At 32.5% G+C, this 72,089-nt stretch overlaps 4 protein-coding genes across 24 annotated transcripts; 3 read left to right on the top strand and 1 right to left on the bottom strand.

Moving 5' to 3' along the window:
- The first annotated feature begins 16,210 nt into the window (after positions 1-16,210).
- Positions 16,211-18,225, top strand: LOC108322478 (WRKY transcription factor 72A-like). Its single transcript, XM_052870050.1, has 3 exons — positions 16,211-16,633; positions 16,924-17,037; positions 17,377-18,225. The coding sequence occupies exons 1-3, from the start codon at positions 16,211-16,213 to the stop codon at positions 18,223-18,225; spliced, it is 1,386 nt and encodes a 461-aa protein (XP_052726010.1).
- Positions 18,226-23,902: 5,677 nt separating this feature from the next.
- Positions 23,903-32,780, top strand: LOC108322479 (ubiquitin-conjugating enzyme E2 2). Of its 8 annotated transcripts, XM_052869168.1 has the most exons (11): positions 23,903-23,996; positions 24,707-24,883; positions 24,962-25,404; positions 25,773-26,039; positions 26,115-26,284; positions 30,812-30,952; positions 31,038-31,063; positions 31,268-31,357; positions 31,525-31,576; positions 31,651-31,739; positions 32,498-32,635. In XM_052869168.1, the coding sequence occupies exons 1-10, from the start codon at positions 23,903-23,905 to the stop codon at positions 31,709-31,711; spliced, it is 1,521 nt and encodes a 506-aa protein (XP_052725128.1). In that variant the 3' UTR covers positions 31,712-31,739; positions 32,498-32,635. The 8 variants fall into 8 exon arrangements, with proteins under 8 accessions (XP_052725128.1, XP_052725127.1, XP_052725129.1 ...); XM_052869167.1 differs by lacking the exon at positions 31,525-31,576 and having other exon boundaries at positions 32,498-32,780; XM_052869169.1 differs by lacking the exon at positions 31,525-31,576 and having other exon boundaries at positions 31,268-31,361.
- On the bottom strand, positions 26,797-28,933 carry LOC108322490 (pentatricopeptide repeat-containing protein At2g02750). Its single transcript, XM_017554611.2, has one exon. The coding sequence runs from the start codon at positions 28,822-28,824 to the stop codon at positions 26,935-26,937; it is 1,890 nt and encodes a 629-aa protein (XP_017410100.1). The 5' UTR covers positions 28,825-28,933; the 3' UTR covers positions 26,797-26,934.
- A 6,800-nt stretch (positions 32,781-39,580) lies between the features above and the next one.
- On the top strand, positions 39,581-44,822 carry LOC108322486 (protein IQ-DOMAIN 29). Of its 14 annotated transcripts, none has more exons than XM_017554604.2 (7): positions 39,581-39,844; positions 40,341-40,467; positions 40,630-40,920; positions 41,264-41,452; positions 41,645-41,725; positions 42,499-43,501; positions 44,556-44,822. In XM_017554604.2, exons 2-7 carry the CDS (start codon positions 40,369-40,371, stop codon positions 44,585-44,587), a joined length of 1,695 nt encoding a protein of 564 aa, XP_017410093.1. In that variant the 5' UTR covers positions 39,581-39,844; positions 40,341-40,368; the 3' UTR covers positions 44,588-44,822. The 14 variants fall into 14 exon arrangements, with proteins under 14 accessions (XP_017410093.1, XP_017410094.1, XP_052725132.1 ...); XM_017554605.2 differs by having other exon boundaries at positions 39,602-39,756; XM_052869177.1 differs by having other exon boundaries at positions 39,603-39,875; positions 40,669-40,920.
- Positions 44,823-72,089: the final 27,267 nt, after the last annotated feature.

Below are 72,089 nucleotides of genomic sequence, written 5' to 3' on the forward strand. Positions count from 1 at the left end.
ATTTTTTTTTATTGAAATCAAATTAATTAAATTAATTATTCAAAATGCACAACCTTTACTTTGTAGTAGAGCTGCGTTGTGTTGTTGTCTATCCAAAAGTTCCCCCTGTAACACCCCAAAAAAAATTTGCCCTTTTTAAAATTCAAGACTTGAAATATTACAATAATACAATTACGGTAACACCCCGAACCTCAAGCTCAAATCTATACAAAAGTTTACAGCTCAGACAGAACAGTAAAGAAAACATTAAAACCTTCTAATACACTCTTCCATCTCTTCCTGCACTTGCGCCAGACCACGCGACATCTCTTCATCTGCTCCCGTATAACAAAACGTTATACGATCATCGCAAAAACATGATTTTCCAGTACATGCACAAAATAAGTAAGGGTGAGCTAACATGCAATATATCATTTATAAAAATATGCATAATTGTTTTGATAAAATCATCATGTAATATTTAGGTTAGACATTCCCATACACCAACATACCAAAATCCTACTAGACACTCATACGGATGATACAATGATTAGCTACTGGACAAAGCTATTCCCCAAACCTTCTAACCGAATATTATTTGGACGGACGCTATCTGCCGAACCCTATCTAATGAATACTATTAGGCTGAAACCCATTTAAACGAACGCTAGGTGATCATGCACAATTGAGTCGAACGCTAAACTCAGAAAAAACCATAATGACCGAACACACTCACAATGAACACTGAGATCAAACACTAGGCCGAACGCTAGAAACTGAACGCCAGATCGAATACTGATTTCACGAACGTTAAGATTGATCACTTAAGCTCGACACTAGACATCAAACGTTATTGGACTGGATACCATTAGGTCGCACACCAAGAGACCGAATGCTAAGTAAGATCAAACACATAGACTTCACACTTAGACAGCGCACTCTACTAGAACAATTACCATTATTTCGAACACTAATCAAACGATCGCTCAAAGATCAAACCTAGCGCACCACAGATTAAGTACCATTCGGACGAACACTTAATTGATCACTTTACTGGATTTAACACTATTTGAGGGTAACCTCATCGAGATCGGATGTTCCCTACGTACGACCACTAACCGTTAACAATCCTTATCTGAGACAAGTGTCATCCAAACCGAGCACTACTTATGAATGATCACTGCCTGAATCATGCATCACCACGACTAATCACTATTTATTAATCGACTACTACCTCAACGAATATCAAGGCCGGTCACTTCCCATAAATGATTTCAACCTTAGAGTAACATCACCAAAAAAGATCATTCTCTAAGAACCATCGCTACAAGACAGAACACTAGAATAAAGAACGCCTGAGCCAGGGTTAAACGCCTAGAGTACTCTACTGAACACCTCAGTACAGACTGAACGTAATCAAACTAAACCACAGGGTACCAAAATACGATCGGACACTAACTACCTGAGAACAATTAACATCAAGATCAACCGTTACCTAATAACGCCTACTACCCGAAAGTAAATAATACCAAGACCGGACGTCACTAAATAATAACGCACGCTACTACCTATAGACCCAACAAGTTTTACTTCCCGTCTCTCTCGAAGAATTATTCCAAATCCAGTTTTATCTGCACTACCATCTCTCCCGTACCAATACGATCATCACGGTTGGAAACCACAGCCACAACATGCAAGATGAATAACCAGAAGTATCACATCGTAGATCCATTATATACAAACTATAACAATTCCCATGGTAAATCGACCCACATGACGATGCAGACTAGTCTTTCATAAACTGATGTCGTTTACTTGTAATTCGTCGTCATAACCTGCTCTCAATAACAGGCGACCCGAGCCGTCTTCCATCGCGACTTCAGACCTATCTCTCCGACTCCTCAAGGACTAACGAGTAAAAACATCGATACTACGCGTAACGATGCACTATACTCAACACAAGCCGAAGTCATTGGGCGAGACATTCACCTCCTCGCGCAGAAGAAGGTGACACTCGAATCTCAGTCTCACGCATGAGACTAGCAAAAATGCTCAAAAGACAGACGAAGTTACAAGTAAATAACACAGGATATGTACCACCTCCAACAGAATAAACGTGCTCAATCACGAATTCATACATATTCTCAATAATATGTATAAATAAACCAATATTGGATCAAGGAAATAACCAACAATTCTCAATAATTGTTTCAAAATACTCCCACGGATACATGCATTATTGCCAAACGTTATTTCCAACTCTGATGCTGTTTGAACGAACGTTCTGGGATCCATCATCATCAACGACCGAACGCTGCCTATGACACCAAATATTATAAAACCGAGCCCCAAAGGACGAACGCTCGAGATCAAGTCTAGTCGTACGTTACCTCTGACGAGTACTTCCCGTGGATTAACGAATGCCCACATTCACAATTAAACCAAGGTCGAATGTCCAAGATTCAAACCGAACGCTTAAAACCAAACGCCCAAGAATCTCAAATTAAGAACGAACGTTCTGATATTTAGTCGAACCACTAAGTCACTTTGTCGAACGTCAATAAAAGAGGCTTGATCGAACGACATAAATCAACAGCTAACCGAACGTTGCTAAAATCAAAACTTAACCGAACGCTCGCTTATACTAAAACCGAACGCTCACTTATACCCCTTAACCGAACGCTCACTTATACAAAAACCGAACGCTCACTTATTCCGAAAAGCCGAACGCTCACTTATGTTAGCAAATTGATGAAGATGAAGTTTTGATGATGTCCAATTCAAAGTCAAGAACAAACAAGACTCATGAAGAATGATCTTTGAAGACTTGTAATCTTTTGTAATAATTGTATGAACATAGGAAAATTAGTAGTTTTATGTATGCATTCAAAAGTGATGTAAAAATAAGCCATAAGCAAAATTTTGTGCAGTGCTAATCGATTAACAAGAGGTGCTAATCGATTAGCGTTAATCGATTAACAAGGGCTGTTAATCGATTGTTCCAGTGCGCCATGAAGAAGCCAAGCAGTGCAGTGCTAATCGATTAACAGAGGGTGTTAATCGATTAGCGTTAATCGATTAACAAGGGCTGTTAATCGATTAACAAAGGTGAACGTTTGAAAAACTAGCCGTTTTTAGAGACGTTGAAGTATCCGTTGGGTTGTTAATCGATTAACCACTGTAGCTAATCGATTAACACTGTCAGAAAGTCTAAAAGCGAAAATGGAGGAGCCTTTGGATGAGTCTCTAAATAGACTCTCATTTTCTCTCAACTACAACTCTTTCCTTGTGTTCAAATACTCTGAAACTCTTGAGAATTGTGTACTCTTGCTCAGCTAAGGAAACTCTGTCTGTAGAGTTGGTGAAATACTGCTACGGTGATAGAGGAATAGCTGGTTTATCCTTGGTGCATCTAAGGAAGTGTTTGGAAGAGGAATTCATCCTTCGTGAAGTATTCGGAGGAAGTGTTTCATCCTTTGTGAAGATTCAAAGGAGGTGTTGTTTCATCTCTTGTGGCTTCAAGAGAGGTGTTTTCTAAACTTTTACAAATTGTATCTGTGTGATTGTAGTTTGTAATAGTTTTGTGATTAGTGAAGTGTTTATCTTGTTTTTGAGATAAGCGACTGGACGTAGGATTGGTAAGATCCGAACCAGGATAAAATCAACTGTGCAAATTTCTCTCAACCTTACTCTATTTTATTGTCTTTATTATTTGCTAAGTAAGTTTAATTGAGTAGAAATTTTTAAGGCACACGATTTTAGTAAGAACCAATTCACCCCCCCTCTTGGTTTGTTATTCTACGCTAACCATTCCGCTGCAGCCGCTCTGACAATTGGTATCAGAGCTTGCTTTGATAGTCATTCAAATGGCGGGATCACATCAAACCTTTGCAGAGGGTGCTTCTATCAATAGACCACCACTATTCACAGGTGAAAATTACGCATTCTGGAAGGTAAGAATGCAAATTTTTATGGAATCTATTGATATAGATATTTGGGATGCTGTTGTATCTGGTCCTTTTGTTCCAATTAACAATATGCAGGAACCAAAGCCCCGTGACCAATGGACTGCTGAAGATAAGAGAAAATTTGGTAATGATGTAAAAGCTCGTAATATTATTTCATCTGCTTTAACTGTTGATGAGTTTTACAGGATTTCTATTTGTAAAACTGCACAAGAAATGTGGGAAGTACTTAGAGTAACCCATGAAGGTACAGATGATGTTAAGAGAGCAAGAAAGAATACATTAATCCAGGAATACGAAATGTTCAGGATGAAGCAAGGGGAAACAATAGTAGATGTTCAGAAACGCTTCACCAACATCGTAAATCATCTTATTGGATTAGGTAAGTCTTTCGATACTGATGAGCTTAACATTAAAATTTTGAAATCTTTAGACAGGTCTTGGCAACCAAAAGTGACTGCAATTTCTGAGTCACAAAATCTCAACACGATGACAATGGCTGCATTATTTGGAAAGTTGAGAGAGCATGAACTTGATCTTGGAAGACTTGATGAAGAAGAAGCAAAAGCCAAAAACAACAAGAAGAGTTTGGCATTAAAGTCGGAGGTTGAAAGAAACAAAGGTAAATCAAAAGATGAAGACTCAGACGAAGAAGAAAATTTAAGTCTCATGATCAAAAGGTTAAACAGGTTCATGAAGTCTAAAGGTAAAGGAAGATTTAGATACGAAAAGAAAGATAATCAAGCATCTTCCTCAAATTACCGATGTTACGGCTGTGGAGAAAAGGGGCATCTAAAAGCAGACTGCCCAAATCAAAAGAAGGGTGAAGAAAAGAAGGAGAAAAGATTCTTCAAGAAAAAGAAGGCCTACATTGCCTGGGAAGACGACAATGAGACCATTTCAGATTCAAGCGACTCAGATGAAGAAGCAAACATCTGTTTGATGGCAGATGATGATAACGTCAGCCAAGTAAGTAGTTCACACTATTCTGATAATGATAGTCATATGGATGAAGATGAACTGCATGATACTTATGCTGCTTTATTAGTAGAATCTGAAAAATTAGATATAGCTCATAAGAAATTGAAAAAGGACTTCAAAAAGTTAAAATTGAATTTTGAAAATATTCTTGAAGAAAATGAAAATTTGAAAATTACTTCTGAAAACTTCTCTAAAACAAATGATAATTTGAAAACTGAATTTACAAATTTATCTGAAGAAAACAGAAGTTTGAAAAATAAATTTTTATATCAAGCACAAGAAATTAGAAATTTAAAAAATAAGGTTTTATATTATGAAAAAGAAAAATATGTTGCTAAAAATGAATGTGAATCTTGCATAAAATTCAAATATTTTTCTGAAAATACAACCACTGGAGAATGTAGTAAAACTAATGAAAATAAGGTTGTTAAAAATAAGTATGTTCCTAAAATTAAACATAATCATAGAACCCGTAGAACTTGGGTACAAAAAGGAACTACTTATAGGAACACAAATGTTGCATCATGCTTTTATTGTATGAAAAAGGGTCATACATCTAATAAATGTAAAATTAAGCATTATGGTGTTCCAAGTGGTAGATATGCTTGGGTTGCAAAATGATTTTAATCTTTTTAAATCTAACCCAAAGGACCCATACAAAGTAGTTGGGTACCTAAATAGCTTGTTCTTTTTATGTTGTAGGAATTATCAAAACCAAGGAAGTATATGTGGTGTCTTGACAGTGGATGTTCAAAACACATGACCGGAGATAAAAAGAAATTTACAAGCTTCCGGAAAAAGGAACGAGGCTTTGTCACCTATGGTGATAACAACAAAGGAAAAATCCTTGGAATTGGAGATATTGGAAGTGAAGATACCTTGATGATCAAAGACGTGCTATATGTGGAAGGATTAAAGCATAACTTAATTAGCATTAGTCAATTATGCGATAAAGGATTCAAGGTAACCTTCGAACAAAATTCTTGCACTATTTATAAAAATGATTCTTCTGAAATTGCTTTGAAAGGAATTAGGCATAACAATATTTATTTGATTGATTTAGAAAATGCATCAAATAGGAATATTTCATGTTTAGTAGTAAAAGAAGAAAATCCATGGTTGTGGCATAAAAGAGCTGCACATATTCATATGCAACAATTGAATAAACTCATTTCTAAAGACTTAGTAATTGGTCTACCAAAACTAAAATATGTGAAAAATAAATTGTGTGATGCATGTCAAAAGGGAAAACAAGTGAAATCATCTTTCCATTCGAAAAATGTTGTTTCTAGTTTAAAACCCTTAGAACTTTTGCACATGGATTTATTTGGTCCCTCTAGGATAAAAAGTTTTGGAGGAAATTATTATGCTTTAGTTATTGTGGATGATTATTCAAGATATACTTGGACTTTCTTTCTTACTCTTAAAAGTGAAGCTTTCAAAGAATTTAAAAAGTTTGCAAATTTAGTTCAAAATGAAAAGGACTTGAAAATAAAGGCTATTAGAAGTGACCATGGAGGTGAATTTCAAAATGAATCTTTTGAAATTTTTTGTGAAGAATATGGCATTTCTCATAATTTTTCTGCACCTAGAACTCCTCAACAAAATGGAGTTGTAGAAAGAAAGAATAGATCCTTAGAGGAACTTACTAGAACTATGTTAAATGAATATAGTGTTCCTAAACAATTTTGGGCTGATGCTGTGAGTACTGCATGTTATGTATTAAATAGAATGCTTATTAGGCCTATTTTGAAATGTACTCCTTATGAACTTTTTAAAGGTAGAAAACCAAATGTTTCACATTTAAGAATTTTTGGATGTAAATGTTTTGTCTTAAATAATGGAAAACAAAATTTAGGAAAATTTGATTCCAAATCCGATGAAGCTATTTTTCTAGGATATTCTCTAACTAGCAAAGCTTATAGAGTTTTTAATCGGAAAACACTTGAAATAGAAGAATCTGTGCATGTTGTCTTTGATGAAATTGTGGACCTTGAGGTAAAACCTCTTGAGTCAGATGAATCAGATGCAGGTGAAAATGAAGACTTGCAAAAGACAACCAATGAAGAGAAAATGAATAATCCTCAAGATGATGAAGATCTAAACAAAATATGGCAACAACCTAGAGGATTATCATTGGACAACATCATTGGCGACATATCAAAAGGGGTAAACACTAGAAGAAATTTAGTTAATTTTTGTATGAATGTAGCTTTTATGTCGCAGATTGAACCTAAGAACATTAAGGAAGCTCTTCAAGATGAACAATGGTGTATAGCAATGCAAGAAGAACTCAACCAGTTTGAAAGAAATCAAGTTTGGGAATTGATTCCTAGAGAAGATACTCATCAAGTAATTGGAACAAAATGGGTATTTAGAAACAAACTGGATGAAGATGGAAACATCACCAAGAATAAAGCTAGGCTTGTGGCTCAAGGATATAGTCAAGAAGAAGGTATAGATTATGATGAGACATATGCTCCAGTTGCCAGGTTAGAGGCAATACGCCTACTTCTTGCTTATGCATCTATAATGAAATTTAAATTATTTCAAATGGATGTTAAAAGTGCATTTCTAAATGGTTTTATAAAAGAAGATGTGTATGTTGAACAACCACCCGGTTTTGAAGATTTTAAATTTCCAAATCACATCTATAAATTAAAGAAAGCACTTTATGGTTTAAAACAAGCACCTAGATCTTGGTATGAAAGACTTAGCAATTTTCTTTTAGAAAATGATTTCAATAGAGGAAAAGTTGATTCCACTTTGTTTATTAAGAGAGTCGGAAAACATATTTTGATTATTCAAGTATATGTTGATGATATTATTTTTGGATCAACTAATAAATCTCTTTGTGAGGAATTTTCTAAGACTATGCAGGGTGAATTTGAAATGTCTATGATGGGAGAATTAACATTCTTCCTTGGCCTTCAAATTAAGCAAATGAAAGAAGGTACGTTCATTTCTCAAACTAAGTATTGTAGAGAAATTCTTAAGAAGTTTGAAATGGACAAAGCAAAGGAAGCATCTACTCCTATGGGAACCTCTTGCTATCTTGACAAAGATGAGTCAGGTAAAGAGGTAAATCAAACTAAATATAGATGTATGATAGGTTCTTTGCTATATCTCACTGCTAGTCGACCAGATATTATGCAAAGTGTTTGTGTGTGTGCTAGGTATCAATCTAGTCCTAGAGAATCTCACCTTACTGCAGTTAAAAGAATATTGAAATATCTTAAGGGAACTGCATCCTTTGGTTTATGGTATCCATCTGGAACGGAACCTAGTCTTGTAGGATTTTCAGATGCTGATTATGGAGGTTGTAAGATAGATAGAAAAAGCACTAGTGGAACATGTCATCTTCTAGGTAGCTCCTTAGTTTCTTGGCATTCTAAGAAACAAGCCTGTGTAGCCTTATCTACCACTGAGGCTGAATATATTGCTGCGGGAAATTGCTGTGCACAAATCTTATGGATGAAACAGCAATTAGAAGATTATGACATTCACTTAGATCATATACCACTTAAGTGTGATAATACAAGTGCAATAAACCTTACAAAGAATCCCATAATGCACTCTAGAACCAAGCACATTGAGATTAGGCATCACTTTCTTAGAGATCATGTGCAAAAAGGAGATTGTGAAATAGAGTATATTGATACCCAACACCAATTAGCTGATATTTTCACCAAAGCATTGCCTAAAGATAGATTCTATGAGCTTAGAAGAGACCTAGGGATATTAAAAACATGTTAAAAATTGAAAAGCAGAACAATTTGCTGATTTTCGGAAATCAGCGTCTGTTAATCGATTAACACATCCTGTTAATCGATTAACGTTAATCGATTAACACACCCTGTTAATCGATTAACAACGGTAACCTGCAGTAAATTCTGCAGAATCTAGCTGTTATAAACGGCTATAAACGGTAACTTTTTGAATTTGAACGTTGGGGGGTCAATTTTTAGCCTATTTAAACCCATACCATCCCTCATCTTTTACCCACTCACTTTACCCATCCCTCTACAACTCAAAATCACTTCATTTCTTCTCTCAAAATTCAAATCTATTGCTCTCATGGCTGAACCATCAAGAAGAAGAAGAAGAAGAAGCTATGGATCGGAAAGCACACCTATTGCACGTGGTCCGAATATTCAAGGGTGGATTTCCGATGATGGAAAGCATGAAGAATATCTACAAATGTGGAAAGAACGCAAGATTCTTCGTCAAAAATTTGTAGATCTCAATTGGTTTACCACACATCAATTTCAATTTTCTCAGCAATTGATTGAGCAAGGTGTCCAGCATCTACTGCAACTTCAAGGGAGTTATTATCCAGATTTGGTAAGAGTATTCTACTACAATCTAAAATCCCAAAACGGTATTATTTACACTCGTGTAAAAGGGATAGATATCATTCTGGATAATGACATTTGGACCAATGTTGCTCATCTTCCCATCTTAGAAAATACCATGCATGTGCCAAATGACTTTGGTGATTTTAACAAAATTTTGGCATATCGTTCTTTCATGCGTAACCCTCAACAACCTCTACCAAATAGGCGATATCTTCTTGTAGGAAATCTTAGAATGGAGGAAAGGGTTCTTCATTATCTTATTGTATGGTTGTTGTGTCCAAGAGGCTCAAATCTAGCCCAATGCTTTGAAATTGATCTCATAATCATGTCTGCCATTACTCAAAATATCAAAATCAATTGGGTAGATCTTATCTCCGACACTATTGTCCGGGCAAAGAGGTATGATAGAGGTCATCTTCCATATCCCCTCCTTATTTCCTTGATATGTGTGTATAAAGGAGTTGATGTCACCGGAGAGAAACATCTATCCGTCTTAAGAAGTCATGAAATTGAGGAATCAGCTTTGCATCAAATGGGATTTATACGCCAAGGAAATATGTTTGTCCGTGCTGAAGATGATATTGCACCAGAAGATGATGCATCAGCTGAAGAAGATGAAGATATACCTATGCCTCATCCAACCAATGTTGCTGGACCATCCCATCCTCCCCAAGAATATAGTCTAGAGGGTATATCTAGACAAATTGCAGATATGGCTTCTATGCAGCAATCACGGATGGATGATATGATGGCTTATCATGCTCTTAGATATGATGCAATTGATAATCATCTTAAGGAGATTGATGAAAAACTGGCAAAACTCTATGTACCCGATAGCGATGATGAGCCCTAGGAAATTTATGTCTCTATGCTCTTATTAGTGTGTGCCCTTTATATTTCCTTGTATGCTTGCATCTTAATATTCAATAAAATGTATGTTGTCTTTTCTTATTCTATGCCTACATGCTTTTATTAAGGGGGAGTATAATTTCTAATCAAATTAGGGGGAGCACTTATTCATCACTTTTTAATAATGATCAAAAAGGGGGAGAAATATTTAAAGCCTTAAACTTATTTCTAAGTACCCTAACCATTATTTCTTCCTTAAGTTGTGTTTCAAATACAGATTATTACCAAAAGCTTTAAATCAAGAAAGTTTTGATCATCATCAAAAAGGGGGAGATTGTTAGCAAATTGATGAAGATGAAGTTTTGATGATGTCCAATTCAAAGTCAAGAACAAACAAGACTCATGAAGAATGATCTTTGAAGACTTGTAATCTTTTGTAATAATTGTATGAACATAGGAAAATTAGTAGTTTTATGTATGCATTCAAAAGTGATGTAAAAATAAGCCATAAGCAAAATTTTGTGCAGTGCTAATCGATTAACAAGAGGTGCTAATCGATTAGCGTTAATCGATTAACAAGGGCTGTTAATCGATTGTTCCAGTGCGCCATGAAGAAGCCAAGCAGTGCAGTGCTAATCGATTAACAGAGGGTGTTAATCGATTAGCGTTAATCGATTAACAAGGGCTGTTAATCGATTAACAAAGGTGAACGTTTGAAAAACTAGCCGTTTTTAGAGACGTTGAAGTATCCGTTGGGTTGTTAATCGATTAACCACTGTAGCTAATCGATTAACACTGTCAGAAAGTCTAAAAGCGAAAATGGAGGAGCCTTTGGATGAGTCTCTAAATAGACTCTCATTTTCTCTCAACTACAACTCTTCCCTTGTGTTCAAATACTCTGAAACTCTTGAGAATTGTGTACTCTTGCTCAGCTAAGGAAACTCTGTCTGTAGAGTTGGTGAAATACTGCTACGGTGATAGAGGAATAGCTGGTTTATCCTTGGTGCATCTAAGGAAGTGTTTGGAAGAGGAATTCATCCTTCGTGAAGTATTCGGAGGAAGTGTTTCATCCTTTGTGAAGATTCAAAGGAGGTGTTGTTTCATCTCTTGTGGCTTCAAGAGAGGTGTTTTCTAAACTTTTACAAATTGTATCTGTGTGATTGTAGTTTGTAATAGTTTTGTGATTAGTGAAGTGTTTATCTTGTTTTTGAGATAAGCGACTGGACGTAGGATTGGTAAGATCCGAACCAGGATAAAATCAACTGTGCAAATTTCTCTCAACCTTACTCTATTTTATTGTCTTTATTATTTGCTAAGTAAGTTTAATTGAGTAGAAATTTTTAAGGCACACGATTTTAGTAAGAACCAATTCACCCCCCCTCTTGGTTTGTTATTCTACGCTAACCATTCCGCTGCAGCCGCTCTGACAACTTATACCCCTTAACCGAACGCTCACTTATTCCCAAAAGCCGAACGCTCAAGATTCAAGCCTTAGTAGGTTAACTTATGACCGAACGCTATAATCATTAACACCTCAGACCGACCGTTCACGATTCAAACTTAGGATATCAATTTAAGGCCGAATGCTCACAAACTAAACCTGAGAATCCCTCATCAAAACCGAACGGTTACTATTATCAAAACCGAACGCTACGGATCACGGTTTGAGACTACCAAATTAAAATCAATAGTTATAATCACTATTATACGAATACCGATTGTCGAACGTTCACTTATATCATAGAAACCGAACGTTCAGGATTCAACCCTAAAAAATCCATATTAAGGACGAACGACTACAATCACTAATACTCAACACCGAACGTCCAAGATTACTTATAGTGGATGCCAATTTAGAGACGAACGCTCAAGTTGAAACCTAGAATATCAATTGATAACGAACGCTCACCATCTGCACAATGTGAATACTAAACTAAGTACGAACGTCCAACATCTCTCATTCACTGGATAAATATCATTGACGAACGTCTAACATTTAACTAACTCACGGACGAACGCTACGCTCGTTACTCGAGGATACAAAACCGGACGCTCACAGATCAAGCCCAGAACGAACGTAACGCTCGTTATTGGAGGAGGCAAGACCGAACGGTTAAATTGTCCGATCTGAGCACAAGTTGAACGAACGCTCGTTCTACACATTATAATTTGGCCGACCACTATTTGGTCGAGCACCAAATGGACGAACGTTCTAAGTTGGCTAGTTTGGGCGGACGCTCAGAACAAATACCGAACGTTCAGAAATTGGCCAATTGGACGAACGTCCAATTTGAAAATTGGACGTTCGCGCATTCTGCAGAATTCTACAGAATCGCGCAGATCCAGAGAAACCCAGAAAACCCTATTTTCAACCCCTTCTTCCCAAATTTGCATCAAAATACAGATTATACCAACAATTAAAGAAATAAATCAAACTCCCCTTACCTCTTGAAGACTTCCTTGTAAATTTTGGGATCTATCTCCTCCCAGATGTGCAGATCAAGATCTCCTTGCAACTTCAACAATTCTTCACTTCTTCTCCCAGATCTTGCTGCAAGGACTCCCCTCTCACCAGATGCTCAACCAGATCCTCCTCTCAGGCCTTCAGAAGTTGGAACAGCTTCCCATGGGTGCTCCTGGAACGGCTGGAAATGGAAGAAAGGGTTCCTCCCTTGGCTGCTCTCTCTCTCTCTCTCTCTTTCTCACATGCCAAAATGAAAGCTCTCCTTTGCTGAGCCTTTCCCCCGTAACCCAATACCTCCAATAAATGCTTCCTAATAATGCAAGAGGTGGGTGACCACCATGTCCCCACCATGCCCCCACCACTCCTAAAAATACGGGTCTTACACCCCCTGCTATATATTTTTGTTAACGGCTTGATCAGACGGTTGTGTATGTCCCATTAAACTAAATTGGCAAAATTTTATGCTTGATAGCTTAAAATATATAACAATAGAGTTATTTTCTTTCATTTTCTTTTATATCAATTGGTCCAATTATTACTGGTTCAATGAACTAACCCGTTTAACCCACTAACCCGTGGTGGGTCGTGTTGGGTTCAAATTTTTTCAACTCGTTAATTAATAAGCTGGGTTAGATTGACTCACTAAGTGACAAACCCGTGATGGGTCAGGTTACCCGTTTTGACAGCTCTAGTAATAAATAATCATAATAAAACATTATAAAAAATGATTAAAAATCTAATAAAAGATTATTATTGGTGAATTACATGTCAACTCACTTTTAACCTGGTTCTAGCCCATTTAATCTATGAGTCGAGTCCAATTTAACCGACTTTTAAAAGAATTAAACTTTTTCCATTTTAACATCTTATACATGTATATACTTTTCTATTACAAAATATAAGTTTGATTATATTTTTATTTCCTAAACTTGGAAGCAAATTAAAATTCATCGTTGACCAAAATTTTATACATTTTGATTTTCAAAATTTTAAAAATGAACAATATAATTATCTTAACTTATTCTACATATTAAATGATATTTTAAATTTAGATTGACATTTGAATTTGCATATGACATGGTGTACATAAGACTCAAACACTAATTTAAAATATCAGTTTGACTTATTATGTAATTAAGTTAAAAGAAATATATATTTAAAGTTTAAATATTATATTATATTATATCTTGAGTTAAAAACAAATTTTAATTTTATGTTAAAATTAAAAATTAAAAATATATTTGACTTTAAAATAATGATGATAATGGATAACAGCACAGAAAGCAGGAGTGTCTCTCTTTGTAATTAATGAGTGTGTGCATGAAAGTCAATTAAACGAGAGCATATGATTGTAGGGAAAAGGAATGGTTGTATGCATGCATTTCTAAAGTCCTGGTTTAGTTAAGAATCATGTGGCTACATCATTCATCATTTATGTCATAACAAAAATTAATAACGCATTTTTTTTCTTTTATATTTTTTCTTTATTATTAATTAACATATTAATTAGACTTGTTTCTCTTCCTCGTTTCCCTTTAGGGTTCACAATATTATTATATTGATTATTTATATTTTAGATTGAAAATAATGGACGGATACTGATTGTGCCCATTACTTTATTATACCGATGTGAAAATATATAGACAATTTCTTTTATACTGATATAAATATTTATAGAAATGTTCAAACATTTTTTTATATTTTAATTTTAAATAAAATTATTTAATAGTAAGTCTTTAACAATTAAATTTAAATAAAAGTTAATTTTAAGTAAGTCTTTAAAACTGAACATTTATTAACAAACGAGTCATTATAACACTCGTGTTCTTTACGTGTATGGCAGATTTTACGTATAGAGATATAAATAAGTATGAATTTTTTTTGTCATCCTAATAAAAATATTGTTAAAGTAAAATGAGAAGTAAAGAAAGTAACGCTTTTCAAAAGGAATGTGTTCTTGAAATTCTCATTTACAAATTTTTTATCTTGTTCCCATTTTTTTCGTCAAGTGTATTTTAAAATAGATTAAATTCATGTTTTCTTACTTGTAATTAAATAAATAATAATTGAAAATTTAAATTAATTAAAATAACATTTCGTGTAAAATATTTTTTTATTGAGTAAATTTAAGTATAAAAACTCAAATTCTCATCGTCATCTCAGATACTTTTCTATATAAAATTTGTATTTTTATTTTCTTCAAAATAACAAGTTTATTTGTATTTACTAAAATATTTATTAAATATTTTTCTTACAAAAAATACTTAAAACAAATTAAGCATAATATAATAAAAAAATAATATATAAAAAGATTTAATATCGAGATGAATACATATTTCTTTTCTTTTTTATACCGAATAATAATGAAAAATTTATAATTACATAAATCTCATAATAAATAAATATTTTAATACTTTTTTTATATATTAAGTAGATAAAAAATAAAATAAGTATATAATTATCCTCAATCTAATATAAAAAACTTAGGAATTGCATATACACATTTATATCTTATGAATTCAAATATTACTTGTAAACATAATGACACATATTTGTATTCACGTCTTACAAACATAATGGTATTGCCTGTGTAAGTTTATTTATCACCTTACTTAAATCAGGTCCAATATAAAAATATTTACTTATTTAGAAAGTTATCAACTTTGTTCTATACCAATATAAATCATGTAAAATATATTTTTTATATTAGTGAAAATATTTGAAGAACAAAAATTCCTTCTTCCGCACAATTTTATGACTAATTTAGATAATTCTCTAATATCATCTTAAACATCTAATTTCTATTTATTAATGCATTTTAGGTTTATAAAACATAGTTTTTTAAGCAGAGACAGAATATATTTATTTAGAAGGTGAATAAGGGAAAGTTATATTGCAAACCTTTCTTCCCCATTTTATGGAGGAATGTTGAAAAAACTATCACACGTGAATAATTAGGTCAAAGTTGTTGTGGGATGGTCACGTCAGATTTACTACAGTTCACGAAGAGCTTGATATTTCTACAGCACTCTTATGTTTCTTTCACATTAGTGTATTACACCTTTTTCTTATGTATAACTTTAAATTAAGGAAATTAAGTACAAGTTTAAGGACTGATTATAAGGATTTTTAAATTAAGTACAATTAAGGTAATGGTAGTTTAAAACCTTATGAACTCTTTAAAAAACACTGCTAAGTATAGGCTGTTCTAGTTTAAATAGTTACCTTTAAATTACTAAAAAAGACCATACAAATTAGCAAACTACTTAACTCATTATAATGATTGATTAAACACTTAATATGATATAATGAAGAGAAAGTCCTTGAACACACGCAGTGCAACAGGAGTCAACCCAAATCCAGAAGTGTAAAAGACGCATGTTTGCACAATTATGATGACCATTTTTCAATGAACACAGTATAAATTAATAATTTTTTGACCACAGGTGTTTAAATCTCAGAAGAAATCTCATTCACCTTGCACTCATCATATATACTTCAATTACCTTCCATTTCCTTCATCTCTTTTCCTCTTCCTGATCAGATACAAAAGTAGCAACCACTTTCTTGTTGTGTGTCATCATCATTGCATGCAGGCCAGAGAAGAAAACAAGATGTTGAAGTTCTTGGACATTTTACAAGAAGAAAAAACTGAAGAGTCTGCAAATGCAAAAGGTGTAACTAGCCGTGAGGAAAGTGAAGAGAGTGAACTTGTGTCGCTTTCTCTTGGGATATCATTGAAAGGAAAGACTAAGGGTGAGAGGAAGCATTGCAAGAGAGAAGATGAAGGTATGTATAAAGTACTCAGACTTGGGTTAGATATCAATTTGGATCCTGTAGATCATGTTGAAGCTGCAAATATTTCCAGCGCTGCAAGTAGTTTTGGTGAGGGAGGGAAGGAAGAGGAACCAAGTGAGATGTGGCCACCCAGTAAAGTTTTGAAGGCAATGAAAAATGTTGATAAAAGTGAAGCTTCTCAAAATGATCAGCCCAAGAAAACTAGGGTTTCCATCAGAGCCAGATGTGATACTCAAACGGTTAGTAAATGTTCTGTGCAGAAATTGGTTGTTCTTGAGAATATATATATAGCTTAGATTGATTTTACTGCTAGAAGTCTAGAATTGAAAGAAACAAAACCCTAATGAAAACAAACATTAATTGGAAGAGAAAATAAAAGCTAAGTTAAGAACGTGTCAAGGATCAAGTTAGTCTAAAAGCTTGCTATGATTATTATTATTATGTCATCTGTATATTGCAATTTGTTTTTGTGTTTCTGTATCCAGAAAACTGAGATTATAAAGCTTTAATTTCTTGAACTTTAATGCAGATGAATGATGGGTGTCAATGGAGAAAATATGGACAGAAAATGGCAAAAGGAAACCCATGTCCCCGAGCTTACTATCGATGCACTGTTTCTCCATTGTGTCCTGTAAGAAAACAGGTGAGACTTTCATTATGGCTTGTTTCAGATAATCAATAAAAAGCTATAATTTTTCTTATAGGAGAAGAGAAAAAGAATGAAAATTAGCAATCAGGTTTCATACGTGCTGATTTTATTATTTTGGGTCATACGTAAATTTATATGTAATATGAATCTAATTGACTTGTAATAATGATTAAACGTAAATTTTGAGAAAAATTTAATTACAAAAATGTAACCTCGTATTTTTCAGTCACATTCCTAAACGTTAAACATAAATTTGATGTCGTGGTATGATGTTTTTGTATTAGTGTTAAGATATCATATTAATGAATTTTCTACTGATTAATTAACATTCAGGTGCAAAGATGTGCTCAAGACATGTCCATATTGATCACAACCTATGAAGGAATCCACAATCATCCACTTCCTATATCAGCGACTGCAATGGCTTGCACAACTTCTGCTGCAGCTTCCATGCTTCAATCTCCCTCATTGAGTTCACAGAATGGACATGGACTAGTCAATTCAGCTATATCCTCCATTACCAATTTCAGTGCTCCTAATTACAACCTTGATAATGCTCTAAACTTCTCCACATACCATGTTTCAAGACCACATCAATTCTACTTTCCAAACTCATCTATTTCAAGCTTGAATTCTCACCCCACAATCACTTTGGACCTTACAGCACCCCCAACATCCTCAAACCTTAATTTTTCCTCAGGTTTCTCTCCTCTGCAATCTAGCATGTCTCCATCACCTTGGAGCAGTTACAGTAGTTACTTCAACTCAGGACCACTGACTCATAAAAGAAACCATGGTGATTACTTGCTAAACACTGGACATCAAAATCAGCCATATCTTGAGCATCTCCATCACCCTATTTGCACGAGCAACAATAACTTTTCTCAACGCTCTTTGCCGGATTCCATTATTGCTGCAACCAAGGCAATCACAAGCAATCCAAAATTTCAATCAGTGTTGGCAACTGCTCTCACAACATATGTTGGCAATGAAGCTGGTGGTGTTAGGTTAAGAGAAAACCATGTTCTTGAGAATGCAGAACTGAACTTAAAGCTATGTAGTGAAAACACCATAGGATGTGCATCATCAAGGTACTTGAACGTGTCTTCTTCTGCTCTTAACCCTCAACAAGGAAACTCAAGTATATTTCCACTACCATCATTACCTGAGCAATGGAAGTAAAACAGCATAATTAATGCATTGTTCCAAGATTCATCAGACCTCACTGTGTCCGTTTGTATTAGATTTTGGTAGAATTGATGTTAGTTTTGTATCGTTGTCGAATAAAATTAAAATGTATACTCAAATTATATGTTTAGTTACAGATTTTATCTTGAAACGTGTATCTTCGTATGTGATGTTGATTTTTGGTACCTAAAGGAGTCCAGAAGTAATAACCTACAAAGGACATGCATGACTGTTTATTACATCTACGGTTTTTCAGGTTTTGTTTTACCTAATACAAAGAAAAATATTAAAAAGGAGATTGAACTCTAATTCGCTTCTAAGATCATATTTGCACTTAAACCTAACTCAAAATTACTTTTAATAAACAGTTTTCAAGGTTGTTTGATTCTAAATTCCTGAAACACCATAAGAGATTATAGCATGGTGTAATACTATTTCCCTTTGTATAAAGTTGTTACAGTGAATTACTTTCGTATACTATTTATTTGTTAATGTGGTGGTCAATTTGGTTCCAGAAAGTTTTTCTTTTGGGGATTTCTCTTGTATGTAGTGTGGTTGGCACATTTTGTAAATATATTTTTTCTGTTCAACAGGACCCTTTAATATTTTGTTTGTCTATGCAATTTTTAATAGCACCGCGATATTTTGACAACAAAATTTTGACACTATTTTAACAACGTCACGTGTCACCATTCTATTGGTTGATTTTAATGTTTTTTTAATATCTAAAATCTGACGTCAGCATTGAAGGAAGTTTCAGAAATTTGTGATTCCAAAAATGTCTCTTGCCCTGTTTCAATAGAAATGAACCTTCGTTCCCACCCTGCGTTTCGCTCTCGTTGTGGCTCTCGCGCTCTCGCTTTTGCTCTCGCTCTCACTGTGGCTCTCGCGCTCTCGCTTTCGCTCTTTCTCTCGCTGCTCTTTGTTGCATGTGTTGGCATTTCAGTCAACGTCGTTGTCTTTGTTGAGTTTATTGTGCGAAATGTCAAGTTCCGGTAATCATAGTCCTTCGACGAGCAAGGTAAATGCGTTCTCCCTCCATTTGTGTTTGGATTTTGGGTTTTCCCTGTTGTGTTAAATTTTTTATTGTTTTGGTTTTAGGGCTTTTATTTTATGGATATTTTGTTTGTCTTTGATGCAGTTGACGGTTCGTCACTCATTTTCAACAAAGTATATTTGTACTTTGAACGAACGTTTGACAGAGGAGCACCGGTCACTGATTGCGAAGACTCATTTTCACTGGTTTTTAGATTTGAGTGGTAAAGTTAAAGTAGGTAGCAATATTTTGAGTGAGTTATTGGTTAAATGGGAGGATTCCAGTAGTGCATTTTTAATTGGAGATAAACTTGTGTCTATGAATAAGAAGGATTTTTGTTTAGGTTTGGGGTTGAGTTTAGATGGTCAAAATATTAACTTAAAGGGAGAAATAGAAATAAGTACATGTCTGAAATACATAGGAACAGGAACAAGAGATTTGAATTTGGTATACAAATGTTTGATGAGAAAACACAAAAAAAAAAATACCTTCTTCTCATTTTTGTAGCTTGTACATATTGGTAGGGATATGTGAGATATTATTTCCACAACATAACGGAAGAGTGTTTCCAATTTTGTTTGAAATTGTTGATAATTTAAGTGGTTTGGGTAATTATTGTTGGGGTAGTTTAGTGTATCGTTATTTGGTACATAGTTTGTGCAAAGCTTCAGATGCTTTGAAGAAAGGAAAAGGTACAAGGAACGTTTATGTCGATGGTTTCATTTACATGCTGCAGAAATTTATATATATATTGATGTAAAATGTTAAATTTTGATTTGTGTTGTTGGTTCAATTGTGTTTTTTTACTAAATGTTAAGATGAACATTATTGTTTAGGTATGGTTTTGTGAGAACTTCATTCCTCCCCAAGGTCCAATAGAGAAATTTCCAAGAATATTGCATTGGATGAATATAAATTTGGCAGACAACTTCGTGAAAGGAGTAATAGAGACGGGTGTGGTATGTGGTTTATTATTTGACTGTTGTATGGTATGTTATGATATATGTCTTGATAGTATGATGAGAATTGTTCAATTTCAGGTTCATCAAAATCTTGATGTTGGTACAATGAAGGATAAGAAGGATGAGAAGGATGACCAACCAAGACCAAAAATGAAAGATGACCAACAAACTGCAAAGAAGTTACGAAAAAGAAAACGTAGAGAGAGTTTTATGCGTACTTTAGCCGAGCAAGAAAATGTCAATGTAGAACTTAAAAGGAGGTTTGTTGTCTTGGAGACAGAGTTGGCCGAAGAGAAAGCTAGAAGAAGAACAATAGAGGATGGTGGACAGAGTATGCCATCTGCAGAATCGTCCATGAACAACGCATTTGATTCCCCGCGAGGCATGTCCACCAATCCACCTCCAATGAAGACGTATGTAAGGACAGGGTCACGAAGGCATTACAAGAGCAGGTCGCTTAGAACTCCTTACACTGGACAACTTAGAATAATGTATAAGTGATATATTGGTATAGACTTAAGAGAATGTAATACAAAATTCTACATAGATGAACAAATCTTTGTAATTTGGAATATAATTTGTTCAATGTTATAAACGATGCATCTTTGCTTGTGTTACATATTAATACTTTTAATTGAATTGCCTTTATTATTGTCATTGTGAAATGAGGTTTTGTTTGAATTGTTAATGAATAAAAGTGAACACTTTGATTTACTATTGATGTATTTGATGGACGAATGAAACAATGCTTGTGACATGATGATCCTAGCAGAAGCCCTAGAACAATGCCTGTGACATGATGATATTTAACTTTTCTTCTCAAGTTACTCAGTGTTATTTAATACTAAAACCAAAAGTCATAATTCTGAATTTTAAAACAACCAATATTTTTTTATAAGAATAAAAAATAAAATCTACTCATTTGACAAGTATTAATAATGTGTTTGGATAAAGAAATTCAATAAAGTAATTATTTTTTAATATATTGTTTGGTAAATAATTAAAATAATTTATCTTGAAATTCTCATTAAACTTATTGGATTGCTTAAAATTAGAGAATTTCAAATTTTACCAAAAAAATGAAGAATTTTGAAATTATTCATATTCTCAAATTCATATTTTGTTTTTTCTATTTTCTTCTCGATTTGATTTTGGTTTTAGATACTGGTTAGTTTAAGATTAAAACATTATTAGGATGATTACTTTTTGTTTGATGTCGACTTGTTTTTTATTAATACTACAATAAAAACTAATATTATTGACGATCAAAATTCGTCGATAATGTGTCAAACATTTCTCGGTAAAAGTGTCGTCGGTAAATTTTACCGACGATTTTTTAATTCCTTCGATAATTATCGAAAGAAAAATCTGTCAGTAAATTCTTCGGTAATTACCGAAAAAAAATCCGTCGATAATTACCAAAGGAAAAAATTCGTCAATAAATACTGCGATCAGGTTCATCATCTTCCTCTCCCCCCTTCTTCTTTCCTCCATTTTTCTCCAATCCAGAAAAATGAAGACATTACAACCAAATGTCATATAGGTTCTAACAATTTTATAACCTGCACGAAAATTTATCATACTATTTTTATTCATTATTCCACTTTGCTTTGTTTTATAATTTTATTTTCACCTAATACTATTACCATTACAACAATTTCATACAAAAAAAAACGAGAGGAAACGAGAAGTGGGGTTTGGATGTGTGGCACAACGGTAGTGGAAGAATAGAAGCATCAAAGGAGAAGACGCCGACATGACTCAACGGAGAAGACGGCGGCAGCGTGGCTCAATAGAGAGACGACGACAACATGGCTCAAGAGAGACGGCGGCGGCGGCATGGCTCGACGGAGATGGTGGGGGCGACATAGCACAATGGAGACGGTGTGGGAGAAATGCAAAAGTGGGGAAAGAGAAGAAAGATGTGGGAAGTGGGAAAGAAGAGTTTGGAATAAAAGAGAGAGGTAGAAAAAATTTTATAATGTGTGATTCACAGCGAGAGAGAAAGGATGGGCGAGAAAATTCTCGCTCTTTTTACGTTGCATTATCGATGGATTTGTCCGTCGATAAATGAAAAATAGACCGAAAAATTTCTGCTCTTTTTACGTTGCATTACCGACGAATTTATCGACGGGTTTTTGTTTTCGGTAAGTTATATGCACATTACCAACATATTTATCGATGGTCTTTTTCCTTTGATAAGTGACATGCATAGTATCGATGGATTTACCGACGATCTTTTGCTTCGGTAAGTGATATGTATATTACCGACAGATTTACCGACGATTTTTTTTCAATAAAAAAACTCAATCTGTCGATAAATTTGTCGATAATTTAAATTTATTAACGAATATGTATTTGTCGGTAAAAATTTGTCGATAATTTTAAAAAATTTTGTAGTAAAGGTTATAATTTTGTGATTAAAGTTGTTAGAATATTTATTTTTGTAGGCCACCATTATTTCTTGTTCAATATATTAGTTATGATTTTCTTTTTTAATGTGAGGGAGACTATTTTCTTGCATATGTGAATTAAATTGTTTCCGGTCCATGCATGTAATGATTACCTTTTTTTTATGGATGTGTTAACGATTTTTTTTATCATCAACTTTAATTTTATTTTATTTTTCAATAATGTGTTAGCTTCTTTTTTAATGTTAATTTAAATACTTTCTACCAACATTGATTATGAATTATTTTTATTGTTAATTGGCAAATAAAAAAAATAGTTGACATTGATAAAAAAAAAGTTGCTAACCCCACCATCAACATCTTAAAAATAGCATTAGATGAAATAATTGTGCTCAACATCAACTAAACTGAAGGTAATATCGATTAATATCAATGAAAAAATGTTTTGCAAATATTAATTATTTTTTTTTTACAAACTTTGATAAAAAAAATAACAAAAACAAATTACAAAAGATAATCATTTGTTTATATTTGATGATAATTAAAATACTTTATCCAAACAAGAAAATTAAAATTCATTAAATTTAAATTATCATATCCAAATAAAACATTTTTAAAATGAAAATTTTGAATTCTTAGACATTCAATGTAAGATCAAAAAATTAAGGTTAATTGGTATTAGATGGTTACTTATTTTCTTTAATCACGACTAATATTGTGAGACTTACCTTTCTTTTTGAGACTTGAAGTTAATTAGGTAAAACAATGTTAAAGAGAAAAGAAGCGGGGGAACAGTGAGAAGATGATAAATATTTATATACGATCAAACTTCTCATATCACACTCTATGATTAACAATTCTATGTAAAAGATCTCATAAAAGAGTTTAATTAATTTATAAAGTGATATTAAATTTGTTAAAATTTGTATAATTTATACACTACACATAGTGAAGTTGCGAGCTTTACACCATAAAATAATGGGTTGTCGGGGTTAAGAGTGAATTATGGAGCTGCTAAGTTTAGTGAAATTTTATGTTGATGTCGAGATTGAAGGTAAGAAACCATCAAACCATTACAGTGCTCGAAGGGATGAAAAACAACTAGCGGTTCAAATGGTTTAACCATACTTTGACACACGTCCTATACCAACACTTGTCATTGCTAGTAACCCCCACCAACAATTCCAAAAACCAGATAAAACTGCTTTTTTGCAATAGCCCACAGAATTAAAATTCCTTATTCACTTATTTTCAGGTATGTCATGTTCGATCTTCCTCCATATATTTATTTTTTCTTGGTTTCATATCATAGTCTATATATCATCCATTACAATCTAGAAGCATTGCCAAGAAGCGGTAAATCCAATCTGTCTTCATCTATTATTTCTAACCAAGTCTATTGTTCATGCATTACAGTTTAAAGGCATTTCATGAAACGATTTGGAATTGAATTTGCGGTTGACGCATTCAGTTTCCGATTTGTGATCCAAAGATAATAAATTTCTAACCAAATATTGTAATTTAAATCTCTGGTTATGAAAGATATGCAAGAGATGCCCACTGTGGCATATCGTCCTATATTACAGAGTAAATGAGTAGTTATTATCACAAGTTCCTCTAGAGGATGAATAGATCGAAGAGTTGCATGGCGGAATCTTGCAGGGATATCATCCCAAGTCAGTTTCCCATTTGCATATAGAGTATAAGTCCCAACCAAAGAAAATGTGATACATAGAATTGCCGCATGAAACCATGCTATCATCCATTTAGGATTTTCAGTAACTTATCATTTCATTTTATATTCGAGAGAAACGAAATCCAAGGGGGATAAGATCTGAGAGATTAATGAACCAAAATGACAAAAGAGTATGCTAAACCTTCACAGTCCAGAAGATGCAGTTGAAAAAATATATGAAAATCCCATTGATCTTGCTAACTTTTTGACAACAGGTAGGGATAGCTTTATTTTCAATGTAAATTAAGTAGACGGGGTCTACATATCTGTACGACTACAATTCTGTAATTTTATGAAAATTATTGAAGCATCTCTTAATTCATGCCTTTAGTTCCAAATATGGCGCAAGAACAGGAGTTCAGAACAAGCGACTCACTTTCAAAATGTGAGACCTATTTCGAAATCATACAATCTAGAAAGAAGCTACCGCTGTCATTGCAGGAAACCTTGACGGATGCATTTGCAAAGATTCCGGTCTCTTCTTTTCCAGAAGTTCCTAGCAGAAAAGGTTAGGGATACCTTATGCATTTAATGAGTTAAAGATCTGCATGGGAAAAAAGCACTAACATATGAAATGCCTTGGTAGTGATTGAAATTCTAGCAGACACGCCCGTAGGAGAAGCAGTTAAGATTCTATCTGAAAGAAACATTTTAGCAGCACCAGTAAAAGACCCAGACGCAGCTGATAGTTCAGATTGGAGAGTCAAGTACCTTGGCATCATTGATTATTCAGCCATCATTCTCTGGGTGCTGGAGAGCGCAGAACTTGCAGCAGCTGCTATATCAGCAGGTTCAGCAACAGCTGCTGGAGTTGGTGCAGGAACCGTGGGTGCTTTGGGAGCAATAGCATTGGGAATGACAAGTCCTGCTGCAATGGCGGGAATAACTGCTGCTGCAGCTGGTGCTGCACTGGCAAGTGGCATTGCTGCAGAAAATATGATGACTAAAGGTGCACCTCAAGCTGCTGATAACCTGGGAGAAGATTTTTACAAAGTTTTACTGGAAGAAGAACCCTTCAAGTCAACAACGGTAAGCATGAGAATGCCAGAGGTTCTGGAGCTAACTATGGGTTCATGACTTTTATGTTGATGTTAGCTCTGTCTTGGTATGAGCACCTCTTTTCCTTCACTGAGAATGAATCTTTTTAAGGTTATCTCATTAATAGTAAAGGCCAATGCGGAGCAGAGCTAGGCTGGTTAGCTAGTCATTTATACAATTAGATTCTATTGTAATTGTAGGCTGTAACCAATCATAGAAAATAAGATGGCTATGTCCCTACATAACTCATTTGGGATTTTTTTTTCATAACCTAAGCCAAATACAGGTCAGTAAATTCTTCTCTTATCTCCATATTGAAAAGAAAAAACAAACATTTGTGAGTTGATTTATGGTTTCAGGTGAAATCAATACTTAAATCATATCGATGGGCACCTTTTGTTCCAGTTGCAAGAGATAGCGCTATGTTGACTGTCTTGTTGCTTCTCTCAAAGTATAGGCTGAGGAATGTACCTGTCATAGAACCAGATAAACCTGACATGGTGAACTTCATTACTCAGTCTGCAGTTATCCAAGGTCTTGAGAGATGCAAAGGCAGAGATTGGTTTGACTGCATTGCAGAAAAGTGTATATCTGATCTTGGACTTCCATTTATGTCTACAGCTGAGGCAAGGATTGGTGTCTTATATTTTCAGTTTCCCTTGGCTGTAAGGTTTAAAAACATAATTTTTCTTCCTGTCCAGGTTATTAGCATTCAGAGCAATGAGTTGATTCTTGAAGCTTTCAAGCAAATGAGGGATAATAAAATCGGTGGTCTTCCTGTAGTAGAGGGGCCAAGGAAGAAAGTTGTTGGAAACGTGAGCATACGAGACATCAGATACTTGCTGCTAAGTCCTGAGATCACAAATTTTAGGTACAATAAAGTAAAAATTCTCGCATTTTCGGTAAAACAAAAGATAATAAAACAAATTAGAACAAATTAAAAAATAAATAAAATTAATCAAGGGTTATTGCTTAATACACACATGAGTTGACTATGTGTATGAGGTGATATTTTAATTTTTTAAACTTACGAAAACAAACAACACGGGCATCTTAGGTTATCATTACACAGGCTTGCACAAGGGAACTAATGACTTAACTGAAATGTTCTACTCGCTGTTACTCTGTTTTGAATTCTAGGCAACTGACTGTGATGGATTTCCTGAAAAGAATTGTCTCTTCGTCCCTGCAAACTGGGAACGCTAGCCACCAGCCTATAACATGCAAGCCTGACTCGACACTGCAGAGTGTGATCCATAATCTTGCTTCTCAGTCTATTCACAGGATTCATGTGGTAGATGGACAGGATGAATTAGTTGGAGTCATTACACTGAGAGATGTTATCTCTTGTTTTGTAACCGAACCTCCTTACCATTTTGATGATTACTATGGATTTGCAGTGAAGGAAATTTTTATTCAGTGATTTTTGTGGAAGTTAAAATACGGTGGAGATACTCCAAATGTTACAAACTCTTATATTATCAGAAAGAACATTTTATTTAAATTTTTTCTATGTAAGTGTTATTTCGATGCAACTTCTGTCATGCTAAGGCCAGAGAGTTTGTCCGATCCCTTATCCGTGATCATCCCTCTTACCCTTTCTACTTCCTTCCATCTTCCTAGCCCGGCATATATATTAGACAAGATCACCAGAGGAGTTGGATTTTCTGGTTCTATATCTAGAAGCCTCATGGCCATTTCTTCCCCAAGACTTGAATCTAGGTAACATCTACAAGCACCGAGCAAAGAAGCTAAAACAGATGCAGGAGGCTCTGCTAATTCCTGCACCAGACCTCGAGCTTCACCCAACTTACCAAACCGACCTAAAAGATCAACAATGCAACCAAAATGCTCAGGCTTTGGCTGCAAGCCATAGTCTCTTATCATCATTCTAAAAACTGTCAACCCTCTATCAACCTGACCTGTGTGGCTGCAAGCAGATAAAACACAAACAAATGTAGCACTGTTTGGTCGAACGCTTTCTTCCAGCATTTTATTAAAGATTTCAAAGGCAGATTCATGGTCTCCATTTCTCCCATACCCCCCTATCATTGCATTCCAAAATGCAGCATCATCTGGTTTTGTATCAAACTGATTAAAAACTTCTCGTGCCCAAGATGCATGCCCACATTTCATATACATGTCAACCAGAGCAGTTGCCAAAAAATCATCCCTATTGATATCAGTTCTTAAAGCAAACCCATGTATTTCTTTTCCATGCCGTAACATAGATGAATCTGCACACGTTGACAAAATGGTAGTAACAATTTTCAAACACGGAGCCACACCAACAGACTGCATTTCCCTAAAGTACTTAAAAGCTTCCCCACACACCCCTTGTTGTGCAAACCCGTTAATCATGGAATTCCATGTAGCTGAATCAGGCTTCAACTCTTCAGATTCCAGCCGTCTAAACATATCAACAGCTCTCTCACTCTCTTTATTTAACATCATTCCAGCAACCATGGAGTTCCATGTGATCAAGTTCCTACTGTCCCCTTCCGCCCCCGTGAAAACGTCATAAGCAGAATGCCAAAAACCACACTTTGAATACATATCGACAAGTGCAGTCACCACCATAACCCCATCATCCACTTCAAGTTTCACTATAAGCCCATGAACCTGCATCCCTAAGCGAACACTTTGTAGACTACCACATGCAGAAAGAACAGACACCAACGTCACTGAATTGAGTTTGCAGTCCAAACGCACCTCTCTCATCATTTCCCTAAACACATCCAACACCAAATGAAGAACTCCATTCCGCAACAAACCAGTAATAAAAGCATTGTAACTCACTACACTCTTCACAGGCAACTCCTCTAATACCTTAGTCGCAGAAACTAACTCTTCACACTTGGAATACGCAGTGACAAGCGAGGTGGCAACATAGACATCAAATTCAACTCCTAACTTCAACGCGCAGCAATGCACCAGTGCAACATGGTCGACACCTACATGAGGAACACCGAGCATGCACGCAATGGTGACCGAGTTGGGCCTCAAGGGGCCCAACCCAATTCGCTGGAACACCCGGATAGCTTCTCCGCTACGCCCATTTAGCGAGAAACCCGAAAGCGCTGCATTGAGAGAGGCAACGTTTGGTTGGGGCATTTCGTCAAACACCTTGAGTGCGTCAGGAAAATGGCGAGGGGTCGCAGAATAGGCTGCGGTCAGGGCGGAGGTAGCATAAGGGTCGGCATGGAAACCGGTTTTGTGGAGATGGGCGTGGAGGGTTTGGGTGTGGGAAGGTAAACGAAGTTTGGCGCATGCTTTGAAGAGAGTGGGGAAGGTGAAGGAATGAAGGGTAGGGGAAGAAGAAGAAGAGTGGAGGTGGGAGAAGAGGGAAAGTGCTTCTTTGTAGAATCCATCTGCAACGAGTTTTCTGAGTGATATGTTATCTCTCCTCATCGAGTGTTAATCTCTTGCTTTGCGTCTTCTACATGTTTGTGTTAATGTCAACCTCCGAGACTACTCAGAGCATCTTGCAACAGAAGTGAGACTTTATGGAGGGAAACTTATCTTTCTTTTATTTTCTGCTATTATATATATGGTTTCTTCATTTCTATAACTTCTTTTAAAATTTATTCTGGTAATTTCTTTTGACAATACCCCTTTTATATAAATTTTCCCAATCGCTCACAAAAAAATATAACTTTTCCCATTAAAGTAATACAAATTTCTCACATAAAAAAATTGTTAGATTTCTCATCGTTTTAGTTAAGATTAAAAAATGTATTTTTATATTAAATTTTGTTTTTTTTTCAATGGGATGTCGTTCGTTATTTCTAGTAAATTATGGAGGAATTTTTTAGATTTCGAACATTCCTATTAATCCATTAAATATTCTAGTAAAAGCATTACCATATGAGATTGGACCAATAGCTTAGCAACTTGTTCATCTTTGGTATCTCTAATACCCATTCTTAAATATATCTCTTATAATATTATTGTTGTCACGTATTGCTGCATGCACTGCCGAATGCATTTTTGTTCTGCGCCAATGTAATTCACCCAAAAAGTAGATTCCCACGAGATCGATTAGTATCAAAGATATATTCTTATATTCTCTATTGCATGAAACAGGAACGGAAGACAAATCTATAGATTCTTGGATCTGCTTGTATCTTTCATTGCCGTCCACATACGAGCTATGATTTTGATGCATTGGGATCTTCAACTTTGCAAAGGGAATCTAACTGCAAGTTTTTTTTTTATCTTGGTTATTAAACTTCAACTCAGTGAAATATAGAAAACTGTTTAATGTGATGATTGAAACATTTACATAACTTGAATTCGAACATAAATGTTTATTAGAAACATGATTCGACCAACTCCTTCATACCATGATGTCTAGTGGTTAGTAGTTAGGCACGCATGCAGATTTCTATTTCCATACAAACAAATGAGACATGGCGCCTACATATATATACACACATGAAAGCCTTCACTTGTGAGTTGAAAAAGTTGCCATTTGTACCAAAATTTACACTAGCAAGAAAGCGACACACACACACAAACAAATGTTTAATTTTCATACATCATCTACGAATAAATAATATTATTAATGATGATGATGGTAATAAGAAACAGAAGAATCTCTTTCTCTCACAGATAAGCATGGAAGCGCTTTCAAATGATTAAACCAAATACCCTTTTCACGTTCACCTCTTTTTTTCAACCCTTCCATCTTTCCCTTTCTCCTGGGACTGCGCCTTCAATCACAAACCACAAGTCTCCCTTTTAGGTTCTTCTTGCTCTTTTCTTTGCCCCAGATTCGCTTAAAAAATTGTTCTTGATGTTGTAGGAAGGCTTGTGTTAATGAAAGTGATACCCATTTTTCTTTGCAGTTTGGTTGGTTACTATTTAGTTTTTACTAATCCTGCCTTGGAAATTTATCATGAGAGAAGTGGAAGAGTTATGATCTGCTGAGGATTTGGCTTGTGTTTGTGAGAAACCAAGTTTGTGGGTATTAGAAGTAGAGACCTTAGACGTGTTGTTTTTTGTGCTGTGTAGGCATGAATTTGCTTCCCCCACTTTCTGGCTTTGACTTTGTCGGTGAAAAGTTTCCAGCTTTTAACTTGGTGATGCATACAGGGTAGTTTGTTTCTCAGTTAGAAAACACTTCCTCTGTAGGAATTGGACTTTCATCTTACATAACTCTTGAAATTGTGAAACTTGATCACTATGTATCATTACTGTAGGGCTTGGTTGTTGTGAATCCTTGCAAAACCAAGTTTATCTCTCATTGTATGTGGCTTTTGTTTCCTTTTAACTTTTCATGTGTAGTGGAACAACTTGTAGATTTCTATTTTCTTCAATCAGTTGCTTCCTGATGCTGCTCTGACTTGTCAATTGCTTATTACCACTGCTTGTGTTGAACTTGATTGAAATATAGATTGTGGCTTGTGAGCATGTCGACTCCTGCAAGAAAGAGGCTCATGAGGGATTTTAAAAGAGTGCAACAAGATCCTCCAGCTGGCATCAGTGGGGCTCCCCATGAGAATAATATTATGCTTTGGAATGCAGTTATATTTGGGTATGTTAAGACTCCTTATAAGGGTTTGTTCCTTTTTCTGGTTTTGGATTGTGGTCTAATTATGCTTTCCTTCTTGTTTCTCTAGACCAGACGACACCCCTTGGGATGGAGGTACATCTTCAACCTTAATTACTCACAGAAAACTTTATATTGCTTTTGATGTTCATTGGTTAAGATTAACAAACATCCCAAAATATGATTAATCCTGCTGCATATGTGACTAAAGTTTCACAGACTATGAATATCAGTTGTGATTTAGTTTGGTTACACCAGCTCAGTGAGTCTTTTATCTGATCTAATTTCCTTGCCTTTCAGGAACATTTAAGTTAACACTTCAGTTCACAGAGGAATATCCTAATAAACCACCTGTGGTGCGCTTTGTTTCTCAAATGTTTCATCCAAACAGTGAGTAGGAAACTAGAACTTGTTTTCTTGTTTCTCTTTTTGAGCCAACATATACTAAACCCTGCAGTAACAATGGAGTTGAAATGACAAACACTTGAACATGGATAAGATATTTACTTAAATTAGCTTACATAATTGTTCCAAGTGGTTGTGTTTGTTCTTCACAGATATTTTATCAAGAGTTTGCCTCTTTTTTTTCCAATGGATTTCAGTGAATATGTAAGGAAACAGGTAGTATTTGCTGTTAACTTCAGTAGTTCCAGTTCTGATCTCCTTTCCCTTGTCAAATGTAGTTTATGCAGATGGAAGCATATGTTTGGACATTTTGCAAAATCAATGGAGTCCAATTTATGATGTAGCTGCAATACTTACCTCAATTCAGGTCACAATGATTCTCTACTTTTAAGACTATTTATGTTGAGATTGATTTGATTGTATCCATCCCCAAACCTGCACTTTCTTCTAATATCAGTGATTTATTTATGTCATTGTAATACTTGTAAGACTATTTATCTGTCAGTTTATGTCTTACAGTTATGTATTCTTTCCATTTATCTCTTTTCTTCTTGTAATTAAGAATATTAGAAGTGGAAAAGGTTCAATTGCAACTAACTATATAGTAATCACAGATTTTTTTTTTCTTCTTAACAAGAAAATTGTTGCAGTTGGCTTGCTTCTAGAAAACAAAATATAGTCCTTTTCATAAATTTCCATTCTTCACTTTTGCAAGAGAATTATTGCATTTATCTTAGTGGTATCACTGTTTTCTTTATGATAAGATAAAAAAAAAAGGTTTAGATATCCTCCAAAAGCCTAAGTAAACAAGAAAAACACTTGACTAATTAGTAAGTGTTCTTATCACACCTAATAGTTCCACGTCGTTTAAGAACAATGTAAATACGCATTTCACCTTTCAAGATGTCAATGTTATGATTCTAAGTTCATCGAATAACATTCTTAAGATCAATTACCGTACATCTGAGATATTGTTTATTTTGAAGACTAAAACTCCGTCATGATTTTGTCCTTGAAAACCTTTCTATGGTTATTATTGGGTATGGTAGGAACAATAAGAAGAATGTAAATGTTGTATGTGCTTTTTCTCTTAATACTTATGCCAAGTTGATTTTCTTGTTGCAGTCTTTGCTTTGTGATCCAAACCCAAACTCTCCAGCAAATTCAGAAGCTGCAAGGATGTTTAGTGAAAACAAACGTGATTACAACAGAAGAGTACGAGATATTGTTGAGCAGAGTTGGAGTGCTGATTAGTTGATTATCTTGGGGCTTCTGTTGCTGTTAAAAGGTTGTTGAAGGATCTGATTGAATGACCATTTATGTACTTAAAAGAACAGTTGTGTTTTGTAGTCCGTGGTAATGTTTTTCTTCAAACTTATATGAATGGATGTTCCACCTATGATCTCTATGTTGTGCAGAATCATGCTTTGTTCAATAATTTGTTTCATCATTATTATAATGAAGTTTATGATGTAGGATAACACCATGATCTAAGCAAAAACCTTTACATAAATGTTTAAGGGAGCAGGGAATTGATTGTAGGAACCTAAACAAAAGTTTGATACGGACACTTCAACTATATTAGAAAATAAAAAGTTATTTTATTGATAACTCATCATACCTACCTGTAACTATCAAACTCTTTAAAATAAGAAATTTAAAATATGCTAAAAATGAATACATATTATCTGTTGTTACTATATTAAATTTTTATATATAGTTTGAATTTTTTTAATTATAAAACAATCGAGCTCCACTCATATCGTATACATATTATCTATTGTTACTCTACTTTTAATATTTTTCCATCTTACATATGCTTAACATTTCCACTCGGTTGTTCAAAATCAAATCAACTAAAATTAAAAAATTTAATAGAAAAATAAATTAAAGATATGAATAGTTTTTGGGTGTCTTTTTAAACAATGCAATTCGTTTTGAGATTAAAAACTATCTAAAACTAATAATTGTATATTGTACATTATATTTACTTTTTCTATATTTTATCATTTTCAAATCATATTTGTTTTTTTAAAAGATATAATTAGATTTTATATATCAATTAAATGTTATTATACTTTATTTTATATTGGATGTATATTGTAATATTTGTGAAATCAAAATTACTTTTTATGTTCCTATAGTAAATATTGTAGTTGAATTTTTAAGTTTTATTTATTTATTTTTATTTAATTTAGTACCAAATTAGTTAATTATTCCATTATGAATTATTAAATAGTTATTCAATAAATAAAATTATTTTAGTACTGAAAAAATTAAATTTACCCAAACTAAAATTTAAAGGTTTGGTTAACTTCAACCAAACTAAATCTATCACGTAATTGTTTTGTATTAAGAAATTTGTTTGGCTGAGTTTGGATTTGGGAAGTTGAAAGGGCGAGGTTGCTACATACATTATACGAACATCATACATTCTTTAATAGTATTTTTTTTAGGTTATTTCAAATTGATAATATGCTCTTGTTTGGCATTCAACTTTTTGGTTTAGTTTTAAATTTACATTAGAAGTTACTTGATCTCTAATTTATTTTTAAGTTTGAAGTTTAACTTAATTTTATATAATCAATTCATAAGATAATAATTCTTCTTACTTTAACTCTAATCGGTATATAATCTTTGTAGGGTGATAATATTAATTTTATATATCCTTCCATTATATTTTAAAATTTATTAAACTTATTTCAAAAAAATAAATTAATTTGATGTTGAACGTTATAATATATAAATGAGGTGCAAACTTCACTTTACAAGTCTGTTTTGTGATGTTGAGTTAGGCTTAAAACTCACTTCTTAATATGGTATGAGAGTCAGGTTGGAGCCTATCCTAGCGAGATCTATATGAGCATTCTGTTCCACCTCGTTGTCAGGCCGTTACCACCCATTAATTCTACTTTCACGCTCGAGATGTTTATACCTCAGCGTGAAAGGAGTGTGTTGGAAGTCTCACATCGACTACATATAAGACCAAACTGGTTTTGTGGGGTTGAGTTAGGCTTAAAGCTCACTTATTAATATTTGGAATATTACTAAGATGTTAAAATATGTGAAAAAAATTATAGTTCATAAATCTTCAATTAAAAAACTTTAATAAATTTCTTCTCTAGACTAATACTATAATTTTAAAAGGCAATTAAGATATATTTGACCCCTAACTAATATCTCTTGCATGATGTTAAAAATCATTATATTTGTAAAAGTATACATTGAACGCATGTAATATGGGTATTTTGCTTAATATGATTTGTTTCATATTGTACCATTACTTGAATTTGAACTTCAAATTACTTAATTACAAGTCGGTTTTGTAGGATTGAGTTACTTATTAATATTTGGAATATTACTAAGATGTTAAAATATGTGAAAAAAAATTCTAGTTTATAAATCTTCAATTAAAAAACTTCAATAAATTTCTTCTCTAGACTAATACTAAAATTTTAAAAGGCAATTAAGATATATTTGACCCCTAACTAATATCTCTTGCATGATGTTATATATACTAATAATTTTTCAAACATCATTATATTTGTAAAGGTATACATTGAACGCGTGTAATATGGGCACTTTGCTTAATCTAATTTGTTTCATACTTTAACATTACTTGAATTTGAACTTCAAATCACTTAATTACAAATTACTATAAATATTGTCATTCAATATTGAAATATAGTAATAGCCTTATGTCTAAATTAAGAAAACAATTCGATAATTTAATTAAAAATGATTATGGAACCATTTGTTATTGTGTCAATATTCTAAAACTTGTCTTTGTATTTGATTTTATTAATTTTAAATATTTTTAATCTTTTTCATGATATTTTTTAGAGATACCATCAAATAAAATAAAATTTATGTGTATAAAAAAATTATACATGATCTCACTTATTAGTAAACATTCATACAATACATGAAGGTTTTTATCTACTAATATATAATTAAGATAAAAGCAATCAATACGTGAAAACTCCAAACTCAGAGAAAATCACGATTATTGTCTAATGATAACAAGAGAATAAGACAATGAAATTTTTTTATAGCACATAGACCAATCTCTCATGTTCTTTGATTCCAAATACATTCAGATGTTCTATAGTAAGAATTTAACTCAAATCTCACAACACTATAAAAAGAGTATAAGAAAAGTCAAATACAAAATTAAAGTGTTTTTTACTAGGTTGTCTAAACATCATGGACCTTAAATCCATTATATAGTTATTATCACTTATTATCTATGCGACTTTTCAAGATGTATTATTTTAATTAACCTAACAATCTTTATCATGATTAAAATAAATACATCTTCCTTTTTTATCTCACTTGCCCACACCAACAATCATTCATACTCACTGTAAATAGTATACTCACTAAAATTAAACTATTCCAAAAATTTCCTTTCACTACAGAGATGAAACATCCTACATTAATATTAGTCGTTACATTATTCACTTGGAATTAAACCATTCCAAAAAAATTCTTTCACTACACACTTGTATAATCACCACACACCTTTCATTAATATTGTCAATGCTCGTGCTCTTTTCAACACCTTGTGTAATCAAAATTATATCAGCACATCTTTGACTTGAGTTTGCCACAAACCAAAATTAATCTTTCCATCAAATTTCTCTATGTCACCTTTGACAACAAATGTCATTGCAACTTCAACAACTAAGGATGATTCTCCAACAATAAGGAATTAATTTATTCTGGTAGAAAATAAGACCAAGCCACAACCACAAAACATACTAAGAATGTCCTGTTAAACCATAAGCTATGATACCACTCTAACGGAAAAAAAAATCACAATTGTTGTATGATGACAGCTAGAGAATGACATTATGTGAAATTTTTTACAACACATAGACCACTCTCTCATGCCCTTTAATTCCAAAGTAAAAAATTAACCAAAACCTTACAACACTATATTAAATAAAGCTTAACATATTTTTGATTAAGACATTTAAATTCTATGGACCTTAAGTCTAGTGCTATCAAAATAGGCTTCGATCCCACCTGGCTCGACTAGTCATGAGTTGGCCACTTAGTAAGTTAACCCAACACAACTCACTTATTAGTGAACTGAAAAAATTCAAAACCGGCTCGACCCACCACAGGTTGGTCGGTTAAACGGGTTGACTCATAAATTCATTTCATTACAAGTTTTTTTTTTCAATTAAAATAAAATAACATAATTTTTTGAATTCAAATATAAATAAAAGGGTAAGAGTCTTAAGTTATATTTATGATCGATCAAACATAATAGTTCATTCTCACAAAGATATCAAAAAATCTTCACAACAAAATTTTTGATAGTTTCATAGCGATTAAAATGTTTCTGCATAAAAGTTGAGTTATTAAGTATAGATTTATAGATTATTTAGGTTGCCTAATTATTCTATACAAAACTAATTTCACGTGAGCCTCCATTTCAATATTTTATAAAACCTAATAAGAATACTTATTAGAAAAATTAGGTGGATTGATAAGCTAATTCAGCTTATAACATGTTAAACCCAGGTGAGTCGAGTTTAAAATTGACCTGTATCAAAATTTCAAATTTTTTTACAATCCAATTTGACCCAAATTCATAGTGGACTAGGATTAACTCACAAGTTTCAACCCATTTTGACAACACCACTTAAATCCATCATATAGCCACTATCACTCACTTCATTACGTATTCCATGTAACATGAAACTTTTTAATATATATTATTTTCATCAATCCAATAAATATATATGTCCAATTTTTTTTATACATATAAAAAAATTACTGTTATTATTATAGTTATAAAAATAAATATAAATGATATTATAATTTAAAGAATCATATAAATTATTATCTCATCTTATTTCTAACATCATTTTCACCATCTTCTCAATTTTTTTCCTCGCTTCCTTTTCTCCTTATTCACCGTACCATTATTTTCCTTATCATACTTTGCCATCTTCCTTCATTACCATTTTTGTTTATAACCTCAACGGACACCAATAATGATGTGTCACCTAAAAAGGTAGAAAAATAAAGGATGTTGCTTTGTTAGCACTTTTTTTTTTAAAATAATTTTATTTTAACTTTGTTTTATTTAAAATGAAAGTTAGTGACATGGTATCACTTGTTAAAATGTTAACAAATTGTTAAAGCGTGTAAAAATGATAAATTTTGGAGGTAAAATATAAATAAACTTGCAGTAAAATTAGTGAAATAATTATAATTAAGTGCTAAAATATGTTATTAAAACTTAAACCATTACACATTAAACTGGGTACCAAATCAAGCATAACAACAAAAAGAAACACGAGCCCAACCTGTAAAAGTTGTTGGCCAAAAAACCATTTTTGGCCCCAAAGGACAAAGCCATATTTTAGAGAGAGAACGTGACCTCATATATACCACCATTAGAGATAACAACGGTCGGCACAGACTGTGCATGTTTATCCATCTGGAAAAAAAATATTTGTTACTTATTATGTTATTCGTAGAAATATCTATTTAAAAAGTATTTTTAAATATTTTAAATAAATATATGTATATATTTAAAATAATATATTTTATAAATATTTATCATAAAATTTAAATAAAATTATAAAAAATATAGAAAATAAATTAAATATAAAATTAATATAATAAAATATAAATTAATTTTAATTTTAATTAAATTAACTTAATAAACTATAAATTAAATTTTAATATTAATTTTTTATAAATAATGATTATATGCTACTCTTGGTAATATAGTATTTATACTCAATTAATTTATAAACAGATGAAAATACTCGTCATCACTAATTACACTAATTACAGATAATAAATATTCATAACTACCAACTGTTTCTCATAAATTTTATATACAAATACCAACATAAAGTACTTTTAGTGTCTCTAACACCACACCCAACACCAATTTTAGACTTTACATATTCTTTTTAACGTTTAATTAAGTTGTCATTTTTTGTAAATTTAAATATTTTTGTTTAAATATTTGTTGACTTGTTTTTATTATACATTCAAAAATCTTATATTTTTTAATTAAATATATTTTAAATAATACAGACAGTTCCATTAATAATGATGTCATGATAGTCCTTCATTGCAATGAATAGAAGTAACTAAAAAAACATCTCAATCTCCTTGTCAAATACATTTTATTTTATTTGAGAACAATAAAAGTCACTCATAGTTTTACATTAAGTGTAATTATTGTTGTATTAACTAATAACTTCTTCAAATGAAAATAAGGAAAATAAAATAATAGTTATGTGACTTAAATATAGTAGAAAGGAACTCAATTAATATTTTTTTGAAATTTTATGTAATAAATAAACAATTTTTTTAAAATAAAAACAAATTTATTAAAAAAATTAAAATTTAATGAATCCCTTTTTTAACTAAGAAAATATTAGAAAAATGGTTGTTAAATATTCGATAAATATGTTATTTTTGTATGAAAGGAATACAAATATTAATGTAGTTGTAAAATAGAAAATGAATTATTACTAAAAGCTAAAAGTACATGTAAAATTGATTTTCTTAAATTAAAGCTGCGATAATATTGAAACCATGGAAACATATTATATTACAAACATACATTGTAAGATTATTTCCTTCTTCTATATTCACTTTTCATTTTGAATATATTGTAGTTTATATTTGTTTGGAGAAACTTAATTGTGAGAAATTTTAAAAGATAAAATTTAGAAAATAAAAGAATATTATTTATTCAAATTTAAAATTATCTTCTGCACAAATTAAAAAATATTACAAAAGTTTTTACAATTTAACTTATACATAGATTAATTTTAACTAGAATTTATTTATTTATTTTTGTTTCAAAGCCTTTTTATAAAAATATTTGTCTAAATATACTAAAATTTAATAAAAAGGAAACAACTATAAAAGAAGAATGTATTAATTCATATTATCTTCAAAATTAAAATATACTCTAATATGTATTTAATATTTTTAATGATTTAACTATCAACTGAACAGTTTAACTTATTCTTTTAATCTATCATTTAGTTTTAATTTAAATTAAAATGTTTTAAATTCACTTAGTAAAATATTGTGTTAGAATACGTACATATTTATGTTTAAAAAAAAAAAATCTCATTTTAATTACAATATAGTTTTTTCCATCTTTTTTATTTTCTGACAAATTCTTATAAGAAAAAGAAAAAAAATATACGAGGTGGTTCTATTTTTTTTTTTTCAAAATTGAAACCTCGTAGGAGGAATCTGTGACGTTTTTGCTTTTCAGCTTCAGTCATACTTTCTCTTCCTTTCATGTCCCTTCAGGTTCTTACTGTTCCCTTCCCTGTAACCAAAAACGGCAACTTTGATCCATACCTCAGCTTCAGCCATAGCAAGTCTGTTCTTCCTTCCCAAATCATTCTTCTTCATAAAACTTTTCACCAATTTTCTCACTTGTTCTCTTTCATTTCTTCACCATTGGAGGTTTAGGGTTCTGCTCCTTCTTTTTCTATTTGTGGGTTTGACCCTCTTTCTCTTATCCCTGCTTTTGTGGATTGTTGATCTGAATCTGCTGCATTGTGTTCCACCTTGGCTTCATTGGGTTGGGTTTTCTATTTTAAGATTAAAATTTATTGCTTTTTGTTATTTTTGGGTTGGGTTTGCTGATCTTAATGCTATTTTAAAGGAAAGACTTAAATTGACTCTTGGTTGGTGTTGTGCAGAATTAATTGCAACTGTTGTTAGTTTTGACTTCGAGTTAGAGTTATTGTCCTTTTCTGTAAATAGAGTTCACGGTTTGGTTTTGGATTTTTCAATTACTCTACGGAGTTTTCTCGGTTCATAATTGCTCACTCATAGTTCCATTATTAGTTGTACTTGTAAAATGCATTTACGTTACGGTATTAGCGTCTTTAGCTTTAAATTTTAAATTTATGGATGGTGAATTTAATTTAGTTTGACATCTAGTTGAATCTTGCAGATTTTGATGCTTGAGTTCTGCGGTTGAAATGGGGAAAGGAAGAAGTCCTGGCAAATGGTTCAAGAACTTACTCTTGGGGAAGAAATCGTCGGCAAAGTCTACTTCATCGAAGAAGAATGATATTTTTGTAAGTATGTTGTGGTTGACATGAGTTGGTGTTTATGATTTGTTATAAAAGAAACTACGGAGGGAGAAAGTCTGATTGTTGTTTTCTGTGATCTGTGTTTGTGAGTGCTTGAACTTTTGAAATACGTGTGTTGTAATTGTTTTTTCCATTTTGTGTGTTAAGAAACCTTCAAGTAATAAGGATGTGGTGTTGTCTTCTGAGGTGCCTGTGTCTGATTCACCTGTCAATTCTCTGCTGATATCCCCGCCGATATCTGGAGCTAATGATACCAAAGGAGTGATTTCAGAAAAGGAGGTAGTAAGTAGATCTTCGCATGATAACAATGTTCTTTCAACTGGAGATGAAGAGGCCAAGGTGAAGGATGTTGCTAATTTTGAAACTCAAGAGGATCCTGAGAAACATCAGCTTACAGAAGCAGCTATAAAAGTTCAGGCCGCTTGTAGAAGCTATCTGGTGATTACCCTCTTGCAGTTATACATATAAATGCCTTAGAAATATTTACAGATATTAATGCAACCACATTTATTTCACTTTTAATATTTGAAATTTTCAGCTATAGAGAAAAGGGAAATGTACTGTATTTCATTTATAGCAATTGTCCCTTCTGTACTGCATTTTATGTTGCATTCTTATTTGAAATTCTCGTGTTATGATACATTTGATCAAGACTTGCCGTACTCATTGATTCTTAATTTGTAAACGATTGTGTGCAAGTTTCGTAAGCATCGAGTCTTCATTGGAAAGATTCTATATATGTTACTGAATGTAAAAAGTGATTCTTGCATTTTCATTGAAGGCTCGTCGAACATTTCAAACACTCAAAGGTGCCATACAACTACAAGCTCTCATTCGTGGTCACTTGGCTAGAAGACAAGCTGTTTCTGCTTTATACTGTGTGAAGGGAATAGTTAAATTTCAAGCATTGGCTCGTGGTTACAATGTTAGACGTTCTGATATTGGCCATGCTGTCCAGAAGATTTGTAAGGTAAAGGTGCTTTAACTAATTCATCAATTCAGTGCGAAATTTTCTCATTAATTTAGTATCCAAAGGTTTTTTCTACTATACAGTTGGCATCTTCTAGTGACTTTAAGATTTCATTTCATCTGGTGAATGTCTTCGGTTGCATTCTCCCTGCCTTTCTATTCACTGACTCCTTATTCAACATGTTTTTGTCAGGATGCTCATTGTTCAAATTCTATTTTGGTAGTTTCATCAACACGGGAAGAGAAGGTGTCAGAAAATGTCTTTGTTTGCAAGGTAAAACTTGATATTTAATGCTCATGTAATAAATAGTTTTTTTTTTTATTCTCTACAAATATCTGAGATTATTTATTTCAGTTAACTAAAACTACTGGATATTATTCATATAATAATGTTTGTGTCCATGATGAAGACTTCTTCCCTGATCTTTTTGTGAGCTTGGTGCTTTTCACTTTCTCCTAAGGTGGAGTTGTTTTTAAGGCTACTGTCTTTAAGAGAATAATAAATTTGTCTCAACTTTTGGGCTCATAAACTTCTCTGTAGTTCTATCTGCCATGAGATTAAAGTTTTTAACATGTTTTGGTTATGGTTCTAGGTTAGCGATCTTGTTCCATACCAAATTTATCCATTTATTCACAGTATACTAATATTGAAGTTTATTCATCTTGGAATATTCAAGCTTTTTCCCCCAAACTGCTTGTCTTTGTGCTATATGCATTGTGGAGCATGACATTAGTGTTCAATGGTACTTCTAGTAATTATTAGTGTTGAATGGGATACACTAGTGAGTTAGTTTTGGGCACTGAACTTGTAATAAATTTCATGATTGTTCATTGGATGTTGATTTAACAATGTTTTTTAGGTCAATTACCATTTTTACTTTACACACAAGTTAATGATTTTTGAATATGAATGGTATAACAAAGGTGCTGAACTAATGATGTTCTTTTTATTGTTACCTTTTAATTCATATTGTTCTGAAACTATGTTATTCCCATAATATTATTTTGGTTTGAATTAAATCTCATTCCCTATGTTATCCATTTTAGCTTCTGGCTTCATCCCCATATGCAGTTCCTCTATCACTCACCAGTGATCCAGGAGAACCTAACTTTGGTTGGAAGTGGCTTGAATATTGGACACAGTCACACTTTTGGGCACCTCTTCCTGTATTGAAAAAGAAATCTGACTCGCTGTCTGATGAGAAAAATGGCAGTTCCCAGACAGTTCAAAGGGGACAAGTTAAAAGAACTACTAGAAAATCTGCTGCCATGAAAGGTGACAATGGCTCTGTTTTAGCTGCTAACAGATCTAAACAGCGTCCAAAAAAGGATTCAAGCCATCCATTGCCTTCAGCTCAAGAACACCCACAAAAAGAAACTGAAAAAAGTAGTCTTGAGAAAAAACATGCACATAATGTTTCAAATGGATCTGAGGTTGTTAATGAAAAAAGAAAAAACAGCAGTAGAAAGATTTTGGATCACACTGTCACTGATGTTTTAGAGCAGGTCCCAAATGCCTCTTCAGAGAAAATGGAAGATTTGACGGTGGCAAAGTCAGAAGAGTCTGATCCTGGGAAGGGTCATGCACAGCCAGCAAAAGATGAGAATTGTAATGAGCCACATAATGATCCTATTGCTGTTTCAAGGACTAGTGTGAAGAAGGGTGAAAATGAAAAAAATCAAGGAGTTGGTGAGGATCAGAATGGTGGTGATGATAATTGTATCAGTAACAATTGCCAGAGAAGAGCTTCACTACCTGCAAACTTTAATGATCAAGATGGTGAGGTATATGGCACTCCTGTCACTCCAAGGCTGCCCAGTTATATGGCTCCTACCGAATCTGCAAAGGCCAAGCTAAGAGGACAAAACTCCCCAAGATTTGCTACTGATTTGGTAGAAAAAAGCAGTACAACCAGGCGGCATTCACTTTCATCCTCACTCAATGGAAGGTCGGGTTCATTTTCCCCGAGAGCTGAAAGGCTGATGGCCGTGAGTGGCAGAGGAGTGATAAAGTCTGATAGATCTCTGTCATCTTCAAGAGATGGAACTGGTAAGCATTTAAGACTGTCCTTTGCATTTATTAACTAATTGATTGAGTGAAGCTCTGGTTTTGTGTCTCCTTCCCACCGACAACAAAAAAGAAATAGATTATGATAGACATTTTTGGAGTACATTAATACAATACAGTGACATGAATAGACATAATAAGTATCCATGTTCATAAATACATAAATTATTTGCTTATAGATATTTGGTGAGCAAAAGTTTTGCCTATGTTATGAAAGACTTACTACTACAAGACTATTGCTAGACTACTAAAGCCTAAGTAGCTTGCTTGTTTGAAAGCCATAGTTTTTCTTTCTTTTTTACTAAGAAAGGGTACCTACTGTCAAGTATCAACGAAGCCTTTTATGTCATTTGTCAACTTGTGACAGAATTTCGTAATTGAAACTAAGTGATTAAAGGATTCATATTAACGAATGATTTGTTGATATTTTTCTCTTCTCTTTCAAGCACCAACACAAGAGTTAGGTCAATAACAGTGAAATTTTTGCTGGGAAAGTTGTTCTTGATTTATTAAGAGAGGTCAATAACATTTTCCTTCTAGAAGGAATCAAATCTCCTTAATAAAATTTCTCCTTGGAGATTCTAGCAATGGGAAGGATTTCTGGGGTACCAAGTTAGAGGTCTAGAGTGTGTGAGACCTGAAATTTTAGGATACAGATTGGATTTGGTCAAATTTTGTCAGCCATCATCCTCATGCATATAACTTTTCATGTTCCTAAAACGGGAAGCAGCCTTGGATGTCTGCATTATATGTTTCAGATTTTTTTTTTCTAAACTTTCTATAAACACCACAATTAGCTCAATCTGAGGTTTGAAGTAGAAGTTACAATTAAAATAGATTTACAGGTCTCAATCATGATTTTCGTAATTTGTGTCACATTTTCATGAAAACCTCAACATTTCTAGAAAACAAACAGGAATTAATTTAATAGGTATAAAGAATTCCCTAAAAATGTTATAAGTGCACTCTGATTTGTTATTTAGGCCTTTTCCTTGTACCTTAATCACTGTGTTCTTTGGAACATTATCAATTTCAGAGAAGTTGATCCAACCTCAGTGGAGAAGGTGATTGATTCTACCTTATTTTTCAAGGCAAGGATGCTTGAAGGAGGTAAAAACTTAACAGTAAAAAACATGGAGACTTACATTACAACATTTATTTACTTTTGATTTTCATTTCTATTTAATGGTCATGGATACAGAAAGGGATATTGTGCTCAGCGTATGATATCAAATTTCTTTTAATAGGACAGGAGTACTTTGGTGGGTATATATATATTTACGGATTTAAGCTTATGTTCTTACTTTTATAATGTCTATTGCTAAACAAGTTGGTTCAAAGTTTCATTTTCAAGTTAACAAGCCTTTTCAGATCAAACTCCGGAATTAAATTATGTGCAGTCCGGAAAATCTGCTGTGGAATGCATCAAGCTTAAAAGTGAATTACTTGATTTTTTCCAAAAACCAGCGTAGTTGTTCAAACACAATTTTTTAGTTAAAAATAATTCTCAAGAAAATGCTAAAAGGAAAGTGTTTTTTTTTTAAACTTCAGATTTAGACGTATTTTGATGGGAAGTTAGTGGCATCCGCTGACAAATAAAATAGAAAAAAGTTGACGAGGTGCAATTTTGATGCAACTATTTCTCTTAAAAGATAATGATTGAATAAATTAGTGAAATTTCGATTTTGAGGTTTATATTAACATTTTTTATTCTTGATTTCTTAATGGCGATATTTTGGACTGACTCTAAAATGACATAGACGCCCTTGAAAGAAAACTAAAAACAAGCAGTCTTTGGAAAATTAATTATTGATATTATAATTATCTTCACGTTTTATCCAGACATTTAATTTTATCAAAATTTTTAATTGTTGATTATAAGTGTGTTTTTATTCCTTATAAAAGAGCACCTTTTCAGGAGAGGTTTTATTTTTTCTTGGTCAGTGATGTCTCTTATTCACCACATTAATGTGATAGCTACCAAAATCATTTAAAATTTCATCAAATCAGTGGTCACTACATATCCTTCAAGTTTAAAATAAACCGAGCCGAATACACCCTTACACTAAAAAATTATACGACTTTAAAGAAGTAATTACTTTTACGAGAAGCTATGTTTACTCATTTTAGTCTTTTTTTTTTTGTTTTTTATTATTTTAAAACACTTTTTTAAATTTACTTCCATGATTTGCTTGAAGTAAACTATAAGTTATAATATGAGAAGCGAAGGTTAAAAATTGAAATATAAGTTAAAAATCCCAAGTTGAATAAGTATAAGACATGCAGCTGAGAGATTAGACTGCAAAGATGAAGAAAGATGATAATATATATAAAAGCAATGAAGAAGTTATTGTGTTAAAAAGAATCAAAATGGCTCCTAGAGTTCCCCCAAACACTTCAATAGGGCTAACTACAAAGGCTCAGCAGAAGTGAAACCTAAGGTTGCTGCTAATGAAGTGGTCGGGGGAATTCAAGGGGACAAATGATCTTCCATTTTTGAATGCCACTCTTCATTCTTTGCAATACCAACATCATTCTTATTTATAGTGCTGTCAATCTGTTTCTTCACCTTCTACACACTGACCTTTTCGTTAGGGAACAGTCACTGATTGAGCAAAAATCTTGTCAGAAAGAAAAAAATAAACTGAGTACGAACCTAGTCGGATTTTGCTGTGAAGGGACAAGTATATTGGAATTTCTCTCTCATTCCTTTTTCACATTATTCACTGATCATCATATCTCAACACATTGCTTTACTTTACCACTTGCAGAAGATGCCCGGGAATAATTTGGTCCATGTTTATGTTGCATTTGCCCTGCCTCATCACTAAGGAAACACTTTCTAGCTAAGAACTTCAAAAAATTAATCACCTCTTCAAATATAATTAAATTAATGCTACTTTTCTTGTGAGTTTTTTTTTAATAAAATGATACTATATTTGAGTAATATTGTCAAAAGTTGAAGTATTAGTTATATTGGATAAAAATAAAAAAAATAAAATACTGTGTATAAAGATGAAAATCTATTAATTTATTGTTTTAAAAATTGAATAAAAAGTGAGGTTAATCTTTTATGTAATTGAACTCAAATGACTTTCGGTAAACCTTTCCTTAGTAAACCTATAACAATGTTGTCTTTGGAGTATACAACATGAAAATTAAAAAGACTTAGAATAGGACAAAATGAATTGATGAAAGGTTATAAAGCGTTGTGGATTAAATAAAAACTGTGACACATTAAACAACATTGATTGACATGAATGAGAGATGTGAAAGTTTTTAGTTTCAAATTGTTGGTGTCATTCATACAATATACAAATAGAAAGTAATGAGCTTTATAAAATTAGGAATACATATTCGTAAAATATCCATTTAAGTAAGTATCAATGAAATGTTTTGTCTTGTAATATATTTCTTCCATATTCATTACATCCATCTATTTATGTTCATCTTTTCTATTATAATTTTCCTCAATTTTATACCTTCAATGTTATCTATTTCCACCCATTACATTACATTACATGAAATTTTATCGTAAAAGTTTTGTTCGTTAAATGAAGTTTTGTTTTTATTATAAAAATAGAAAATGACAGATGTATTTCTTATCTACATGTTTAATGGGAATTAAGTTATTCATGTTAATATAAATAAAATAATTACGTGTTCAAATTCAGACATTTAGAACTATCTGTTTAGAAAAATTTAGAAAAATAAGATTATAAAATGGAAAGTATGATAAAACATTTAGTGATAAATATTTTTCTGCAATATGTCAAATCGAACTTAAGAATTTGAGTAAAACAGAAGTTAACCCCCGGTTCGAGGATTGATATATCTTTGTTTGTTTTTGTTGTAAAATAGAGTGAAAGCTAAAATTTCTAGATACCCAAAATAGGAGAAGAAAGACATTCAATCACCACTCTCATACGATATTTATGTGTTTTGAGACTTTTTAAGGAAAATTATAGAAAAATTTGGTACTAATAAATCGGGAATAATTTATATTTAAAATACCATAATATTACTTTTAATTAAGTTTTTTATAGTTAATGGATGTTTTTGAAAGATGGTCACAAGAGAGATGCAATGATAATAATGACAATTGAGTCTAATTTATACATTAAAAATTAATATTATTAAATTCTGAATAAAATAATAAATTTATGAATGTTTTGTACCTACATAGAGTTGACAATTTGATTCTGAATAGAATGAAGTGATGAGAGGATCTCTTGATGATAGTTGAGTTTCCACATTTTGATGATTGAATAGTTTTGTGTTTGACAGCAGAGAGATGAATTCAACATTGATGGAAAAAATTGAATATTCCTTCACATGAAGGAGGTTAGGATGTAGTATAAGAGGACCATGTTGAACTTGGTCAGTGTGTAGGGTTAGATGAAGAATGGAGAATACTCTAATGTGACGTGGCGAGCCGAAAGCTCTCAAACCCTCTCATGCATCAAATATTCCACAAGTCCATGCAGCTCTAATAAAAGTATAAACCTGCTTTCTTTATTGTCCACTTCAAGGAGAATATCATGATAATATAATTTGAAACAAAAATAAGATCAATATATATTATATAACTGCATTCAAATCTTATTTTACCGACTAATTTTGTAAGATTAAATTAAATTTAAAATTTATTTTTTAATATAGTATTAGAATCATATTAGAACTTATGATAATATGAACTATGGAAATCATATTTGAGGTATTCAGATCAAATTTCTTTGAACTCAACTTGGTGAAATTTGTTGCTGAAATATTAGACTGTGCTTGACAAAATCTTAATGGTCCATGGCATCGCATAAATTCCTGAAAGCAAGGAACAAAACCGAGGAGAATGGATAAAGGAAAACAGAAAAAGAATGCTAATTCTCTAAAACCACAATGAACAGTGCTAAAAAAAAAATTCTATTTGAAACTTACATTAACATCGAACAAGTATATATTTTTGGATAGCGACTTTCCGTTCCAAATTAGTGTGTATGTGTTTTTATTTTAGGTTTAATCCTTTTCGACATCCCTATTTATGTACGAATATGGGTCCTCGTTTTTTAAAGTGTATCAAAATGATCCCTAATTTTGATACACTTTAGAAAACGAGGACCCAATTGAGACATTCGTACATAAATAAGGATGTCGAAAAGGATTAAACCTTTATTTTAATTAAAACTGACTTTTAGTGCTTTTATTCTGAAAGTAAGTAATTTCAATATAAAATTTTGATCAAATGTTTAAGTAATCTAAAGTTGTTTCAATTTCAAACTCTTTTTAGCATAAAGCTATAGCATTGATCGATTACTTAAATCGTGTAATATTGGTCATGAAGTTCTGCTTGATTTCAATCACGAAGTGTGTGTTTTAATGAAATTAATTTTGTGATTTGAAGGTGTGTGATTTATGTTGACATGAATTTAGCTAAAATATAATTTAGTAGTTAATTTGTACAGTTTTTTTTATTTAATGTAAAAAGTACACAAATTTTTTCAATTCAAAAATTAATTTTAGACAAATTAACTACAGTTCAAAAGACTAAATTTATACTCATAATTTATTTAAATTTTTAATATAAAGTAATTTTTATAATCTATTTATTAATTAAAAATATCCTAAGATTTTTATTTTTTAATCACAAATATTAATATTCACGACAATCCATAATTAGATAAAATATATCATTTTATGAATGCATTTTAATTGATAAATGAGTCTCTGACACAGGTTCTTTGAACAATCGAGAACCGTCTAAACTTCATTTTACAGGGTGCAAAATCAGGACCATATGATAGCGATTCTACAAAGAACCGAAGTCATATACTTGTTTAGAATATAAAAAATCTGACATCTCTTTACAGGGGAAATTTCAAATCCTATGACATCGATTATGAGGAGAATCGAAGCCATAGATCCCTATACTGAGTTGAAAAGTTTAAATTTATACTTATATGGTCCATCTTTAGGTTTTGGTTGTTTATTAATCAAAATTAAATGGAGAATATGATCTCAATTTTTCTTAATCGAGATTTATATGTTCGTGAAAATTATAAAAATGATATGTACCTTTTTATATGTTTCGTCGAATCTGAAGTCTAATAGATAAGTTATAAGTTATATTTTATATTAGTGTTTTAGTGTCAATTAGACATTTTTATAAAAAATAATTTTTTAGTCATGGAGGTGCAAATATATAACTTGGGCCTATCGAGTACATAAATTTTGTATTATTGCCTTCAAATATCTCTTCTTGGTTGAAAATGAAGATCTCTCTCAAACGAAACCTCCAGATATAATATTGATTGTAACCATTCACGGGGTCCAGAATCAGAGCGTCTCTCTTCGAGCAGGATTGGTTCTCTTTTCTTCTCTTCCTTTTCTCTATCCCTTCGTCCTTCTCTTTAGCCATCGAATTTTTAGTAGCTAGAATGCAAACCTCCCTCATCGTCGCTCTTCATAAACTGCTTGAGGTGACCAACTTGGATTAGCTCCACAACGTTGTCTTTAAGGGGAGCGCACTCACCATTCGTGTGTTTGTAGTTGCGATGGAACCGACAATGTTTCTTCATGTCAGTATGCGATGTTGTTTGAAATTTTCTAGGTGGTGGTATGAGGTATGCCTACAAGGATTCCACCAGTACACGAGACTCGGGCTTGTTAAAGGGTGTATAATGCGAGCACCAGGTATGTTTGGTCTTCCTTTGGCAGAAACCACTTCTTTGTGTTGAGTCTCACTCAACTCCTTTCTTTTCAACTGTCATAGTATCAACTTGAATCTTATTCTTGTATTCTCGCATTTTTCCCATGGTGGCTCATTGTCTTAGCTCATCCACTCTTGTAGGTGGTGTCATGCACATATCGTCTACAAAAGGGTACCGACCTTAATACCATGATCATGTAATGCGTAACTACTTCGGGGTTCAAGTTCCTAATGTTCAAGGCAACCTTGTTGAACCTAATAAAGGTTTACAGAGATTATCCGTTCTCTTGCTTAACATTGAGGAAGGCTAGAGAGGTGAGAAGGTAGTGTTGGCTGGTGGTGAATTGCATTGTGAAAAAGGATGTCAAAGTATCAAAACAATCGATAGAGTAAGAGGATGACGGGTGAACCATTCTAGAGCAGGTCCTTTCAAGATTACAAGAAAGACCTTGGACATAATAGCATCATCAGTCGAGTAGAGACTGAGTTGGGTGATATACACGACAATATGCTCATTAGGGTCGGTCCTCCCGTCATAGCAGTCCAAGGTAAGGGCTTTCCATTGTTTAGGGAGCGAGGTATCTGTGATGCCTTTGACGAACGAGTGTCGTCGAGCTCCTTTTGTCACCAAGGAGACATTACTTGCTCCTCCAATTTTATAACAACTTTCTCCTTCATTCTCATTGACCATGCACATGTGTGATGAGATCTTAGATACTAAGGCAATGTTCTCTTTTTCCTTTTTATTATTTTCAGCCTCCACCCTCCTAAACAAGGTGAAAAATGTATTTTAATTTTTATAAGTTATAAATATCTTAAAAAAATTAAAATCCTCACTATTATTATTTGTTAGACCACTCAACAATATAATTATAAATCATGCTAATTTGTGAGAAGTTTTAATAATCTTTACAAAATAACCCACTAAAAAAACATTTTTTTTAGTGTCGGCATGTTGTGGTTTTGGTTTGTTACGCGAAAGGCATTGCTTTAAGGATTATTGAAGGTCAAGGATGTTGAATGAAATTTACCTATGCACACTAGTGCAGAAAGGGTATTTAACGTCTGCTATTTTGGCCTTTTAACGTTAGCTCCAGAATCGACGTCTTTGTGGGTGACGTTAATCAAACGTCGGACTCAAACAGGCCCGACGTCTTTATAGACGTCGGTTACTGCATGACCCCGACGTCTAAAGGGCTCCATAGACGTCGGACATTGCATTAATCGATGTCTACTGCAGCTCATGTCTTTGGGTAACGTAGTAGCACCTTCTTCCTTTGCTAGTTTCGTCATAGAAAATGTTGCGTCTTTTGGATCTCTTATGGCATTTCAACCGAATCTGGGTCTTTCCTAGTTCCATTAAAACCGCCAATGAAAACGAACGGTGACAATAGAACTAGGCAATGACCGAAGTTCGGTTTTGGGTTGAAATGCTATAAGACATCCAAAAGACGCAAGCTTTTCTTATGAGGAAACTAGCAAAGGGAGAATGTGGTACAACGCTACCCAAAGACAGGAGAAAAACTGCACCAAAACACAACAAAAACTCATTTTAATTGGTTCAAATGAAAGATAATCAACCAAAGACTAATATAATCGGAATAAAAGTACGTTTAAACAGTTCAAAAGAGACAAAAACGCACCTGGAAAAGTAATGCCGCGGAGAGAAAAGGCGAAAAGAAAGACAATGAAGTACTCGTAACAGCGGGTTTGATGTCTGATTTAACAACAAACTAGACGTCGGATCCTCAGGTGAACTGACGTCGGAGCCCTCACTAATATGACGTCCAAAACAACTTTTCACCAGGCCATTTAGACGTTAGATGGTGTGATCCGACGTTTGTACGATGAAAAAAAATAACATTTCATCTACCTGTCAGACATATACACGTCCGTTAGGAGGGACACCGACGTCTATAATCAAATATAGACGTCTGGGTGGCGAGATCGGACGTCTCTAAGACGGAAAAAAATATTTTTCACCTACCTGTCAGGCATTAAGAGTCGGTTAGGAGGGGTCCCGACGTCTATAATATTATAGACGACGTCGGGGCCCATCCTAACCGACGTCTATATGCCCACTTATTTACGAAAATGTCACCGGTCAATAATTTACGTTAGTTATTTTGTGGTCCAACGTCTACGAGCCCAATAGTGGCATGTCTTGAGCAAGAATCCCATTTATGCCAATGGAACAAAGTTTTGGGAGAAGCTTCAATTAGTAGTGAAGGTAACTTTAATGCTTGTGAAGAAACGTGCGGAAACAAAATATGTCCATACATTATTTTATGCTTTTTCTAATTGGGAATGCCTTTGTTGAGTAGGCACAATGTACTAAGTTTTAATGTTTTTGTCCCTATTCAATATATTTATTTTTACTGATAAAAAAATTATCTACCTACATAAAATTAATTAATTAATTACATATAATTCAATTCAATTAAGATTGTTTTCCGCCAACTTTTCCCTTACATTTGTTCAAAAAATTAAACTCTACCTTTTGTAATTGTTCGAGAGTATGATTACTTAACGATTTCATAAATTGGTGAATAATCTGTGACATTTGTCCTCGGCATATTACCAATTAAAAAAAAGGTAACAAAGATATAAATTTAATAAATTAAGAATTATATTTGCACTTGCCTTCAATTCAACTTGCATTATAAATTTAAATTCTTGTTCTAAAAAAATATTATTTTTTATCCTTTATTATCATATCCCCTTTTATAAAGTATTTGTTTCAAGATTTTTTGATAAGAAAATTGTTGAAAGTCTCACATCGACTAGAGATAAGATCAAATTATAATATACAAGTGAGATGCAAACCTCACCTTACAAGCCGGTTTTGTGGGGTTGGGTTAGGCTCATAATCCACTTTCTAATATAATATCAGAGTCATGGTTATAACCTATCCTAGCGAGTTCTAAGTGGACATTTCTGTTTCCACTCGTTGTCGGACCACTGTCGGACCATCCATTAATTTCTACTATCACGCTCGAGATGTCTATACCTCAGCGTGAAGGGAATGTGTTGGAAGTCTCACATCGACTAAATATAAGACCAAATTATAATATATAAGTGAGGTGCAAACCTCATCTGACAAGATGGTTTTGTGGGGTTGAGTTAGGCTCATAACCCATTTTCTAATATGAATAAATATTTTGTTTTTTTATCTTTAGGGATTTTATAAGGTTGAAGGATATTTTCTGTTCCATCAATCATTATTATTACTTCAATTTCTTCAGTTAGTACAATGAACATGTTTATAATTCTCAATTTATTTATAAATCAAACAAGTAGTTTTTATAACTCTTTCATACAACGTGCTTCTCATATTTATAACACAATCAAATTTGCAACTCCTTTCCACCTAGGTCATTAGCGCTGTCTGTGGTTGTTCTTCTTTCTTCTTCCATGCATTTGCTGCAACGTTTAAAGCTGTGTGTTTTAACCACCCCAACTATAATCTGTTGTGGTTTCATTGCACATCACATCCCTGAAATGGCAATTGCAGCTTGTTTTTTCAGAACCTCCGTTATGACAATAAATGGAGACACTCAACAAAGGGCTAAATCAACACTTAAAGCTACACTTACACAGAAATTATATCAATATCATTGTTTAAAAATAGGTACCAAATGATAAAACATGTATTTGATCTCATTGAATTTAGAGTATGGTGATGGTTCACTAATAAGTTAAAGGGCTTTTCTTTCTCCTATCTTGATTGGTCTATTAACCTAATGATATCTGAAAGAAAAGACCTAATTTCTGAAGACTCTCAAGACAACATGTATTGTATATTTGTTGGAACACTATAGTCTTAATTAACTTCAGAACATATTTGATGTCTTGTTTTTTATACGATTGGAAACCTCTTACACTCATGAAACTGAAAAAAAGAAACACATAAAGCAACAGTAAGGTTTCAGGATCACTGTGATTGTAGTTGTAGCTGTCTATCTCATATTATGAAAAATGACGATGAAGTTGTAACTAGACCCAATTTAAAATCTTGTTATGCATCTATACTTTTCAAAACCATACTTCTTGTTACTGTATTTTTTATATCTACTTCACATGGATAGCTGTTTCTAATTAAAAAAGGCATGTACCCTCCAAAGTTCTTTATGTAATACTCTTCATAAACAAACTGATTATCCATGACCTAGCTTCAGAAATGGACACAAACAATTACATTGACACAAAGATGTCAAGTCTTTTTTGGAAAATGTACATGCTCATACATACATACACACACGTATATATATATATATATATATATATATATATATAAACAACTAATTCAGCTGCAATTATTTTTCTTGAAGAACTTTGGCTGCAAATGATAATCATAAGGATCCATTTCCATGGATGTGTAGAACTAATGCAAGAAAGAATTTGGATTCTGTGCTGGATTCTTCTATATTGTTGCTGTGTCTTAAAAATATACTGATGAACATTGGTTTTGATGTTTTAAAATATATTAAAAAAAATTAAACTACCAATATTAGTATATTGTTAATACTCAGCAGATAATAGTAGTACAAAATAACCTAGTAGAAAATATCGTTGACATAATGGAATCAAAGAAAGCATAATGCAGTGATGAGTTGAAGGCAGCAATAATAGCTAGCAATTGCAGAAGAATACCTGTGTTGTGCTCATGTACAAGGTCATTAACTAATTCACATGCTCTTTTGGGATTCCCCTAGGAAACTAGTCAAATAAGTAAAAACCGTGTTTGGAAAATAAATGAATTGAACTGATATTTTTGGCGTGTGTCAGTTGAATCCAAGAGTTCCCCCAAACACTTCATCACTTCTTATAGGCCTATAAGGAGTACCAGTTTAGACTAGCAAGGCCATCATGTAGATGAAGCGTTCAGAGGAACTCCGAGAGACAGCCAACAGAAAATCCCTGAAATGTCTTGGATGCAGAAAGGCATAGCAAGTGTTGTATTTATATCGGGTGGAGAATTTCACGTTCAATCTTAATCAAATTAAATGTAAATTTTATGTGGACATGGAGAATTCCACGTAATGAAGGTATTTTGTTTTACTCTGAACCTGGTCAGGATGTTCGCCAAGAAGGGGGATATGGAGTCACTCAAGAGTGGGCTCGTTGCTGCTAAAGTAATTCTAAAGTTAACATAACAGTAAGATCCTTGTCCTTCAAGTCACTTTCATATATATTATGAACTTTAAGGCTAGGGCAAACATAGCAAGACTTGATTTTTTAGCACATAAGGTCTCATCTGCTCATCTGATGTATCAACAGGAAATCTGATATCACAAATAAACCTCAAATTTTATATTGCCATTTAATAAAATAGTTATAGTAGATACAAGTTTAACATAATTATATATTGTAAATGTAAATAAACTTTTAATTGGATTTTCTCAGTGGGTGCATAGACTATAAACCTTGTGACATATATATTCAATACATGCTCGCTTTACCAATAAAAAAAATGTCAGATTCGTTTGATTATGTATTGCTCAATCCCACTTTTTTTTTCATTACTTAGAATTTATTAATGATGTTTAAAGATTATTTAAGAGGAGCAATGCTGGAATCTTATCAAAATCAGCTAAGGAAGCTTCAACTTCAAAAGTAATTCTACTTCCTTTAATTACTGTCTTGTTATACAACTTCTCTCAATCGACAAGTCTCTCTTAATACAAAGAATTGTCATGATTGTTAACTACTTTAAAATAATTTGTTTATATATGGCTTCGGATATATGGAGTTAAGGTGCACTTCAAACAATCTCTCTTTCCAACTCTTTTCTATGTTAGTTTATTTTAACCAATTGATTGTAAGTAATAAAGATATTTTGATGCTTAAATTAGTTCGTTATTCGAACGGATTAACAATTAATGTTTTATAAATGCGTTGTAAAAGTTTTAATAACATAACTTTAACTTGTTTTCATAGGTTTTTCCATGGGCCTTTGATTAGAGGCTGCTTAATCCCGGCTCAATTCTCTTAAACCTCATTACTAACTTTTTCTGGGTGATTAGTTGAATATGATGGAATTGATAAACCCACTTCCTGTAAGGAAGACTGGTATGTGACAGTTTGGTTGGTATTAGTGACCGATACTCATACTATACAAAAGTCCCCCAACCATAGTTTGGACTTTGGCCAACAAGTGAGAAAGATTTGCTGATACGAACGTTGAGAACTAACAAATGTGTTGGTCCACTGACCGTGCTATCACTTTATTGATCATTGACCTACTCAATTTGTCTCAAACATGTGATAATTGGGTTCAAAATCTAACTGTTAGTGTGCGACGAATGGCTCTGATGCCTCATTAAGTGTGCTATCAACTCTAATCGAATGCGAAGCGTCACCTTGACCTTTGTCATTAGTTGAAGTTAGATCCAATGGTTGTGGTGGTGCCACGTAGCATGGGGGATTTATAAACAGGGGCCAGGTGGTCCTGTCATTTTCACTATTATAGCTCAGACGCTCATTTTTGCGTTACTCGATTAGTCATTCTTTCAACTCAAGGTAATAAAATATCTGCTATCGACTTGTCTTTGGGTACCTCATATGGTATGGAGGAGAGGTAGTATGTCAACGATGTGTCAGTGTCCACATCATCGGCTATATGACTATGTTTATGCATGCAAATTACGATGAAGATAACAAATTATGTTATTATTATTGAAATGACATTATGTTTGAACTCATTGTGAGCTTTACATTGTAAAGTCATATTAAAGAGAAAAAGATGATACAATAGTACATGGAAGGGAACATGTCGACTGAATTATGTGCAACCTCCATGACTCTTGTTATTTCTGTATCTATAATTATGGATAATGATGAAACAAATTTATGTAAGGGTGCATTATGTTTATGTATTAAATCACATAATGTTATAACATCATATGAGTCAAACGAGATAATGTTATAATTAATAAACAAATTAATTTTATTATGTGACTCATTTGAAAATTATGATGGACCTAAATGTAATTAAATAAAATATAAAGACCTATTGATTATTATGGAAAGTTATAATAAAAATAAAATAAGGATAAAATAAAATCAACTTGATCCATAAGGGATTAGGATTATGGAAAGTTATAAAAGGGATTAGGATTCTATCTCTAGCAATAAGGTTCTTTTACCAACCATCAAGAAAGTGTGAGAAGAGAAAAGAAAGACAAAGAGATTAATTGAGAAAAAAGGTTTGGAAAATGAAGATATGAAAAAAATACACGGATCTTTTATGGATCAAGGTTAATGTCCTATATGATTTATGTATGTTAATGTGCGAGAATCATATTTCTTTAAATCTTAGAGTAGTTTTCTAAAATTATTAACAACATAGTAAAACTACAAATTAATTTACAAATGAATATGATGATATTTATATAAAAGGTAAGAGAAAAAAATTATAAAGGAAGAGATTTATCTTTTGTAAATATGAATGGTTAGATTAAAATACAGTTCATATTCAATTATCGAGATAATAACATGGGCCTATGGCAGTGGTTCAGGTTAGAACCGATGTCAAAACCTTTTTTTTTTTAAATCACGTGCTCTTATATGAAAATTTTTAAAGAATCCCAACTCGATAATAAGAACAAATATCATAAAATCAGATAACAAGAACAAAAATTCACAAAACCAGAGAACAATTAAAATCCTAATTTCAAATCTCAAATCGCAAGAAAATTTGAAAGCACATAAACCCCAATTTTTCAGATTGTAATCCAAAAACCTAGCCCCAAAATGCACGAATCAGATTAAAAAAAAAATCTCAAATCGGTACAAGGTCAGAAACCTTAAACTTCGTGCCGCCAATATGTATAAAAGAAACAAAGAAAACTACCCAAAACTCGAGTCAGACGTGATTTCCCTTCGCCGCGAAGACACCAAAACACGAACCCTCGCGGAGGCGCCGCTGTCACCACATCATGAGAAAGAAAGTTTTGCCTAAGCTATCGAAGTCGCCTCCCTTCCTGCAAAAACGAACTGACACCAATAAGCGAAATGAAGTCTTCCCTCCATGCGAAACACGAACCAGAGTTGAAGAAGTGGAAAATGAGGTTTGCGCCTCCCTCACTGCGAGGCGAAACAAAATGAAACGAGAAGAAAAGAAAAAAATGAAAATGAGTGTTTCCCCATTCTTGTGAAGCCGTGACAGAGGAGTGAAGAAGAGAACAAAACATTGGCGGAGAGAACCCCAAGGACGAGAGAGAGCAGTGATGCAATTTAAACCAAAACGAAGACCTTCTATCTAAAAATGCCACTGTTCGCGAAATTTAAGCCTAAACGCATGTTATTACCTTGATTATTTTTTTAATCGAGGCAATAAGCCTTTACCGCCTCGGTTCTATAAAGAACCACTGCCTAAAGTCTATAAATAAAAATAAAAATTTTCAATTATTTAATATATCGGTTCTCTAAATAACCAAGGTCGTAGACCCCTTTTGGCTTCGGTTCTTTTTGAACCGAGGCATATATGTTTGCGATAATTAGAAAAAGGTCACCGCGTCATGCTTTGATTGCGACGAAACCGATATCAAATGGGCGAGTTAAAATCCTTATTATTTACTAGTGATTAGTTAGAGTATTTATTAAAAAAATCTTCTTTTAATTGAAAATTTATTTTCAATAATATTTATTTATTTTTGCAAAAAAATTCTAAAGAAATGTAATTTAATCAATACTTATTTTTAAATACTTCTAACTATTTTAAATTAATATTTAAATTAGTCTCTAATATTAAATTAAAGACTAATTTGATATTAATTTTTTAACTCATCTTTTAGTAATTAAATAATTAAAACTTTAACTAAGTGTGAAAATGCATTGTCTTTAAATCCATGTAATATTATACTTTAAGCAAAATTGTAAGACATTGATTTGAGAACCGTCAAAATTTCTTCTCAACGCATCTATTGTAGCTGCCAGTGCTTATATAAAAGCAGTATTAAATTGAAGAAAAAAAAGTAGAAAAATTGCATTTTTGGATACAATTTGTAAAAGAAAATTGAACATTAGAAAGAAAAAGAATTTTTTTTTATAAGATTGACTTAATGGTAAAAGTTAGAAAGAAGAGATTTCGGATTCAACTCTTTCCACCAATATTGGGAAGATATAAGATTGATTGGAAGAGTATGGAAATCATGGTAAGAAAAATTGTGAGTTCAACTCTACGAAACTAACAACTAATATTTGTTGATAAAAAGTACAAACAAAAAACAAGTAAGAAGGTAACATAAGATGATTGATAAGATCAAAAGTGTTCTTGAGAGACGAAACATACCTTATAAAGTCGTCTTTCACTCTGCAAACTCCTACTACCTGGTATCCGTCCTCCAAGCCTATTTCATCTTTTACTGAATGGTGGGGTGTTTGTAGAAGATTCTTCAACACTCAAGTTGTACTATAGTTAGAGATTCTAGTCAAATCTAGATTAATGCAAAAGTGAAGTCAAAGTATGATTAAAATAATATTTATAGAGATGTTTTGCTAACAATGAACCCCATCTGGATAAACCTCATTTATGAATTCTATGGCCTAAAGGTTCAATAGTCAACTTACCTATGAGAAACTGTACTCACTTTTTACTAAGTTATTCATGGTAAGAATGTCTCTGGTAGGCATAAATAAGTATCGATAGAGGATATCTTGATCCAAAGGATGGATAGAGCCTCTAATGAATATTGAACTTATCTCTTAGTAGTTAGTATTCAATAGTTACCTTGTCATTTTAATGGTTACAAATCATCTAGTACTAGGTACCCGATAAAAAATATCTTATTAGTGTCTTAAATAACTTATTTTAAAGATTGTAATTGACATGATCAAGGAATCTTCTGTCACATACAATAAAAAAAAATGTACAATAGCTATAAATATTATAACCGAGAAAGATATACCAGTGTTTAATGTTGGGAATATGTTAATGTGAATTTTTTAGGTGGTTGGACTCATATTACATTCATATAACATCCCTTTAATGAATTCTGTCTAAGAAAGATTCAGCAGTGAGCATAGTTCTTTTGGTTTTAGCTTTTTTATTGTACCAATGATATTGATATTACAAATTATGTAGAAGAACAACATTGTTTTTGAGAGTAAAATATTTGTGGGTTGAAGCTAAGAGTTCCCCAAAACACTTCACTGAAGAAGAAGGCTTTACACCAGCTAAACTCTTCACATGAAATATTCAGAGGGAACTTCAGGATTCAGCCAACAGAAGATATTAGTTATTCATACGCTTCTTTACTACTTGTGTTGGATACACAAAGACACAGCAGCATGTATATTTAGTGTGGTGATTTTCATGATCATTAATCAAATTAATAAGAATTTTATGTGGACATGTAAAATTGAACTCAACGAAGGTTCTTTTTCTCTGAACCTGGCCATGATTTATGCCAAGGAGTGGATCTGTAAGGACTGGTTGATGCTAAAGTGTTTCAACTGTTGTCCTTCCACTCATGCTGTTCTATGAAGAAAAGATAAAAGTATTCTTATTCTGCTCTTTGAATTCAATTCCATGTAAAGTCAATCATCAATCACACATTACAAATATCCAATTGTGCGTATTTGATAGTATTGGTCAACTCTTAGACATTTTTTGTGTCACTATGAAAACCTTTCTTATCATTGTTGGCATTTTCCTTACCTTTTCAACTCTCCCAAAATATACATTTTAATTTCAAAAAGTTTCAACAAATTTTCTTTTTAAAATTCACTTTTCATTAATTCAATAATCATTCTTGATATTTACATTTATTTATTTTATAATAAAAGTATAACTCATTTTAATGATATGATATTGTTCTTAATAAAATAAAATGTATTTAACACTGAATATTAAAAGTCAATGAACTATAAGTTAATAAGGATTTATATTTTGCAAACAGCCTTCACCCATAAAGAATTTCTTATAATACATGTCAATTAGATTGTACATAAAGCCATACTTGTATTATTTAAAATAAAAACTATGTATAGCATTACATTATATAAAACTTAATCGAATTAAATAATATTTTGATAGAAATATCTTGAATAGATATTACTATTGTAAATATCGCCAATAAATGAATACAAAAAGTTTAATATTTTTATAAGAAATAAACAGTGATTCTAATTTAGTAAAAATACTTTTATTATGTCCATTTAGTGTATAAGTAAAAAAATGCCCTTAAAACTTATAATTACTAAAAAAAAGATATTACTTTTTGTTTTAAAAATAATCAACATTTTCTTTTCTCGAGAAATACTTTTTATTTCTTTAAGCTAAGCACTTTAATGTTAATAAATATTGTTTATATGTTTTAGAAGTAAGATTTCTTTGATTTTTATTCGAAACAAAAGTTTCCATGATATAGGCATGAATATGAGATAGTCAATGCGGTGTCATCTCTAAATATTAATATTTTCACTACAAATCCTAAATTTAAGATATTTTTTAAGGTCTTCAACTCAATTTCATTTAAATCAATGCAATCTTCGCATTTCCTTTAACGATGTTAAATGGGGACGAGATGAATTTTTCTCTTCAAGCAAATCTCCCAACTTCAAGCACAGGTGGAAATTTTTTCTTTCGTTGCTCACTTTCTATTGTTCGGTCCAATTGAAAGTTATCTACAAAAAATATTTTGATGCTAAAGTCAATAAAGGTTAGTCAGTTTTAAAAATAAATGTGTAATAAATGTAACTTATCATAGTATCATAAATTTGTATTTATAGATTTCGATATAGATTTCAGGTTAATATTGACCTAATTACGACCCAATTAGTAACAATATGACTTAAGCTTAATCTAATCATCCTTAGCGTTAACTCTAGTAAAGTTTGACCGGTCGACTACCTCACTAATTCCTTTGAGATAGTAGATTATTCAATCGTTCGGTTAACGAGACGATCATACCATACAAAAACATATAATGAAATATTAATTTATAGTTAAATTTATATTTAATTCAAGTATATTTTTATATCATGTTCCGATAGATTTTCTATAATATATATCTTTTCAATGAAATTTTAAAATATATAAATTGAATATATTTTATGGTTTTAGCTATTTAATATTTACTTTTACCATACAATTCCTATGATTTCCAAACTTGTACACTACAAACATTAAATGTGTAACATCTCAACTTTCAGTAGTATTAACACTATTATAAGGATAAATCATACATCATTAAACTAGAACACTCACGAGAAAAACATATATAAACTTGTACAGTTATCCAAGAACAACCATAATAGTATAACATATATCAAAAGAGAGGATAAAATATTATTCAACACAACTCTTTACACGTGAGAGTTAAAGTGTAAATAGATTATCAAAAGAGTCTATACACAACTATAAACATATACACATCGCTAGAATCTATAAAGTCTAAGACTGATCTTCTGCTCCATCACCACCATCAAACATCTGATCCAGAGACAACTTCTCATCTGCTCACATCATAGTGATGATTGTTTCGGTTGAATTGGTCCGAGGGTCGGTCGTTCTTCCTTGCTCTGCTCTCTTTTGAACTTCAATCCTTTCCGAGAATGCAATCCACTTTGATGAGTTGTTAACCTGCAGAAGACACTCCGACGCTCAAGTCAAATATGTTTCATAAAGAGGTCTATATTTTATTAGGATAGAAAATGATATCTTTACCTGGGCCTTAACCCTATATTTATACAGCTTATGACAATTAAGCTCATTAATTCATATTTGATATGATAATAAATCCAATAGTACTTGCTAATATACCTGCTAATTGTCCATTAATATCATATTCTTGTGCAATATGACATGTCAATCACTAATAATAAATAGAGTATATTCGCATTTAATATGACCATTAAACGTATTAATTGGCCATTAATGATATTTACCTTTCCTGATTAGTTTGTCTAACAACCGGTCGGTTTCCAGGTATAGTACATTAAGCCCCCCAAGCCTCGAGCAGCTGTTTGCAGGTGCGAAGGGGTTTAAATACGCCGGACGAATTTAAAGTGGCGGGAAAGAGTGATTACCCTTTTGAATCACCAGGCAATGTCTGTGGTTTGAGACCGAATGGCCGAATACTTGTGACCGCTGGGTTTAGGACCAGGAGCTCTCGGAGAGCGTTCCCTGGGTTTTGTGGACGAGAGTGAGAGTTCACGAACACTCTTCACCGCTCGGTTTAGGACCAGGAGCTCTCGGAGAGCGTTCCCTGGGTTTTGTGGACGAGAATAAGAGTTCACGAACACTCTTCACCGCTCGGTTTAGGAACAGGAGCTCTCAGAGAGCGTTCCCTGGGTTTTGTGCCATCGCCCCGCAACTTGTGATTGGATGGAAATTGTCTAGCTTTATTCATACCAAAAGTGTAGACACGTAAGTCTTGTCAAGGTTGAACGTAGGACTGAACCTTCCTGTGCAGGATATTTTTACTCACAAAAATATGAGTTAAACAAATATATTATAAATTATAATCAAAAGTGGAACCTGTCAAGGTTGAACGTAGGACTGAACCTTCTAGTGCAGGATATTTTTACTCACAAAAATATGAGTTAAACAAATATATTATAATTTATAAATTATAATGAAAAGCAGAACCTGCCAAGGTTGAAAGTACGTAGGACTGAACCTTCCTGAAAGTTCTCAAAACAAAAGACATGCCTTTAGAAATTACTACAAAATATTTTACTCTTGTTGCAAAACCTGGTATTGATTAGAAGTAGCGATGTCAAGGCCGAGCACACGTCTGGTTCCTCGTGGAATCATGGGGATGCCGCTCGGCCCCACGGTGGAAGCCAAAATGTTTCGGTTGAATTGGTCCGAGGGTCGGTCGTTCTTCCTTGCTCTGTTCTCTTTTGATCTTCAATCCTCTCCGAGAATGCAATCCACTTTGATGAGTTGTTGACCTGTAGAAGACACTCCGACGCTCAAGTGATATGTTTCATAAAGAGGTCTATATTTTATTAGGATAGAAAAGGATATCTTTACCCGGGCCTTAACCCTATATTTATAGGGCTTATGACAATCAAGCTCATTAATTCATATTTGATATGACAATAAATCCAATAATACTTGCTAATATACCTGCTAATTGTCCATTAATACCATATTCTTGTGCAATATGACTTGTCAATCACTCATAAATAGCGTATATTCACATTTAATATGGCCATTAAACATATTCATTGGCCATTAATGATATTTACCTTTCCTAATTAGTTTATCTGACAGCCGGTCGGTTGCCAGGTATAGTACAATGATCATTGCAACCCAAGAGATGTACAAACACAAACATAAAGAAAAGGGTAAACTAGTTTATCAAGGAATACACATAAACATCATTAAACAATTAAACTATTAATCATCAAATAGTGTTCACACACAAATCATCATCTAACTCTAAACTGACCACTCATATACATGTATTGATATCGAACTATAAAGGCCCTACCTTTGAGGTGGTATAAACAATCATCCTCAATAACAATTCGCGACACTCCAAGGTTAATCCTTTCAAAAATCTATGGCTGACAAATAACTAATAGACTAAGGACCTCCTAATACTCTCCAACACATAACCATCATTCTCTTCTTGAGACGGGAGTTTATTCAGAGTGTCGGAATAACCTCTAATTAATAGCTTCCTATATCAATACATACACTTACACACATAACCATTTAAAGGAATTCTCCTGGAACTCCTTATAACCATCATGCCATTTAAACATATGTCTTAAACCTTATCACAGATAATACAACAAAACATTATAATTTTTAAAACTATACACATGAAAGAAAATGTTCAAAAACACCTAAGAATACAGACTCACTCGCCTAGCTAATAGTTTTTGCTCGCCCAACGAGAGGAAAAACAGAGAGCCTCCCAAGCTAAGCGAGCTAGCTTCCTCTGCCACTACAAATCACTGCCAAAAACCCCAATTCGCCCAGCTAGCTCCTCCACTTGCCCAATTAGAGCCAAAATAGCGAGCTCCCTAAGTTAAGCGAGTTGGATCGCTCAACTTCTGAAACTCACTGCCAAAACTCCTCTACTCTCGCCCAGCTAGAAAATTTTGCTTGTCCAGCTAGATTGCATACTAAAACTCAAAATTTAGACTTTAAAACCATCCTTTACCTATTTTAATCACTTTTACCAACTTCTAACACTCCTAAATCAGATTATAAACCATTTTAAACTTAAACAAAAGTGTATAACCACCCTAAGCAGTCTCAAATCACCTCTAAACATACTTTAAAACTGAATCTATTCTTTTTAACCTTTAGTTAAACAATTCACAGACTAAAATATCAGATTTTGACTAAGAACACTTACAACTCAACCTAATTCACTTCTCTTCCACATTTAAACCAAATTCAACACCATCAACCAATTCATCACAACAATTCTTCATACAATTAGAGCTACACACAAAATTAATCAGCATTAAAAAATCATCATGTGATCAAAGTCACGTACTCAACAACATAAATTCTCATTAATTAGCATTTCAAGCATAAATATCTAATATCTACACAATACATATCCTAAATACTATCAATTCATAATTTATAAATATAACATAGAATAAAACTAGCTTCCATTACCTTTAAAGGAACTACCCAACTAAAAACGGCTCACTGCTCTTGCCTCGCACTCAAGGAACTCTAGAGAAACCTAGAAGCCATAAGAACATGATCAGAGTAAGTCCTTAAGACCTCTGATCAACAAAGAGATATAGGTAGAAAACAGACCTAACACATGCGAAGAGAACTCCTACACATGAAATTGACCGAAGAATTAAAGGAAAAAAGAGTAGAAATTTACTTGCTCTATAGGAAAAAGTGATCGGATAGGAAGGAAGGATTCTCCACCGTGATCACTTAGACACTTTTTGATCGTCAAACAAATTATCTAGGTGCTAAATTTTTTAGAGAGAGTTAAGAGAAAGAGATGATAAGTGTTTTTGATAATGAGACGAGTTTAAAAATTTCTATTTATTTTATTGAATTATTTAACTTTAAAATATTTGATCTCATTATTTTAAGACACCTATTAACTCTAATACTCCATTTTTCTAGGGTCTTACAAAATAGAATTAAGCACGTAGGATGGAATGATTCAATATATCATAAATCATTGGCGGATCAATTTATTAAACAAATATAATTTTGTTAAATTTAATATAAAATATTCAAAATATTAAGTATTAAATAAGGTGAAATATTTTATACTCCCCGTATTAGAAAAAAGAAAACTATTTTGTATCTTCTAAATTGATAATAGACATCCACTAAAAGTGAATTTTGACAAGTATATGATAAAATAATATTTATTTGTTTTTTCCAAGTTATATGGGAACATCACAATGAAATTCTAAATGCTAAAGATATAATAAAAAAAATACAAGAAAATATATTCAGAAGTTATGAAGAAAAGATAATATTTGTCAATATGTGCTCAAGTTATTAATTCATGTATAAAATTCACGTTCAACCTTACCATATTGAGAAAGGAAGGTTAATATTTTTCAAACGTGTATATATATATATATATATAATCCACAATGAAATTATGTAATGCAAAGAAAAGACTACTAAATCTTTGTAAAATAAATGATATTCAAATATTTAATTTTTAAAAAGTATACAATCATCTCAATAATAAAAACTGTTACAAAGAATTAGAGCATTGCAAAAAAAAAACGAAGTAATGTCACTATCGTATTATCAGAAATAATAACAAAATATAATGCAACATTCTATCAGAAAGTAAAAGATTATAAAATTTAAGTATCATTATTTAATTTTAAAATACAAATAACTTCTTCAATATTACTATATGATATGTAAGATTTTAAAATAGAAGGAAGGCACACGATCTCCGTTGTTCTGCACAGTTGTCGGTAGTCAAGGCGAGTTGGCCAGCAGTCCCCGTTTTGAAATAGAAGGAAGGCACACGATCTCCATGGAAGTTCTATGAGAGGCTTCGCCACTATTTGATAGAGCTTTTCATGAAAGTTCTCAGTGAGAGGCACTGATCCTCTTGGAAGTTCAGGATTGCAGCATTGTGAACTCACCTGGGGAAGCTGAAAATAGTGAAGAATAGCAATGTTGTTTGAGAATGAAAAGAAATTGGTTGAGTTGTTGGTTGAGCCCAAGAGTTCCCCCAAACACTTCATTGAAGAGAGAAAGAAATTACACTAGTTGTTAGTCCTTATGAAGCGTTCAGAGGAACTCCAGGAGACAGCCAACAGAAATTACATATCTCTTAATTAGTTATAGATGTTTCTCCTCTACACAAAGCCACAGCGACTGTGGTATTTATGGTGGAAATTTTCATCGTAAGAAAGGTGCTTTTTTTCTCTGAACCTGGTCAGGATGTCCGCCAAGAAGGGGAGTGAGTGAGTGATTGAGTGCGCTCGATGCTGCTACTGCTAAAGTAATTTGAAAGATATAACACATAATCAGATGCTTCTCCTACCAAGTCATTGTCATAGTCATCAACTTTAAGCTAGGGCAAACATAGAAGGTGACATTTAGGAAAAGACACTTCATTAATGGAAATAACCTATTACAAATATCTAATTCTGCATTAGATACTGTATTGTTCAAGTAACAATTCTTTTATTATTTGCAAGAACATCTTCAATAAAAGTCATACTTATATTGTCATAAATTGAAGAACAGCATATTATTAGATATTAATATCTAGTTGGATGGAATGATGTATCCATCAATCACAAAAGTTGATAATTGTATATATTTATCGTTGAGTTGATTAAAATAATACATTTTATAAAGTTTTACATCATCTAGATAAATGTGAGCGATAATGGTTATATAATAAATTTTAAATTCATAATTTTAGATGCTTTAATTCAAAACACTTTATTCTTGTATTTAACTTTTCATATTTTTATACTCTTGTAATAGTTGTGAGGTTTGAGTTAAATATTTGTTTTGAAGAGTGTGGGTGCATTTGGAATTAAAAGACATGGAAGAGTTATTAATGTATTGTATAGATTTTCACATAATATTACTTTTTGGTTGTTTTTAGATAATGGTCAAGTATTTTTTTTTTTACTTCTCTATTGGTAGTGTGATTTTTGGAGGTAAAGACATTAATGTTCTTTTTTATTGTGACACATTTATTCCCATCATGTTGGTATCCAAAACTTATGCAAGATATTTTTAGTATACTCGACCATTGCAACTTATTTTGATCTTTTAAAAAAAAAAAAGATGATTTCCTTTTTGTTTGCCAAGGTTGCAATGATATTTGCATAAAAATAAAATAAAATAAATAATAATAATAATAATAATAATGAAAATATGAAGATCAATAAAGTCAAACAATTCTTATAAAAAAATATAAAATTGTAAATAAAGAAAGGATCAAGAGAGTTTAGGTTGAGATACACATAGTGTTGTTTTCATAAAGAAAACACCTCCATTGCATAAGACAAGACAAACTATTATGCATTTTTTTCACAAGATACATCAACACGTAAGATTGATTTGAGTCTTATGAACATTAAAGTTTTGAAACATAATATAGAATAATTTTATATTATAAGTTGCGGTTTTGTTGGGTTGTATTTTTTCTTAATGCAAATAGGTAGTATTTATATATAAAAAAAAGTAACAGAAGTAAATTTTAATAAATTTGGTTAAATAAAATAATAATTTGTATTAAGTTAAAACTGTTAAGCCATAAATAATATTTATCCATAAAAATATTAGTAAGAATAGGATAATTTATTTATTTATTTTTTAAATTATGTTAAATATTTTTAACAATTTTCACATAATTTAAAAAATAAAATAGAATAAAACATATAATCCTTCAAAATAAATATTATATTTTAGTATAAGAAACCTTTTGAGTTTGAGCATTACACCAAATTCTTATAAACTTCCATCAAGAAAATGTAAAGATTTAAATTGTCTTAAGATACATCCTTCTAATCGAATTTTAATAAATAACACATACAATATCGATATTTGTTTTAGGTTCTAATTAATGGTTGCACATATGTATATTGTTTCATCTTAGACAGTGGTCTATGTCTCACAATAGGGGTCCACCATCACAATAGCGGTCCCACCATTATATTCACCGGATAAACCCTTAAAAAGGATGGTTTGTAACTCACAATCCTACAATAATTGTCATATAATTTATTTAGAAATATTTTAAAAAATAAATATAATAAATCAAATACATCCACCTAATTATTTTCACAATTTACAGTACACCTCATAGGAATAAAACACAACATATTTATTAAAATATGTGGATGTACTTTAGTCAATAACAAACTTCATGAGATCAACATTCATGTGGAGATGGATGTCCATTATTACAACAAATTCCTTAATAAATCAAGTATTTGTTGATGTATTAACTTTTTGGTCAGTGGATCTGTAGTATTTCTTTCTTACCTGAGAGTAAATATATGAGACACATGTAACGTGATAATCAGTATATCAAAATGCAGATCTTAGAAAAATATAATTGAGGTAAGGCCTAAAGTGCTGCATTTAATGATGAATTATGTTTTAAACCATGTTCAGAGCACAAAAGGTGGGATTTGTGAACAGAGTTTGTTCCATTTTTACCTCACTGTATATTTCTAGATAGGAAACTCGGAGTAAGAACTCTCTTCCTGGAGTCTGCATTAAAAGCAATTAGTTATTCGAAAGTAGTCATTTAAATAAAACAAGTATTTCTAAATAAACCTACAAATAACAATGACTTCATCAATATTTACTAAGTGTGTATAGTATAATGGTCTGGTTAGCCATAGATTGAGCAGTCAACAAGTTTATTAGTCTCACATGAAATGGTCGGTGTATTGGTCGATCGGATTATGGAAAAAGTTAGTACTATGAATAATTATATTAACCCTAAGAGAGATTATTACTGTTTGGGTCGCAATTAGGTCAGGATTAGTCAGAAGTTCATTTCAAAATCTACAAATACTGGTTTGATATTTAGGTAGTTGATTTCTTTTTACTACACATCTATTGTTAAAGCATTCGGATAAACACAGACTTTAGCATCAGAATACTTTATGCACGTAACACACCGATTCGACTGAACGAGAGATAGAAGACTGAAGACTAAACATTGGCATAAGCTTGGATATTAGAAACCCTATGTAGAAGAAGACATAATCTCAATCCCATAAACCGAAACACTAAGATAGCATGAAAGATCACATCTTGAATAATCTGAAAACAACTTTGATAGTCAGCGGTATGATACCAGGACAATTTTGGTCTATTAAAATGCAAATCAGAAACACAACTTTAAAGATAAAGTAAACTTATAAAAGGGCACCCTGAAGAAGATTCCCCTGAATGAATGAATTGGAAAGGGAAACAATAAATATGGTATGGTAAATAGTTGTAATACTTTAGAGTCAAAACATAGATAATTTTAATTCAAACGTAACGACTTCTAAACAGTGAGACAGGTTTGAATCGGAGAGAGCACGAAGAGAATAACCCGTAATAAATATGCACAACTTACTAATTTGAATGACTGACTTTATGGTACAATAGAATGAAGAGATAAAACATATATATTTGACTTTCATAGTATACACTCTAGATATAGAAGATTCAAATCAGTACATTAATTTTGAAGGAGCTTCCATCATAGAAATAGAACGACTCTGCAATTGCCACTAAATTGGACACACTGGTAGAGGCATCACATCCGTTGTGAAAGAAAAATTGACTTGAATCCAGAGTTCATACCGTTTACACCATCCATGGCAGACTTCATCACAGGTTTGGCAGCTACTTCATACACCTCGTCGGAATTTATATGCAGTGCGAACACTACTAGTCACAAATCATCCATATCCATAATTTTCTACACAAAGAGCAGAAATCTAATTGCTCACGACTAGTTCCCCAAAAAATCACATGAAAAGGAGTTCAAAATGAAAATACCATATGCATAAAAAGTAGCTGGATTATACTCGTTTCTCACAATCTTGTCACCATCCGCATACCACACGATTCGATTTCTCTAAAACTCACACCTAATGGATCTGATTTCATAGCTACAGGTCTAAGCATTACCTCAACGGTCTGAACCGTGTCTAAAATGCTATCCCAAGACCTGGAAGGATGATCACCTCGTCCTCCATTCCGAACTCCATAAGCAAAAGAGAACGAGAAGGAATGGAAGGAGGAGAGGAAACTGCTCACGAGAATGGAAAGTGGAACTCACTACAGAAGGAAGAAGGGAGAGCTCAAAGTTTTTGCACTGAAAAATAAGGTGAAATGCTTGGAAGAAAAAGATTAAGCATTTTAAATTGATTATAATGACTAAAGATATAGAAAATTTTTTCATCACTTCTTAGGTTTAACTTATATAGAAAAATTTTCTAATTAATATAGTTTTGTCACGATTTCTATATCGGTTAGATCTAAAATCAGTATAAAAAAGTGAAGGAAAAGTTTTATAACATTTCTATACTAGCTCATGTCCAATTAACATAGAAAAGTTTTATAATTTATTACAGTTTTTTGATTGGGCTACTTTTTGTATTGATTCTTGATTCAACTAGTATAAAAAAAACATTTCATATTTATAAAATTGACATCACGTTACTTTTTATTCTTGATAAATTATACCCTGTATAAAAACATGATATAAAAAAGCTTTCTATGTGAGTTGGACTAATATCGTATATATATATATATAACCTCTAAAAAAACCATAACCCACTACAATAAACTTAAGAGTATTACACACTTCTTTGAAAAAACTATGGAATAAGTTATTTTTATCCAAGGTCGCGGCATTCGAATATGGAAGGTGTGGTGTGGAATAGAATATCAACTTGGCA

Source organism: Vigna angularis, chromosome 10 (genome assembly GCF_016808095.1).
Source record: "Vigna angularis cultivar LongXiaoDou No.4 chromosome 10, ASM1680809v1, whole genome shotgun sequence".
NCBI classification, from domain to species: Eukaryota; Viridiplantae; Streptophyta; class Magnoliopsida; order Fabales; family Fabaceae; genus Vigna; species Vigna angularis.

Excerpts from the sequence above, each read along its gene's own strand:
- LOC108322478 (XM_052870050.1), top strand. The coding sequence starts at position 16,211 with ATGTTGAAGTTCTTGGACATTTTACAAGAAGAAAAAACTGAAGAGTCT. Across the intron at positions 16,634-16,923 it reads CCAGATGTGATACTCAAACG|ATGAATGATGGGTGTCAATG; the intron begins GTTAGTAAATGT and ends ACTTTAATGCAG. Across the intron at positions 17,038-17,376 it reads TGTGTCCTGTAAGAAAACAG|GTGCAAAGATGTGCTCAAGA; the intron begins GTGAGACTTTCA and ends ATTAACATTCAG.
- LOC108322479 (XM_052869167.1), top strand. The coding sequence starts at position 23,903 with ATGTTCGATCTTCCTCCATATATTTATTTTTTCTTGGTTTCATATCAT. Across the intron at positions 26,040-26,114 it reads CATTTATGTCTACAGCTGAG|GTTATTAGCATTCAGAGCAA; the intron begins GCAAGGATTGGT and ends CTTCCTGTCCAG. Across the intron at positions 31,740-32,497 it reads CAATACTTACCTCAATTCAG|TCTTTGCTTTGTGATCCAAA; the intron begins GTCACAATGATT and ends TTCTTGTTGCAG.
- LOC108322490 (XM_017554611.2), bottom strand. The coding sequence starts at position 28,824 with ATGAGGAGAGATAACATATCACTCAGAAAACTCGTTGCAGATGGATTC.
- LOC108322486 (XM_052869172.1), top strand. The coding sequence starts at position 40,369 with ATGGGGAAAGGAAGAAGTCCTGGCAAATGGTTCAAGAACTTACTCTTG. Across the intron at positions 40,468-40,629 it reads CGAAGAAGAATGATATTTTT|AAACCTTCAAGTAATAAGGA; the intron begins GTAAGTATGTTG and ends TTGTGTGTTAAG. Across the intron at positions 40,921-41,263 it reads CCGCTTGTAGAAGCTATCTG|GCTCGTCGAACATTTCAAAC; the intron begins GTGATTACCCTC and ends TTTTCATTGAAG.